The 72,089-nt window shown below is 46.7% G+C and overlaps 2 protein-coding genes across 2 annotated transcripts in view; one reads left to right on the forward strand and one right to left on the reverse strand.

Annotated features, from left to right (window-relative positions):
• Window positions 1–3,466: 3,466 nt before the first annotated feature.
• Window positions 3,467–30,782, reverse strand: LOC133359711 (E3 ubiquitin/ISG15 ligase TRIM25-like). Its single transcript, XM_061578231.1, has 7 exons — window positions 30,225–30,782; window positions 29,614–29,709; window positions 27,542–27,753; window positions 16,926–16,947; window positions 16,786–16,808; window positions 6,756–6,859; window positions 3,467–4,195 (listed from the first exon to the last, which is right to left on the reverse strand). The coding sequence occupies exons 1-7, from the start codon at window positions 30,780–30,782 to the stop codon at window positions 3,648–3,650; spliced, it is 1,563 nt and encodes a 520-aa protein (XP_061434215.1). The 3' UTR covers window positions 3,467–3,647.
• A 28,269-nt stretch (window positions 30,783–59,051) lies between these two features.
• Window positions 59,052–72,089, forward strand: part of LOC133359725 (E3 ubiquitin/ISG15 ligase TRIM25-like) — a 16,543-nt gene continuing 3,505 nt past the window's right edge. The window contains exons 1-4 of the mRNA XM_061578248.1: window positions 59,052–59,622; window positions 60,326–60,421; window positions 68,597–68,830; window positions 71,280–71,302. Of these exons, the coding sequence (XP_061434232.1) occupies window positions 59,314–59,622; window positions 60,326–60,421; window positions 68,597–68,830; window positions 71,280–71,302 (662 nt within the window). The 5' untranslated portion in view covers window positions 59,052–59,313. The remainder of the gene's footprint in view (window positions 59,623–60,325; window positions 60,422–68,596; window positions 68,831–71,279; window positions 71,303–72,089) is intronic.

A 72,089-nucleotide genomic window follows, 5' to 3' on the forward strand; every position in this document is an offset into this window, starting at 1 on the left:
GTGGACACGGGGGCATCGGCGACTATTATATCGGATCTCATTTACAACATTCTCCCTGTACAATGTCGTCCGCTGCTTCCAGTGGATGTGCCATTTTACGCCGCTAATGGGGGATCGTTGGGCATTATCGGTCAGATTAGGGCGTCCATTTGCATTGGAGATATCAAATTGTCGGGACCCGTTTTCGTTTCGTCCTCCCTGGCGGTTCCTTGTCTATTGGGCACTGATTTTTTGGCAAAAATGCCCATCAAAATTCTCATTGATCAGCGTTGCATTGAACTACCATCGGGTCGCCGTATTTCATTTTTGACGAACCCTACTGAAATTCGGACGGCGTGCGCTACGATACAAGCGTTAGTGACACAGACCATGCACGTGCCCCAGGGTTCACAAATGTTAATTCCCCTCCGGTTGCGGAAACCATGGGTGAGGGAGACCTCGGATCAAGGCACGCTTTTGGGTCCTTCTAATAGGGCTGTTGGAGGTCTCGATTTGTCGGTGGCTCACACTTTGGTTGGGGCTGACAGGGATCCGTTTGTCATGGGTTTAAACGCTGGGTCGCGGCCGGCCGTCATTCAGCAGGGCACCGTGCTAGCTCACGCGGCACGGGTCCCTACGGAAGAGCGGCTGGTTGCGCAGGCTGATCCGAGCCCCACGCAAAACGTTAATCCGAAGGAGGACCTCGAATGGGTCGATTCGCTGTGCGCGCGACACACAAATGCCGATGCTCTGTCGCGATTGTTGCCTTGTCACAAATGTGCGTGCTTATCGGGATCGGCGCGCTGTAGACCGCCAGTTACGGAAGGCGAGGAGGCATTGGTTGCGACCGCGGGCACACCAATTGGGGATGGTCCCGCTACCCCAGGGGGTCAGGACTCGCTGCTCTCACTGTCGCTGATTGAGTGGGGCCGTCTCCAAATGGCGGACAGCTCTCTGCTAGCATTGCGCCGAAGGACGGGGGGTTCCGAAGGTGACCATGAACGAACTGGCTCCTACGTACTTAAGCAAGGTCTGTTAATGAGATGGGACAGTTTGTCCCGGCGGCACGCGATTGTGGTGCCTTCTGCTGTGAAGGGGAAAGTTGTCTTGGCCGCACACGAACGCCTCTTGCATTTGGGAGTTAACAAAACGCTTGCCCTGCTTCAGCGTGACTATTATTGGCCGGGAATGGGGAGTGACGTGGTGAATATTCTGAAGGGTTGTGTTGAGTGCGCCAGACGGAAACCACCGCCCGTGGCAGCTAATCCACCGCTGCAATCTATTCAGGTCTCGCGCACCAACGAGCTCGTTGCGCTCGATATTCTGGGGCCTTTTCCAGTCACGCCTAGGGGTAATAAGTACCTGTTGGTGGGGGTCGAATATTTTACCCGGTGGCCTATGGCGTGGCCACTCGCCAACCAGTCGGCGGCGGCTGTGACGGACGCCTTTGTCCAGGGCTACGTCCTGGACAAGGGGGCTCCCGAACGCTTGCTGACCCACCAAGGGAAAAATTTTTCGAGTAAATTACTGCAAGAGGTGTGCGACTTGTTGGGTACTAAGAAGGTGCGTACCTCCCCGTACCACCCGCAGACGGACGGGATGGTGGAGAGACTCCACAGGACATTGACTTCTATGCTGTGCCAGCAGGTGTGTGAGGCACATGTTGATTGGGACCTGCAGGTCCCTGGGGTCCTCGCCGCGTATAGAATGGCCCCCCATGCAGCTACGGGGTTTTCCCCGTTCTATCTGATGTACGGTCGGGAAGCCGACCCGCCCATGGAAACGCAGCTGGGCCTGCCCGCACCACGAACTAATTCGAAATTGGCAGAGCATATTAAATTTAATATTCATAAGCTGACGGAGGCAAGGGAGGCCGCACGGCTTAATTCGCAGGCTCGCCAAATTGCAAACGAGCGGTTGCGTGCACGGAAGGTGTCGGTGCACAACTGGGAACCAGGTGACAGGGCCTGGCTGCATTGCCCTCAGGCACCTTTGGCTACGTCGCCTAAATTGTTGAAGCCGTGGCGGGGACCCGTGGAGGTCGTGCGGGTTGCACGCCCCCAGTGCGTTCAGATAAAATGGGGAAAACGCCGTTGGTACGTCCACCCCTCCCGACTGAAACCGTTCTCGCCTCCATATGGCCTCCCCTTGTGTCGTGAGGGCCGAGCATGTGACGTGACCGACGACCCCAAGGGGGAAATGTCTTTGCCTGATCCTCACATGTCTCCGCCTGATCCGCTCCCAGGTGTCTCGGAACTGACAGCTGCCGACCACCGGCGGCCGGATCTTCGCGGCTGGGCCGGTCCTTCCAGGCCCGATCCGCGCCGTCTAGAGCTGCCGGAGCCACCGGACGGTCGCCAGCGTCCCGTCCCATACGACGGACCGGCCAGACGGACTCGCGCTAGGTCGCGCTACTTTTTATGACCTACCACGTGAGGAGTCGAGGCAGCCGGAGTGCCTCGTCACTGCGTTTAGTCACAGAGACACTTGGCGCGTTCGTTTTCTGGAGTTCGCTTTTATTGTGTTGTTCGTCGGGCTGTATATTGCTTCTTATTTAAGTGTTGCTGTTGTGTTGTTGTTGTTGCGTTACGGGGCACACTGGGGGGTGGGGTTTTTTTGTTACTGCGTTGACGTTGGGTTGTGTTGTTGGTTAACAGCCGGGCCGGCTGCAAGCTATGTGGGAGGGGGTGATGTAGTGGTGATACGCGCTGGGGTAGGCATCGTGTGCCAGCGCGTAATGATTGGCTGTATATGTGGTGACGCGCGCTGACGGTGGAGGATCAGGGGTCAGCGCGGGGTCGTGGGTTACGGGGTACTGATTGGCTGTGTGCCGGTGACGCGCTGAGAGGGAGTGATCAAATGGCAGCGCGGTGTGATTGGTGGAGTAGTGTTAACACGCGCTGGGGAAAACGGATCGTAGAGAGAGCGCGTCGTGATTGGTTAACTAAGGAGCGATGCTCACGTCGACGTCCGCATCAGCTCCGTCTCCCGTGAGCAGGGGCTATAAAAGGGGATGCACACAGGCGTAAGGGCAGTATGTAACCAGCGAAGACTGAAGACGGGGATGAAGAGATAGAGCCCTAGGGTACCTAGTCCCGCTGTCCTAACGGGACCGGGACTCTGTGTAACCCAGAGGCGAATGCAGTGTGTGTAGCCAGAGGCATAGGGTCTACACGAGTTAAGGGAAGTGTGTGTAGCCAGAGGCATAGGGTCTACACGAGTTAAGGGAAGTGTGTGTAGCCAGAGGCATAGGGTCTACACGATTTAAGTGGAGTGTATAGTGAGAAGAAGAGAGACCACACGTTGTATTGTGACACGTCAAGATTTAATAAAAGTGTGTTACCCGTCAAGAAGTTCCTGCCGTCATTTCAAATACTTCAACTGCACCCATACACTACAGTCACACTCCTCTGGCAGGGTAAATACATCCACGCTGGCTTCACACACACACAGAGCGGTATTTATTTTATCACCCCCCAGGCCCCCATGAAGGTTGTGAGGATTGTTTTTGCTCAGCTCCCCCGTTGTGATGGAGAGCCACGCAGCCCCTAGCCACTGACAGCCACCAGCCAGCCACGGGCGTGGCGCTGCGCGTGACGGTGACGAGGGTGGCGAGCGCCGTGCGTCGTGGTGGCGTCTGCCCTCTGCGCTGTTCACGTTCACCTCTCTCAGGAAGCACCACTCAGATCCACAATCCTCACTGAGTCACCATCATCCCACCCCACCAGCATCCCAGGGTGTAGAGGCTGAGTGAAGGTTTGGTGAAACGAGTGCAACACTTCCATGGAGTCGGCGCTGTAAAACGACAGCAGCCCCGCGTCCCAGTCCATGTGAACCCCGACTCTCCGCGGAGGCTCCGGCACCGACAGTGAGGTCTCTACCCCGCCATGCCACACTGTGAAGCTGTCGCCAAGTTTCTGTAGACACCAGAAGACGTCACTACCTCCCAGGGCGCACTCAGCACCACTCCCTCTCCGTGGGATCGTCCCGTACGCGACTCCAACCCCACACCACCTCGCGCTCCCCAAGTCCACATCCCAGTAGTGCTGACCCGACGAGAAGCTCTCAGAGCACAGGGCTTGTCGCCAGAAATCAAAGCGGTGTGGGTGATGGGGGCGACCCTGGGAGACATCGCTCAGCGTCGCCGTCCTGAGATCTGAGGAAATCTGGAGGAGGTCGTAGGCTGAGTTTGTGTCCAGAGTCGGTGAGCGTCCATCTGTTAGTAATAGTGCACACATACTAATATTAGTTAGTATTAGTATACATATACTAATATTCGTTACCATTTGTGTACATATACTAATATTAGTTAGTATTAGTGTACACTAACTAATATTCGTTAGTATTAGTGTACAAATATGAAAATTCGTTAGTATTAGTGTACATATACTAATATTCGTTAGTATTATTGTACGTAACTATATTCGTTAGTATTAGTGTACACATACTAATATTAGTTTTTATTAGTGTACACTCACTAATATTCGTTAGTATTAGTGTACACATACTAATATTCGTTAGTATTAGTGTACATATACTAATATTCGTTAGTATTAGTGTACACATACTAATATTAGTTATTATCAGTGTACACTCACTAATATTCGTTAGTATTAGTGTACACACACTAATATTCGTTAGTATTAGTGTACACTCACTAATATTCGTTAGTATTAGTGTACATATACTAATATTCGTTAGTATTATTGTACGTAACTATATTCGTTAGTATTAGTGTACACATACTAATATTAGTTTTTATTAGTGTACACTCACTAATATTCGTTAGTATTAGTGTACACATACTAATATTCGTTAGTATTAGTGTACATATACTAATATTCGTTAGTATTAGTGTACACATACTAATATTAGTTATTATCAATGTACACTCACTAATATTCGTTAGTATTAGTGTACACACACTAATATTCGTTAGTATTAGTGTACACTCACTAATATTCGTTAGTATTAGTCTACACATACTAATAATAGTTATTATCAGTGTACACACACTAATATTCGTTAGTATTAGTGTACACTCACTAATATTCGTTAGTATTAGTGTACACATACTAATATTCGTTAGTATTAGTGTACACTCACTAATATTCGTTAGTATTAGTGTACACATACTAATATTTGCTCTTATCTATGTATACATATACTGTTAATCACTCGTGAATAATAATAATTAGTGAATAATAAATAATAACTTATAAAAGTACTACACTAACATGACCATGTGTGTGTGTGCAGTGGCAGTGAACAGTCGTGATGATGCCAGCACCACGATGTTGACGCCACACTCACAGCGTCTCTCTACAAACACCACGCCTGTACCACAGCCACCACAGCCTCGCACACTCTCACATCCACACACAGACATTGTGTGTCACAGCCTGGCACACTCTCACATCCACACACACATTGTGTGTCACAGCCTCGCACACTCTCACATCCAAACACAGACATTGTGTGTCACAGCCTCGCACACTCTCACACCCACGCACAGACATTGTGTGTCACAGCCTCGCACACTCTCACATCCACGCACAGACATTGTGTGTCACAGCCTCGCACACTCTCACAGCCACACACAGACATTGTGTGTCACAGCCTCACACACTCTTACATCCAAACACAGACATTGTGTGTCACAGCCTCGCACACTCTCACACCCACACACAGACATTGTGTGTCACAGCCTCGCACACTCTCACATCCACGCACAGACATTGTGTCACAGCCTCGCACACTCTCACATCCACACACACACATTGTGTGTCACAGCCTCGCACACTCTCACAGCCACACACATACATTGTGTGTTACAGCCTCGTACACTCTCACATCCACGCACATACATTGTGTGTCACATCCTTGCACACTCTAACATCCACACACACACATTGTGTGTCACAGCCTCGCACACTCTCACACCCACACACATATATTGTGTGTCACAGCCTCGCACACTCTCACATCCAAACACAGACAGTGTGTGTCACAGCCTCGCACAATCTCACATCCACACACACACACATTGTGTGTCACAGCGTCGCACTCTCTCACACCCACACACAGACATTTTGTGTCACTCCACTGCTGGGTGAGCGCCTCCCCATGCCGTGCGCGTCCTGGGGGGGGGGGGTTATTTGACCATACTTCACCGCTCTCATCAATGCTCGATGGTGGGGATTGTGAACGTAGAAGCGTAGAGGTACAGTACAACAATGGTTCACGCTGCACTGCCCTCTGCCGGTGTGATGTGTAAACATTCGAAACGAGGGAAACAAAGACGGCCGGGCGTGGGGCTGGCCACCCACCCCCTCGTGTGCCGTGCCGGCCTTCATAGGTGCTGCTGATCGCTAACAGCACTTGCCCCAGTACCCAGCAGTATGCTTTAGTAGAATATTTGAAACTGTTAAACAAATTTTATTTCACCAGGTAGATCCCACCGATTCATGTCGCTCTCTTTCAGAGTCTGCGTCTCTCTCCCCGTGGTGGCGTGGATTTCTCCCTGGCTCCTCACGTTTTTTCCTCCACGTTTAGAATCAATTTGCTTTCAGAGGATTTGGCTGCTGCCATAAATATCCACGTGATGAGCCAATTCGCAGAGCTGTCATTTGTAATAGGTCGCTTCCGAGAAAAGAGCGACATGGTTCAGTGGGTTAATTACCTGGTTAAACATAATGAAATATTGATGAAAGTGGGGACCACAGAAGTGCAGTGTAACAGAGCGGGACACGTGAGTGCAAGACAGAGGAACTCACAAGCGAAATGCAGGAATCTGTTCACGACCCTTTCAAGGGAGAGGCTCGTGGTGGCGTCCAGTGAAGTGGGAGGTGGGGGTGCAGATTCCTTTGGGATCTCTCTCCTGGGACAACCAACAGCATCACATACAACCTCGTATAACCACAGCATTGGAACACTCAGCATCCATAGCACACACAACCCGTGTCTCATACACAGTCAGTGTCTCACACACAGTCTGTGTCTCACACACAGCCCGTGTCTCACACACAGCCCGTGTCTCATACACAGCCCGTGTCTCACACACAGCCAGTGTCTCACGCACAGTCAGTGTCTCACACACAGTCAGTGTCTCACACACAGCCCGTGTCTCACACACAGCCCGTGTCTCACACACAGCCCGTGTCTCACACACAGCCAGTGTCTCACACACAGCCCATGTCTCACACACAACCCGTGTCTCATACACAGTCAGTGTCTCACACACAGTCTGTGTCTCACACACAGCCCGTGTCTCACACACAGCCCGTGTCTCACGCACAGTTAGTGTCTCACACACAGTCAGTGTCTCACACACAGCCCGTGTCTCACACACAGCCCGTGTCTCACACACAGCCCGTGTCTCACACACAGCCAGTGTCTCACACACAGCCCGTGTCTCACGCACAGCCCATGTCTCACACACAGCCCGTGTCTCACACACAGCAGGTGTCTCACACACAGTCAGTGTCTCACGCACAGCCCGTGTCTCACACACAGCCCGTGTCTCACACACAGTCAGTGTCTCACACACAGCCAGTGTCTCACACACAGCCAGTGTCTCACTCACAGCCCGTGTCTCACTCACAGTCAGTATCTCACGTACAGTCAGTGTCTCACTCACAGCCCGTGTCTCACTCACAGTCGGTGTCTGACGCACAGCCAGTGTCTCACGCACAGCCCGTGTCTCATTCACAGTAAGTGTCTCACGCACAGTCAGTGTCTCACACACAGTCAGTGTCTCACACACAGCCCGTGTCTCACACACAGCCCGTGTCTCACACACAGCCCGTGTCTCACACAGCCAGTGTCTCACACACAGCCAGTGTCTCAGATAGCCAGTGTCTTACTTACAGCCAGTGTCTAACGCACAGAGACCCTGTGTCTAACACACACATTTTGTGTTTCGATGTAAAGCTTTCGTGACTGCAGGGATTCATCTTCTTGGTTCTTTCGGTAAAGTCACGTAGAAGGGAAGTAATAAAATAATAAAAATAAAACATAATAAAATAATTCTCACGACGTTTCGGCCACAACGCAAGCAGCCGTCCTCAGGTGAAGAATGAAACACCACCAAGCTTGGAGCGTATATTTAAGCTGGGTTGGAGGGGGGGAGGTGAGAAGAAGAGCACCTAGACAAAATAATTTGCATATCAAGAGGAATTTAGCATATGGAAAATGCGTAGGAGTTGGGCGGGGGGGTTTCAAATTAATATTATGCCCGTGCATTATGCAGGATTAGCAGCATCAAAGGGAGGGGGAAGGGGGGTAGCATTAACAAAGGAAAGGAATGTTAATAGTATGTAGCTGCAGTTGCTAAACAACCACGTAAAAAACTAAAGTATAAACTACATAAACAACTAAAGTATAAACTACATAGCATCATCAGTATACTTACTATACTCTACACTAGATGGCGGCGCGTATACATGCAGCGGCTCCTCTCTCTCCCATCAGATCGGTGTTTTTATGTTTTTTGTGTTATCCATCTACGTGCATTTGTTCGTCATCATCACGTCGATTAAACGTAAGGCGCACATACTCTCGCGAATTTCTGCTCGCCATCGGCAGAACCACACTCATGGATATAAACCCAGCAGATGCGGAAGAGCTACGCGACTGCGGTCTGCTCCAGAGGCCTGCTCTACCACCGACCCCTACTACTGCAACCAGCCTACAGTGGAAGCGCCACAGGCGGTGTATGAGGAAGCAGAAGAGGGGAAAGCGCGGAGGTATCGAGGCTAGGCGAGCGGCTAGCCCTCACCGGCCGGCTATCCCTACCATCACACTGGCCAACGTACGCTCGCTGGAAAACAAACTGGACTATATCCGCCTTCTTCGTACAACTTCCAGGACTGTGAGTGAGTGCTGTGTCCTTGTGTTTGTGGAGACATGGCTTAACGACAGCGTCCCGGACCATGCCATTCAGCTAGCCGGGCTAACATGTTACCGGGCGGACAGAGCGCTCGTCGAGGGGGGGAAGACTCGCGGCGGGGGACTCTGTGTTTACATCACCGATGCCTGGTGCCGCGACGCTGTTGTGGTCTGCCAACACTGCTCATCATCGGTGGAGTTTATGGTAATTAAATGCCGGCCATTCTACCTGCCGAGGGAATTTAGTGCCATATTGCTGGTGGCACTATACATCCCCCCTGGCTCCGAAAACAACAGGAACGAGGCACTGTATGAACTCCATCAGCACATCGGTGACCAGCAGACAGCCGACCCAGATGCCTTCCTCATTCTGGCTGGGGATTTCAACCATGCCAACCCCAAGATCGTGTTTCCACAACTCCAGGGACACATCAACTTTCCCACACGAGGAAACAATATCCTGGACAATGTCTACACTACACACAAAGGTGCCTACAAAGCCCGTCCCCTCCCCCACCTTGGGGCCTCAGATCACACCACTGTTCTGCTAACGTCAGCGTACAGGCCGCTGGTTAAAGTCACCAAACCAGTTATAAAGCAGATATGCGTGTGGCCTGAGGGGTCTTCAGAGGCACTCCAGGACTGCTTCTCCACCACCGACTGGAACATGTTCAGAAAGGCAGCCACCTACAACAACACCGTAGACCTCCAGGAGTACACGGAGACCGTCACTTCCTACATGAGGAAGTGCATGGAGGATGTCACGGTCACCAGAACCATCTCCATTCGGGCCAACCAGAAGCCATGGCTGACAGGGGAAGTCCACAGGCTCCTGAGGGCTCGGAACACCGCCTTCAAAGCTGGCGAGGAGATGGGCCTGAAGACAGCCAGGGCCAACCTGTCGCGAGGCATCAGATTGGCCAAGAGGCAGTACTCCAGGAGGATCGCCGACCGCTTCAATGACAGCAGAGACACCAGGAACCTGTGGCGAGGGATGCAGACCATCACGGACTATAAACCCTCTCCGCAGACCTGTGACAGCTCCACCTCTCTGCTGAAGCAGCTGAAGGACTTCTTCGCTCGCTTTGAGGCAGACAACAGCACCCCAGCACAGAAGACTCCACCACCTCCCGGTGATCAGGTGCTGACGCTATCCCCAGATAGCGTGAGGAGATCCCTCAGAAGGACGAACCCAAGGAAAGCCCAGGGCCCTGACAACATTCCGGGTCGTGTCCTGAGAGACTGTGCGGAGGAGCTCACAGATGTCTTCACCGACATCTTTAACACCTCGCTGAGACAGGCTGTTGTACCCACGTGCCTCAAAGCTACCACCATCATCCCGGTCCCGAAGAAGTCATCTCCCTCCTGCCACAATGACAACCGCCCGGTCGCACTCACTCCCATCCTTATGAAGTGCTTCGAGCGGCTAGTCCTACAACACATCAAGTCTGTCTTTCCCCCCGCCCTGGACCCTTTCCAGTTTGCGTATCGGTCTAACCGCTCAACCGATGACGCCATCTCCGCTACCCTCCACTCAGCTCTCACCCATCTGGAGACTAAAGACTCCTACGTCAGAATGCTGTTCATCGACTTTAGCTCAGCATTCAACACAATCATTCCCCAGCAGCTCATCAACAAACTAGACCACCTGGGGCTCAACACCTCCCTGTGCAACTGGCTATTGGACTTCCTGATAGGGAGACCACAGGCAGTTCGAGTTGGCAGCAACACCTCCAGCACCATCACACTGAACACAGGGGTCCCCCAAGGATGTGTGCTGAGTCCCCTCCTCTTCACTTTGCTGACCCACGACTGCACATCATCATTCAGCTCCAACCTCTTCATTAAGTTTGCGGATGACACAACTGTGGTGGGTGCCATCAAAAACGGTGATGAGACAAAATACAGGAGTGAGGTGAGCAGGCTGGCCACGTGGTGCAAGGACAACAATCTGGACCTGAATGTTGAGAAGACGAAGGAGATTGTCGTGGACTTCAGGAGAGTGCACACCCAGCATACTCCGCTAACCATCAACGGTGCTGCAGTGGAGAGGGTGAGATGCACCAAGTTCCTGGGTGTGCACATCTCTGAAGACCTGTCGTGGAGTCACAACACTGCATCACTGGCCAAAAAAGCCCAACAGCGCCTGTATTTTCTCCGCAAACTGAGAAGAGCAGGAGCCCCGCCCCCCATCATGCAGACGTTCTACAGAGGCACGGTTGAGAGCATCTTGACGAGCTGCATCACCGTGTGGTACGGCACCTGCACCGTGTCCTGCCGCAAGACTGCAGCGCATAGTGAGAGCAGCTGAGAGGATCATTGGTGTCTCTCTCCCCCCTCTTCTGGACATTTATAACATCCGCATCACCAGCAAAGCAATCAAGATTGCAGGTGATCCCACCCACCCATCTCACAGCCTCTTCAGCCTGCTGCCGTCAGGGAGGAGACTGCGGAGTCTTCCAGCCAGGACCAGCAGGCTCAAAGACAGTTTCTTTCACCAGGCTGTCAGGAGACTCAACTCCCTCCCTGCTCTACCATCACTCCCCTCCTCTGCCCACCCACCCCCCTTTGCCCCCTGACCCCATCCCCCACAAACACATTCACTCGTACATCCTGATCTCTGGACTGCACATTGCACTACATCGCACTACCACACTGGTTTAAATATCTTATTTCTTTAAATACTTTATTTAAATAATATTTTACATTTTAAAAATTCTTGACTGTTGTTTATTTTAAGTTTATTACATTTTTGATTATTTATCTTGTGTTGATCGCCGATTGTTTATTGTTTATTTATGTCTGTTAATTGTGATTAATTTTTTAATTGCTTGGTTGCACCGTGGGATCAAGAGAGAGGACTGTAATTTCATCTGTGTTGTATGTTATGCATGTAACACACTTGACAATAAAGTGACTAAGACTTTAAGACTTAAGAATAAGCTGAGTTACTGACAGTAAGTAATACATTACAATTCTACGTCGTAAAAATAATATAATATGCTTCCATCTAAACTTTGTTCTCTTACATCACACGAGTCTACACCGTACTATATACTGCCATAGACAAACCCAACATTAAATTATATACTGTATTGCTATAAACCACCCTATACCATATACATTTTAATATAACACTATGTATTATTCTACCCACCCTAATGTGTATCACACTGCTATATGTTTACTATACAATTACGATACTTTATATTACTTTGTACATTGTATTAAGCATATAAATGTTATACTATTTGTTATTATACACTGTACCATTGACCGTCGTGTCAATGGGTGAGTCGTGGGGGGGAAACTTGCAGCGGAGCAAAGAATCCATTCCCTGCGGAGAATACAATGCCAGTGAGTGGAACGCGGTCTGAAAGTCACCGTAAACGTGAACACAATCAGTTAAGATCCGAAATGGTTTATTACGTCCTTCCAATGATTGCTAAGCCAGAATCCATCTTCTCGGTTGAAATTGTCTCTGTGTTTGTATATGTGGATCGCCTCATGAACGAATCTCTCATGATAGCCAGATGGCTTGCAGAGAACCTCTGTCTTGGAGAAGTCAATGTCATGTGAGCCCACTGAGTTGTAACAGTGGTCTGCCACGGCTGAGGTGTTTGTCCTACCGTGTTTCAGGTCTGCTTTATGTTCACGGATGCAGTCCGAGACATGTCGTTTGGTTTCTCCAATGTAACTGCTACCACAGAGGCAACTTAGTTTGTAGACGCCAGGGTACTGTATGTCTGGAACCACAACTTTTACAGACGGGACCAGATCACGGATTTTATGTACTGTGTTGAATCGGACCTGGATCTTGTGTTTAATCAGGATTTTGGAGATCTTTTTTGTGACCCCAGCAATGTAGGGTAAGGTGATGGTCTTGAAAGGCTCCTCAACAGGATCCTTCTTGATGGTTGGAGTGATGGCTTTGCGGATTGTGTAGTCGGAGTAACCATTAGCCTTAAAAGCTTGGCGTACGTGTTTGAGTTCACTGGCAATGTGTTCCTGGTCGGAGATGCATTGGGCTCTATGGTATAGAGTCTTGATGAGGGAATTCTTCTGGGATGGATGGTGGTGGGAATCCGGTTTTAGGTAAGCATCCGTATGGGTGGCTTTCCTGTAGACAGAGTGGCTCATTGAACCATCAGGTCTCCTTTTAATTAGGACATCCAAAAAGGGTAGCTTGCCATCTTTTTCGACTTCCATGGTGAATCTGATGGCTGGGTGTATGGAATTGATGTGGTCGAGAAATTGGTCTAGAGCAGGTCGGCCATGTGGCCAGATGACAAAAGTGTCGTCTACGTACCTCTTCCATAAGGTCGAGCGTAGAGTGGCAGTCTGGATGGCGTCAGTCTCAAATTTCTCCATGAAGATGTTGGCTACAACCGGAGATAGGGGGGAGCCCATTGGGGTTCCCTCAGTGTGCTTTTAGAAAGTTCCATTCCAGGTGAAGTATGTATTGGTTAAGCAGTGTCTCACCAGGGGGGGTACCCCAGCATTCAGTCCTTGATGAACCAAGTCTTCAATGATTGCGATGGTGTCAGGTACAGGAACTTTGGTGAATAAGGAAACCACATCAAAACTGACAAGCAGGTCATCTGGGGACAGGGCAATCCCCTTGATTATCGATACCAGGTCAGTAGAGTTTAGTACCGCAGAGGTGGTTTTTCCAGTGAAAGGCCGTAGGATTTCAGACATAAAACGAGCCAATTTATAGGTGGGGGAGTTGATAGTAGAGACAATGGGACGAAGAGGTGTATCTTCTTTATGTATCTTTGGCAAGCCGTATAATCTTGGTGGCCTGGCTGCAGAAGGTTTCAACGAGAACTGTTTGGTCTGATCAATTAATGCGGTTGAATCAGAAATGATTTGCTTGGTTTTAGAGACGAGGCTGTTGGTGGGGTCTCTTTTTATTTTTGTATCGCTGCCATCGTTGAGTAGTTCTTGGAATTTTGTTGTTGTATTCTGTTTTGTCCATGATGACAGTGGCATTGCCTTTGTCGGCTGAGAGGATGACAATGTCATCCCTCTTTTTTAATTGAGCTAATTCAAAACGCTCATCTTTGCTGATGTTGCTAGCTGGCATCTTAGCGTTTTTGAGGGTTGCAGAGATTTCAGATCTTGCTACGTCTGCAGCAATGTGACTCAGGCCCTTGAGGGCCGATGTGACTCAGGCCCTTGAGGGCCTGAGTCACATCGCTGCAGACGTAGCAAGATCTGAAATCTCTGCAATCCTCAAAAACGCTAAGATGCCAGCTAGCAACATCAGCAAAGATGAGCGTTTTGAATTAGCTCAATTAAAAAAGAGGGATGACATTGTCATCCTCTCAGCCGACATAGGCAATGCCACTGTCATCATGGACAAAACAGAATACAACAACAAAATCCGAGAACTACTCAACGATGGCAGCTATACAAAAATAAAAAGAGACCCCACCAACAGCCTCGTCTCTAAAACCAAGCAAATCATTTCTGATTCAACCGCATTAATTGATCAGACCAAACAGTTCTCGTTGAAACCTTCTGCAGCCAGGCCACCAAGATTATACGGCTTGCCAAAGATACATAAAGAAGATACACCTCTTCGTCCCATTGTCTCTACTATCAACTCCCCCACCTATAAATTGGCTCTTTTTTGTCTGAAATCCTACGGCCTTTCACTGGAAAAACCACCTCTGTGGTACTAAACTCTACTGACCTGGTATCGACAATCAATGGGATTGCCCTGTCCCCAGATGACCTGCTTGTCAGTTTTGATGTGGTTTCCTTATTCACCAAAGTTCCTGTACCTGACACCATCGCAATCATTGAAGACTTGGTTCATCAAGGACTGAATGCTGGGGTACCCCCCCTGGTGAAACACTGCTTAACCAATACATACTTCACCTGGAATGGAACTTTCTACAAGCAAACTGAGGGCACCCCAATGGGCTCCCCCCTATCTCCGGTTGTAGCCAACATCTTCATGGAGAAATTTGAGACTGACGCCATCCAGACTGCCACTCTACGCCCGACCTTATGGAAGAGGTACGTAGACGACACTTTTGTCATCTGGCCACATGGCCGACCTGCTCTAGACCAATTTCTCGACCACATCAATTCCATACACCCAGCCATCAGATTCACCATGGAAGTCGAAAAAGATGGCAAGCTACCATTTTTGGATGTCCTAATTAAAAGGAGACCTGATTGTTCAATGAGCCACTCTGTCTACAGGAAAGCCACCCATACGGATGCTTACCTAAAACCGGATTCCCACCACCATCCATCCCAGAAGAATTCCCTCATCAAGACTCTATACCATAGAGCCCAATGCATCTCCGACCAGGAACACATTGCCAGTGAACTCAAACACGTACGCCAAGCTCTTAAGGCTAATGGTTACTCCGACTACACAATCCGCAAAGCCATCACTCCAACCATCAAGAAGGATCCTGTTGAGGAGCCTTTCAAGACCATCACCTTACCCTACATTGCTGGGGTCACAAAAAAGATCTCCAAAATCCTGATTAAACACAAGATCCAGGTCCGATTCAACACAGTACATAAAATCCGTGATCTGGTCCCGTCTGTAAAAGATGTGGTTCCAGACATACAGTACCCTGGCGTCTACAAACTAAGTTGCCTCTGTGGTAGCAGTTACATTGGAGAAACCAAACAACATGTCTCGGACCGCATCCGTGAACATAAAGCAGACCTGAAACACGGTAGGACAAACACCTCAGCCGTGGCAGACCACTGTTACAACTCAGTGGGCTCACATGACATTGACTTCTCCAAGACAGAGGTCCTCTGCAAGCCATCTGGCTATCATGAGAGATTCGTTCATGAGGCGATCCACATATACAAACACAGAGACAATTTCAACCGAGAAGATGGATTCTGGCTTAGCAATCATTGGAAGGACGTAATAAACCATTTCGGATCTTAACTGATTGTGTTCACGTTTACGGTGACTTTCAGACCGCGTTCCACTCACTGCCTTGTATTCTCCGCAGGGAATGGATTCTTTGCTCCGCTGCAAGTTTCCCCCCCACGACTCACCCATTGACACGACGGTCAATGGTACAGTGTATAATAACAAATAGTATAACATTTATATGCTTAATACAATGTACAAAGTAATATATAGTATCGTAATTGTATAGTAAGCATATAGCAGTGTGATACACATTAGGGTGGGTAGAATAATACATAGTGTTATATTAAAATGTATAAGGTATAGGGTAGTTTATAGCAATACAGTTTGTAATTTAATGTTGGGTTTGTCTATGGCAGTATATAGTACGGTGTAGACTCGTGTGATGTAAGAGAACAAAGTTTAGATGGAAGCATATTATATAATTTTTACGACGTAGAATTGTAATGTATTACTTACTGTCAGTAACTCAGCTTATTGTAGAGTATAGTAAGTATACTGATGATGCTATGTAGTTTATACTTTAGTTGTTTATGTAGTTTATACTTTAGTTTTTTACGTGGTTGTTTAGCAACTGCAGCTACATACTTTTAACATTCCTTTCCTTTGTTAATGCTACCCCCCTTCCCCCTCCCTTTGATGCTGCTAATCCTGCATAATGCACGGGCATAATATTAATTTGAACCCCCCCCGCCCACCTCCTACGCATTTTCCATATGCTAAATTCCTCTTGATATGCAAATTATTTTGTCTAGGCGCTCTTCTTCTCACCTCCCCCCCTCCAACCCAGCTTAAATATACGCTCCAAGCTTGGTGGTGTTTCATTCTTCACCTGAGGACGGCTGCTTGCGTTGTGGCCGATACGTCGTCAGAATTATTTTATTATGTTTTATTTTTATTATTGTATTACTTCCCTTCTACGTGACTTTACCGAAAGAACCAAGAAGACATTTTGTGTTGTGAGTGTTTAACCATGAGACGTTAAGGATCTGTACCTGCACGTCTCCTCCAGGTGCCCCTATGGAAGAGAGAGAGATCATGAGTGAAGTCTCTACCCTTGGACCATGAGCCCTTCTGCCAATGCCCTCCCTGTTGTTCTGGACACTGTTGACGTCTCTACAGAGTCTCTCCCCACCTGCAGGAAGGTGAGCGAGTCCCTCTGTTGTGTATGTACCCCCTTTTTATTTTTTTTAATATTATTTTTTTTTTTAAGAATTATTCTGCCAACATAGATAATATCGTTTTTTTTAATAGACGCGGCCACGTGGGAACGAACACGCCCCCACACTTCCACAGAGGCCCCCACACTACCACAGATGTGCGCACACCTCATTTCAAAGGAAAGAGGACATGAAAGGGGGGGCACTAAGGTAATAAAAACTCCCCTAAATTCACACAAGAGGAACAAGGGAGGGGGGGGGGAATTGCAGGCGGGGGGGGGGGGGGGGTCAGCAGGACATCGTTTAGTTAAAAAAACCAAAACCAGACACGGAGGAAGAGATAATTATATTCTTAACAAAGAAACAGCATTGACGACAAAAAGCACAGATGGGTCTTTGAACCATGTTAAATACACAAGTTACCAACTTAACCATAAAGATTAAGCAAACAGTATCCATCCTCACTCCAATTGAAAACCAGACAAAAATTGCACCAGAATCGCGACCCATCATTGTTAATTAAGTACTGACATTATTTACCTTTAAAGAATATCTACACGGCCGGGCCGAAGCATCAAAGAATAATTATGGCATCTATTTCGCTCCAAAACAAATTCCTAGCCGGGATATCAGATCAAATAATCACAAGAAGTCAAATAATAAGTACGGAATTAAAGTAGAAGAGGAATCAAGGGCGGAGAAGGCTCTCAAAATTAACCAAACACAACACCCATGGGAAGCGAGCAACACGGCCGCCTTTGTCTTTCCGAGAGGATCTCCACACACAGGCACCAAGCCAGGAAATGACACCCATAAAGGTTGGGGCAAGGGCTCATAGGAAATTAACACACGCCTTCGAATAAATAAGCGCATGCGCCGGATGCTCCCACCATGGAAACAACCGCCTTTGTCTCCCCACAACACGGACAGCAAAAATTGCACACGCGAGGAAATAACATTTCCATGAGAGATCGGGTCACGATGAAACATCGTGAACACTGTTTCGGCATAACTATGCAGATGGAACCAAGCAGCAAATAAGTTGCATTTCAACTTCCAAACCAAACCAACTTAAGCTGTGTGAGACAAAGGATGTGATCCCAGAGCAAGGGAGGGAATAATTAAGCTCGCTTAACGCGTGGGTTTTCGCGACAAATATTATTCAGTAACAAAACATGGATTCGAATGTTTTTTTTTATAACTCGACGCGAATCATCGGTCTGGCTAATGGATAACTTCGGCGGCGCCGTCACGAGGCCCCCACCCCCACCCCTTTCTTCCAGAACGACGCACATCTGTGTCTTCAAAGCTAATAAACACACGGACAAACACGCACGCGAAACACACGGACGGACACACACACGGACGCAGATGGTTCAGCCCACAGGAGGGTTTTATGACACAGCTTTTGAACAACTCGGGAAGCCGAGTGGAATTTTCCGATATAAACCGAAGGAAAATCCATACAAAGCATATCATCCGGGCCACGAGCTCCAACGCAGATCATCCGGGCTAAGGCCCCACCAGAGTTCTCCAGGGCGACAACCATCTCTCCTCGTCGCCGCCAACGAAGAAGCTCCTGTCATTCAGAATGACGAGGGTCGCGGAGAAGCGACGCGTAGCTACAAGCCGAGGTCTGCACCACCTGAGAAGAATCGCTACCCTGAGTCGCAGAGCTGCGAGTGAAGCCAACAAAGACGCCAACGTCCACCCTGCCACGAACGAAGCATCGCTCCTCGTCAGAGTGACGACCAGCGAACAACCCGCAGGAAAGGCGGAGATCGCTGAACGAGCGCCAACTTGCGCCACCGTGCGCCACCGTGCGCCACCAAGCGACAACGAGCGACACCCAGATCGACCAGCATCAACCCAAACCGACTCGTCATCCCGCCGTGGAGAAAAAGAGTCAAAGTCTTCTGAACGAGCGCCGCCGCTCACCTCACAGCGGAGAAAGTCTCAGCTGCCGCTCGCACAGACAGCAGAGGTCGTATCGCTCCCCACATACAGACTCAAGAAAACACAGAGAAAATCTTGTCAAACCAGTTTCCTTTGTCCCAGAATCTCGCCGAAGAATTAATTAAAACAGAGCCAGATTCGCTCTCGCGCCCACACGCCCTCACCCACCATTGTATCAAACATTCCGTTAAGAGGATTTTTATACTTGCCGATGAATCTATTGACATATACTTTCGCCTCTTGGGTATAATAAGTGCTATATTACCGCCATAGGAAGTGTGTCATGCTTGTTTTCAAACTCGACCAGTCGCCGATTGTGATCGATACATGGGCGAACTAATGAGATGCCTGGTAGGAAAAGTAGAGGTTACAATTGATAGAAGTGTTTTTAGTCATTCAGTTCGTTAAATGCATAAGTGTTTATTCATTCATTTTAGTCAAATGCATAAGAGTTTCGTTATTCATATTGCATAATTGCATAATTTCACAAATGCATAAGTCTTCTTGTTTCTTTCGGTAAAGTCACGTAGAAGGGAAGTAATAAAATAATAAAAATAAAACATAATAAAACAATTCTCACGACGTTTCGGCTACAACGCAAGCAGCCGTCTTCAGGTGAAGAATGAGACACTACCAAACTAGGAGCTTATATATAAGCTGCATTGGGGGTTGAAGAGCGCCTTAACAAAAAGAATGTGCATGTGAAGAGGGATTTAGCATATTCATGGAAAATGCGTAGGCGTTGGGCGGGGGGGTGTCAAAGTCATATTATGCCCATGCATTATGCAGGATCAGCAGCAACCAAGGGGGGTGCAGGGATTAGCAGTAACAAAGGAAAGGAATGTTAATGATATGTAGCTGCAGTTACTCAACAACCACGTAGAAAACTAAAGTATAAACTACATAAAAAACTAAAGTATAAACTGCATCGCACCATCAGTATACTTACTATACTCTATAATAAGCTGAGTTACTAACAGCAAGTAATACATTACAATTTTACCTCGTAAAAATTCTATAATATGCTTCCATCTAAACCTTATTCTCTTACATCACACGAGCATATACCGTACTATATACTGCCATAGATAAACCCAACATTAAATTATATACTGTATTGCTGTAAACCAACCTATATCTTATACATTTAATATCACACTATGTATTATTCTACACACCCTAATGTGTATCGAAATGGTTTATTACGTCCTTCCAATGATTGCTGAGCCAGAATCCATCTTCTCGGTTAAAGTTGTCTCTGTGTTTGTATATGTGGATCGCCTCATGAACGAATCTCTCATGATAGCCAGATGGCTTGCAGAGAACCTCTGTCTTGGAGAAGTCAATATCATGTGAGCCCACTGAGTTGTAACAGTGATCTGCCACGGCTGAGGTGTTAGTCCTACCGTGTTTCAGGTCAGCTTTATGTTCACGGATGCGGTCCGGTTTTGTTAAGGCGCTCTTCAACCCCCAATGCAGCTTATATATAAGCTCCTAGTTTGGTAGTGTCTCATTCTTCACCTGAAGACGGCTGCTTGCGTTGTAGCCGAAACGTCGTGAGAATTGTTTTATTATGTTTTATTTTTATTATTTTATTACTTCCCTTCTACGTGACTTTACCGAAAGAAACAAGAAGATGAATCCCTGCAGTCACGAAAGCTTTAAATCAAAATTTAAATGCATAAGTGTTTATTCATTCATTTTAGTCAAATGCATAAGAGTTTCGTTATTCATATTGCATAATTGCATAATTTCACAAATGCATAAGTGTTTATTCATTCATTTTAGTCAAATGCATAAGAGTTTCGTTATTCATATTGCATAATTGCATAATTTCGCAACTGCATAAGTTTTGTCGTTCATATTAGTTAATTGCATAATCTTGCCCATGAATTATTGACGCATGTTTGACCTGCATGATAGAATGTCACGTGTTTGTTAGAATAAAATTGTTAACACAGAAGCATATTGAGTGTTCTTTCCAAGTCCATGCAAAACCATCTTATTCATAAGAGCTGTATCCTGTGATGAGATATGAACTGGTGACCTAAAATATTATAACACACACTAGGATAATCGGTAAATGAATCGATGATAATCGTGTTATCCTGATTGATATAACCCTGGATAAACGAAACCAAGCCTAATTAACATAACTACACACATTAACATAATCGCAAGCTTCCGCATAAAGTGCTACGATTATCATAATTTATGCATATAATCACACGCACTATCATAATTTACGCATATTAATACACACATTAACATAATTAATGCGATTTGCGCATTTTTCGGAAAATTATTAATTTTTATTATTTTCATCAAAATTTCATATCCCAACACATACAACATAATGGGTGGCGTCGTCCGGGATCTCTCGCAGACAGTGTTTTGCATGGATGATGGAATGAATCACTTCGTGTTAACCAGAATATCAGGATCGAACATTGCATGGTAATTGTGAACGGGCGGAAAACTAAAAAACGCCCTCTAAGGTTAAAACCCAGAATAGCAGGTTAAAACAGAGACAGTGGAATTAAGATAATACCGTATCAAACCAATTGCATCCTGTGATAAATGGTGTTAGAGGTACGCACTCTGAATCGGAAAATAACAGATAGCTCGAGTCAAATTGACTACACTCTGTGAGATAATTGTTTTATATGCACTCTGAAAGGGAATGTCAAAGTAACTCCCGCCACACCTTGAGATGCTGGGATTAAGAATAATTTTTGAATGGGTTACGGGATACGGGGAGCTCGTATTTAAACGTACCGACCAATCTGTTACAAAGCAGTACAGTCAGAGAGACATATGGGAAGGGAGCTGTATCGATAACACGAACACACCTCGGGGGAAACTAATTGACTGGATAAAATGTAACGAAGGCGAACACGATGCAAAAACTGCAGAGAAGGCAGGACAGGACTCATGCCTTCTCACACAGGCATACAGACAGGGATTGTGGAATGAGGGAAAATTTGGAAAGGAAACGGGAGAGAAATCAGTGCTCGCGACACCAGCGAAACTCACAGACGTGGATCCACAGAATAAATATGGAAGTGACATTAAATCACACTCTTGGGTACGTGGACAGAGTCCAGGGATTGATCGCACAAAAATTATGGATATCGAACAAAAAATCCTTGACAAAGGGAAACCCTCACAATTCGAGAGAAGGGATGGAGAGATACATATGCAAACAAAAACATGTGAGACTGACAACTTCACAGATAGAGGGAGGAAAAATGTTAAAGTAAAGTCGACAGGACATGCTCCACTAAGGGCAGAGGCAAAAACTGAAGGGAAATGGCAACACGAGCGACACGGCACTGGGCGCGCACACAGAAAATACACACCACTTAAACACAAGCGACACAGCACAGACCAAAGTGACAGATTGCCTGATGATAACTTGTTTGATGATGACGCTGTCGGCAATCAACTTTCGGAATACCTATTCACCAGTAAAACCCTTAAATTGATGGACAAGGCTCTAGTCAGAATTCCCGATTTTGACCCCCACAATAAGACTATGGATATCCACACACATATCGCAACAGTAAAAGAGGAGGCAATGATTAGAGGGCTGAGGAGACGGGATGAAAAAGCGAGTTTGTTGAAACGGACCTTACATAAAGAATCTATTCCATGGGTAAAGTCACTACCACACAAGGTTAGAAATGATTTTAAACAATTGAGCCTGGCAGTGATTCGGAAGTTTGGAGAATATTCGACACTCACTGAGGGGTTTTATGCTGTAAAATCGATGACCCAGGGCATGGACCAAGATCCACGTGACTACCTCGTCCAATTTAAAAGAGCGTATTACGCAGGCGATGTGAATCAATACCACGAAGGGGATAAAATGTTCAAAATTATGTTTTTTGAATCCTTGAGCCCAGAGATTACAGAAAGGGTGAGGATGGTTTTGAATCCAGAAACCGCATCCTTACGCCGCATAGAGAGCAAGGCGTACATGGCATGGTTATACAGAGCTAAGAATCATAATTCGGATCCAGAACACAGGGAGAGGGATGAGGAACCCAGCCTCTCAGAGAGGAATAAAAATCACCGAGCAGTCCCACAATGCAGGACGGAGCAGAAACGCACGCACACATGGCAAAATAACCCAGAGAGAGGGTCGCACGAGAATGAGAGCGGCACAAAGCCGAACATTCAGGAGAATCGCAGGAGGGGGAGGTTCAGAATAGAACCATACCAACACCCCATGCCACGACACACACAAGATCAAAATTACCCACAAAGATGGCGAGGTAACAATCCAGGAAAAATTTGGCACCCAAATGGGAGAAATACTGGGCTAAAAATGTACGAGAATCGCAGGAGGGAGAGGTTCAGAGCAGAACCATATCAACACCCCATCCCACGACACACGCAAGGTTCAAATTACGCACAGAGATGGGAAGATAACCACCTAGCGGGAAGGTGTTACACAGACCGCGGAGGTATGGATGCGAACATTCAGGAGAATCGCAGGATGGGAGGTCAAACACAATCGATCCAATTCCGACCAATTCCTCCACCGGCTATACCAGGAGGGAATAGAGGAATAACACAGAATGCGGTCCAAATACGTGATGAACCATCCACAGTGATTGAGAGCGGGCAGCCCATACGCGCCACGCACGCTGAAGTTTTGTTAAACCCTGAGCTCATTGGGAAATACAGGGCGGGCAAAAACGTGGACAGTGCTCCCGTAAATGACGCGCGGATCGAATACAAGGACAGGGTTGCATTGAAGCGTGATCGGACAGTACAAAAACAGACAGCAGGGACACACCCTGAGGAGCGCAGGCATGAGCCTTTGAATGGAAAATATCCAAGGGAAACCAAAAATTATGTGGATCGGAGTGCTAAAATGGAGACGAATGTCCATGACGTATCGGGAATGGTGTTGAAATCCAACACACTTGTAAAAACAAAGAGGGCAACATTACGAGGGACAGAATTAAATCGACACACTGACTCGGCAAATGTGCATGTAATCGCAGAGAGAGCGAATGCCTCGAACCAAGTGTCAAAGTGGGTCGTGTGCGCGAATTCTGGTTATGTGCAGCACAATTTTTCACCACACACTCCCACGACGCGAGAGAGTGAGAGAGGAAACTACAAAAACGAACCCGAAAACCGTGATCGAATTATCAAAGTGATAAGTGGTAAACGAGGCAACATGAGGAAGGTAACGCATACATGCGTTCGAAACCGCTACCTAGCGTTTCCCAGGATTTAACAAAAACAAAAATGAATGTTCGTCAGAGTTATGATGTATGAGAACCGATGTAAACGCAATATCGATGTTAACGTGTTGTTATTTTCTTTGCTTATTTCAGATGTAACCAGGTTAAGATTGTAATACGTGCACGCGCGTCGTAAGAAATAACCGCCGAGAGTAAGGGCGGCTGATGGGACTCATGACATAAAAAGGGGGCATTACTTTGTTTGAAAATTCGCCAGTGGCCAAATCGACCCCTGATAATTTTCAAACGGGCGGACTGTTGTGTATGTACCCCCTTTTTATTTTTTTTAATATTATTTTTTTTTTTAAGAATTATTCTGCCAACATAGATAATATCGTTTTTTTTAATAGACGCGGCCACGTGGGAACGAACACGCCCCCACACTTCCACAGAGGCCCCCACATTACCACAGATGTGCGCACACCTCATTTCAAAGGAAAGAGGACATGAAAGGGGGGGCACTAAGGTAATAAAAACTCCCCTAAATTCACACAAGAGGAACAAGGGAGGGGGGGGGGGGGAATTGCAGGCGGGGGGGGGGGGGTCAGCAGGACATCGTTTTGTTAAAAAAACCAGAACCAGACACGGAGGAAGAGATAATTATATTCTTAACAAAGAAACAGCATTGACGACAAAAAGCACAGATGGGTCTTTGAACCATGTTAAATACACAAGTTACCAACTTAACCATAAAGATTAAGCAAACAGTATCCATCCTCACTCCAATTGAAAACCAGACAAAAATTGCACCAGAATCGCGACCCATCATTGTTAATTAAGTACTGACATTATTTACCTTTAAAGAATATCTACACGGCCGGGCCGAAGCATCAAAGAATAATTATGGCATCTATTTCGCTCCAAAACAAATTCCTAGCCGGGATATCAGATCAAATAATCACAAGAAGTCAAATAATAAGTACGGAATTAAAGTAGAAGAGGAATCAAGGGCGGAGAAGGCTCTCAAAATTAACCAAACACAACACCCATGGGAAGCGAGCAACACGGCCGCCTTTGTCTTTCCGAGAGGATCTCCACACACAGGCACCAAGCCAGGAAATGACACCCATAAAGGTTGGGGCAAGGGCTCATAGGAAATTAACACACGCCTTCGAATAAATAAGCGCATGCGCCGGATGCTCCCACCATGGAAACAACCGCCTTTGTCTCCCCACAACACGGACAGCAAAAATTGCACACGCGAGGAAATAACATTTCCATGAGAGATCGGGTCACGATGAAACATCGTGAACACTGTTTCGGCATAACTATGCAGATGGAACCAAGCAGCAAATAAGTTGCATTTCAACTTCCAAACCAAACCAACTTAAGCTGTGTGAGACAAAGGATGTGATCCCAGAGCAAGGGAGGGAATAATTAAGCTCGCTTAACGCGTGGGTTTTCGCGACAAATATTATTCAGTAACAAAACATGGATTCGAATGTTTTTTTTTATAACTCGACGCGAATCATCGGTCTGGCTAATGGATAACTTCGGCGGCGCCGTCACGAGGCCCCCACCCCCACCCCTTTCTTCCAGAACGACGCACATCTGTGTCTTCAAAGCTAATAAACACACGGACAAACACGCACGCGAAACACACGGACGGACACACACACGGACGCAGATGGTTCAGCCCACAGGAGGGTTTTATGACACAGCTTTTGAACAACTCGGGAAGCCGAGTGGAATTTTCCGATATAAACCAAAGGAAAATCCATACAAAGCATATCATCCGGGCCACGAGCTCCAACGCAGATCATCCGGGCTAAGGCCCCACCAGAGTTCTCCAGGGCGACAACCATCTCTCCTCGTCGCCGCCAACGAAGAAGCTCCTGTCATTCAGAATGACGAGGGTCGCGGAGTAGCGACGCGTAGCTACAAGCCGAGGTCTGCACCACCTGAGAAGAATCGCTACCCTGAGTCGCAGAGCTGCGAGTGAAGCCAACAAAGACGCCAACGTCCACCCTGCCACGAACGAAGCATCGCTCCTCGTCAGAGTGACGACCAGCGAACAACCCGCAGGAAAGGCGGAGATCGCTGAACGAGCGCCAACTTGCGCCACCGTGCGCCACCAAGCGACAACGAGCGACACCCAGATCGACCAGCATCAACCCAAACCGACACGTCATCCCGCCGTGGAGAAAAAGAGTCAAAGTCTTCTGAACGAGCGCCGCCGCTCACCTCACAGCGGAGAAAGTCTTAGCTGCCGCTCGCACAGACAGCAGAGGTCGTATCGCTCCCCACATACAGACTCAAGAAAACACAGAGAAAATCTTGTCAAACCAGTTTCCTTTGTCCCAGAATCTCGCCGAAGAATTAATTAAAACAGAGCCAGATTCGCTCTCGCGCCCACACGCCCTCACCCACCATTGTATCAAACATTCCGTTAAGAGGATTTTTATACTTGCCGATGAATCTATTGACATATACTTTCGCCTCTTGGGTATAATAAGTGCTATATTACCGCCATAGGAAGTGTGTCATGCTTGTTTTCAAACTCGACCAGTCGCCGATTGTGATCGATACATGGGCGAACTAATGAGATGCCTGGTAGGAAAAGTAGAGGTTACAATTGATAGAAGTGTTTTTAGTCATTCAGTTCGTTAAATGCATAAGTGTTTATTCATTCATTTTAGTCAAATGCATAAGAGTTTCGTTATTCATATTGCATAATTGCATAATTTCACAAATGCATAAGTGTTTATTCATTCATTTTAGTCAAATGCATAAGAGTTTCGTTATTCATATTGCATAATTGCATAATTTCACAAATGCATAAGTGTTTATTCATTCATTTTAGTCAAATGCATAAGAGTTTCGTTATTCATATTGCATAATTGCATAATTTCGCAACTGCATAAGTTTTGTCGTTCATATTAGTTAATTGCATAATCTTGCCCATGAATTATTGACGCATGTTTGACCTGCATGATAGAATGTCACGTGTTTGTTAGAATAAAATTGTTAACACAGAAGCATATTGAGTGTTCTTTCCAAGTCCATGCAAAACCATCTTATTCATAAGAGCTGTATCCTGTGATGAGATATGAACTGGTGACCTAAAATATTATAACACACACTAGGATAATCGGTAAATGAATCGATGATAATCGTGTTATCCTGATTGATATAACCCTGGATAAACGAAACCAAGCCTAATTAACATAACTACACACATTAACATAATCGCAAGCTTCCGCATAAATTGCTACGATTATCATAATTTATGCATATAATCACACGCATTATCATAATTTACGCATATTAATACACACATTAACATAATTAATGCGATTTGCGCATTTTTCGGAAAATTATTAATTTTTATTATTTTCATCAAAATTTCATAATTCCAACACATACAACACCTCTCGTGCTGCAGATTGCGCAGGCGAGCGGCCGCCGCCTGGAGCTTGCCTATTTCCCGCTTGTGACGAGCGATGTAATTCTTGATCCGGGACAGCAGCTCGCCGTCCTTCACGGCCACGCGATGGAGAGCCTCCCGCTCGTCCTCATCCAGAGCCTTCATTAGGCAGGCAAACTTGCCCGTGATGCGACCCCTGATCCCGGCCACTGATACCTGAGGAGACGAGGGGACCACGGTTTGCTCCCTGAGCCATGAGCCACTCCGTTTGTGCATGTGGGGGCCGCGGTGGCTAGGAGATGGTGACTCCCTCGCCTGGTATCAGCAGGTCGGGGTTTTGATCCCGACCCTGACGCCTGTATATTTAGAATTTATCTCTGTAGTCGTATGGATTTTCCGTGGGTCTTCCGGTTGTTGCCTCCACATTTAGAATCAACGTCGCGCGTTTAGAGTATTTGGCTACTATCAATTTCAACATTACAATCAGCCACTTTGTTGAGCTATCATTTGTAATAGCCGGGTCGTTTCTGAAAAAAAGAACTACATAGCTCAGTGGAGCCTTTCCTGGTAAAATAAGAAAAAATAGTTTAGTCTATGGGTCTCTTTGTATCTCTGTGCCCCTATACGTATATATCTATGGGTCTCCATAGGTCTCTACGTATCTCTATGGGTCTCTTTGTATCTCTATGTGTTCCTATGTATCTCTATGGGTCTCTATAGGTCCCTGTGTATCTCAAGGCGTTTAGATTATTTGGCTTCTGCTGTCAATTTCCACGTGATGATAATGGTAGCCATTTTGTTGATCTGTAATTTGTGATTGCCTCGTAACTTCTGAAAAAGAGCCTTACAGCTAAGTGGGCCTTACCTAATAAAATTATAAAACAATATTCCCTAGTGGTGAATCATGCCTCAGTGACGAGGCGCCCATGGGACTGAGTCGATCCATGCCAAGGGGGCAAGAGGGGTGCCGCTCTTTTCTTGTTTCTACATTAGAGGGTGCTGGGGTCGTGGATGTTGAGACTCGGGCACTCGGAGTGGGGTGGAGGCCCCCTTGTGGGACCGACGAGATGTGGCGAGATGTTAACTACCTCGCCTGGTGTACAGGGGGTCGTGGGTTCGATCACGACCCTGATGCCTGCGTGGATTTTTCTCCGGTTTTTCCCTCAACATTTAGAATGGGCGTAATCCAAGTCGGGTTTTCCCACGAGTCCGACTTGGGTTTAGAGTCCAAGGCATTCGTTATCTGCTGTGAAGAACCCACAGAGCACAAAATTGTCTCCGGGTTCAAGCAATCGTTTAAAGTACAGTATTTAGAGTATGTTGCTACTATTAATTTCCACCTGATAAGCCATTTCATTGACCTATCATTTGTGATATTCAGGTTCATTCTGAAAAAGAGCTACATGGCTCAGTGGGGCCTTACTTGGTAAAATAAAAATAGTTTAGTCTATGGGTCTCTATTCATCTCAATGTGTCCCTCTGTATCTCTATGTATCCCTGTGTATCTCTATGGGTCTCTAGGTATTTCTATGGGTCTGCTATATTTTTCTGCGTGATGTTGTCAGCCACTTTGTTGAGCTTCTATTATTTGTGACAGCCAGCGTAGCTTCTGAAAAAATCTACATAGCTCAGTGGTGCCTTATTTGGTAAAATAAAAATAGTTGTAGTTTAAATAAACTCCAGTGACGCGATTAGGGACGGCGTGAGGTGCAGCTATGCGGTGTTCGTGCCTCTGCGTCCGTGCCGGTGCACGACCTCCTGTGCAGCGCAACAGCTGCACCACAGATCCACGCAGACAATCCGTGGCACTCTCTATACTTTTTTTCCCACAGGATGGTAAGACGCGATGCTGAGTAACTCGACTTTTCGGCAGACTCACTGATGCGGCTATCAAATGCTGTAAACGTGCAACCCCCTTGTAGTTGATGTTGAGTTTGATAGTGAATTATTTAGTGATAGTAAGAGGAGTCAAAGTTATGAAGCTGCACGAAGTTCGCTTGAATTAATTTTGACCTCCACGACTTCCACGCTGGGTTGAGGTCACGGGGGTCAAAGAGCCAGACCCGGATACGGTACCTGGGCCTTCTTGCGAGCGGCCTCCATCCTCTTCATGCACTTCTTCGCTTTCTTCATTTTATTCTCCACCGCTCGCGTCTCTTCCCCTAAGCGCGTCTGCAGTGAAAAAAGAGACGTCGCCTGGGGAAGACTCCATCCCTCTGAGCCACCCCTCACACCGCCCTTCTCTCCACACTGACCCCTCCACAGGGAAGGCCCTCGTCTCCACGCTGCCTCTCTATGGCGATTGAGATGGGGGGAATGGGGAGTGGGCAAGCTGATGCCTCGTTGTAGCAGCAGCCAGTGGGAGCCGTGCTGGCTTGGTGTCTCTACCGACTCGGACCCAAGAGCCCATGTGCCCACAGATGTCTAGTTTATAAGATAAAACTAATATAATTTTCTATCTGGTGGCAGTGACAATGGTCTCAAATATCTATCCACTGAATTCCGTTATATGGCATTTAGTTTTAGTGAGAGCCTGGTATGCAACCAGGAGCTGATCCGAACAGGCAGGGACAGATAAAAAGAGAGAGAGCATGAACACACAATTACGTTTTTTTCATCAGATGTTGTGCAGCCCAGTGACAGAATTGGACCGTTCATGTTGTGGTGTCTCACTCTGAGGGCCTCACCTGCCGTGTCTCGTGCTTGTCCTGTAGCTTCAGAACCTTGTGTCCTGTGTGTTCTCCTGCGATGGTGCAAGTTGAGCAGACCAGGCTGTTGTCTACTGTGCAGTAGAATTCCAGCTCTCTGCTGTGCTCCCGATACCGTCGCTCATCCACGTTCGCGATGGGAGCCACCAGGACGTGGTCACTCAACCTGGGATTCTCCAAGTGAGGCTTCAAGTGTGTCGCACAGAAGGACATCTCACATCTCATGCAGGTCTTCACTGCAGGAGTGTGGCCACCATTGCAGTTGTCACACACGACAGCCGCGGCCATCTCATCTCCAACTCTGAGCTGCTCCACCAGGTTGGCGAGGGCCACGTTCCTCTTCAGCTGGGGTCGCACAAGGAAGGTCGCTCGGCACTGCGGGCAGCTGAAGCTGCTCGTCGTCTCCCAGGCGGCCTCCAGGCACCGCAGGCAGAACGAGTGTCCGCAGCTCAGCGTGGAGGGGCAGACGAACGTCTCCAGGCAGATGGAGCAGCGCAGCACCCTATCCACACTCTCACTGGGAGTCGCGCTCGCCATGACCGATGGCTTCACTCAGGTCGCTCGCTGTATCGCTCAGAGAGACGCTGGACCAGGACCTCTCTCTGATAGCGACGATGAAGAAGGAAATAAAATATTTTAATTGTCACCGAAATCACGAGTCACTGCTTGGAATGTGAACTCGCACCCCGAGGTGTGCAAACAGCAGCCTCAAGGTGAACACGGCTACTGTACACACCTTGACATTTAAAGAAATGAGTGCTGTTGTTAATATAAATCGGTGAGGCTCAGCTGTGGTGGCTCATTCGTGAGATGAGTGTCGAGAGATAAACTCATCCTTCTACAGCAAGTTGGTGGCAAGATGTTATCCCCCTCGCATGGTATACAGGAGATGGTGGGTTTGATCCCGATCCTGACGCCTGCTTTATATTTTAAGTTTGCGTCTCTCTCTCTCCTTGGTCGTGTGAATTTTTATCCAGGTCCTCCGGTTTTTTCCCTCCGCATTTACAATCAACACCACGTGGTTAGAGTAGTTGGCTGCAATACATTTTCACGTGATGAGCCATCATTTGTGGCCAGGTCGTTTCTGAAAAATAGCTACACAGCTCAGTGAACCTTACCTGCTAAAATTTAAATATATAGTTGGCATAGTTGTAGATATCTCATGATGTCCTGTAACTCCATCTCCGTGTAATTACCACAACGTGACAAGTTGCTTGAATGTCATCGTGGCATCAGAAAAAAAAAGTTGCGTGTAGCCTCCCGTGACAGATCCTGGAATCTTGAGCCTTTTGCTAGCAGTGTGAATCTATCACCAACTCTACCTGCCTCCATCACCCACTGCTGGCGATGTCACCGTCTCTCACTCTCACCTCGTCCGAGACTGCAGATCCCCGTGCCGACCATTCACAGCCGCACCCACCGCTTACTTCACCTGCGTTGTTGTTTCACATTCACACGCACGAATACTCAACACGCATGCACACGCAGCAACACAGATGCCCATCGGTGTTTACCATTATTGTGAAAAAATAAAAATAAAACTCAACTATTTTCATTTTACCAGATAAAGTCCACTGAGCATTTAGCTTATTTATCCGAAGCGACCTGCCCATCACAAATGACAGCTCAACAAAGTGGCTCATCATGTTGGAAATGCATAGCAGCCAAATAATCTAAATACTGCACTCTAAACGCTGCAAGAACCCGGAGACGCTCTCTTGGGCTCTGCAGGTTGTTCACAGCAGATAACGAATGCCTTGGACTCTGCACCCCAGTTGAACTCGTGGGAAAACGCGAACTAGATTTCACTGAACACACGGCCTGGACTCGTCTGCTTTGCTTCCTAACGGAAAAAAAACGCGGCACTGCGTTTGAAAGCTTCCTTCTACCAGGTCACCAATGCGAGCGAAGGGGGTTCACACGATGTCCACGGGTCATTCCTCGGTGCAGCAGCAGCAACAACGGCTCAGTGCTAAGTGAGGCGCAGTGGCTCCAGGCCAGGCAGGCAGCGCGATCCGCCGCGGGGTTTGCAGCCAACAAATCCTCGCAGTGTCCCGGGAGAGCCGGTTAGGTGACAACTCAGCACCCCTCGGGTGCCAAGCAGCCCACACCCGCCTACGCATTCGGTTACACTCACACACTTACACACTCACTCACACACTCACACACGCACTCACTCACTCACTCTCACTCACACGCTCACACTCTCACACTCACTCACTTACACACTCACACACTCACTCTCTCACTCACACACTCACTTACTCACTCACTTACTCACTCACACACTCACTCACTCACGTACACACTCACACACTCACTCACACACTCACATACTCACTCACACACTCACACACACTCACTCACACATTCACTCACTCTCACACTCACTCACACACTCACTCACTCACTCTCACTAACTCACACACTCACTTACACACTCACCCTCACACTCACTCACACACTCACTTACTCACTCACTCACTCACGTACACACTCACACACTCACTCACACACTCACATACTCACTCACTCACACTCACACACTTGCACACTCACTCACACACTCACTCATTCACTTACACACTCACTCATTCACTCACACACTCACTCACACACTCACTCATTCACTTACACACTCACTCACTTACACACTCACTCACTCACTTACACACTCACACATTCACACATTCACTCACACTCACTCACTCGCTCGCTCACACACTCACTTATACACTCACACACTCACTCGCACACTCATACACACACACACTCATTTACACACTCACTCGCACGCTCACTCACACACTCACTCACTCACTCACCCACACTCACTCACACTCACCCACTCACACTCATATAATACTGTGATCAGCTAAGACGTGTGAGAAGTTAAGTGGAGATTTGAGTTATACACCAATATTGAGTGTGCATGAAATATTGTCCAAGCTATAGGCTGGACAAGTTATGTTGACCAAGTGACCGATACTCTGACGGTAAGCGTCTTGATGAGTTCTGGAGAGAGCGAGGAGCAGTGAGACAACGGCGCACAGCAGGAGACTTCCCGAGAGAGGGGAGGGGGGACAACCAAAGGTGCTCGCGCGAAACAGGCAGCTGCTGACAAGGAACGAGGAGCAGCGTGGCCACAGAGCACTGCAACTGCCGATGGAGCCTGGCGTGCAGATCACCTGCAAGCCGTGCAGCGCAGCAGCTGGCGGCTGGCCACGAGCGTGCCGACTCGGGAGCCCCGAGCACCCTCCAGCGTGGAGCGAGCACGATGCACAGACAACGGCGCGATGGAGCGGCGAGCAGCAGGGCCGCGAGCGCACTACAACTGTGGACCAAGCCTGCCGTGCTGCAACTTCGTTGTGGGACTTGAGGTGTTGTTCAGAAAGAAGAAAAAAGGAGAAACATGAACTGTACACTCACTCAGTATTTGTAACTGTACCTTGTACATGTTGTGGGCCAAGCAGAATCTCAGCTTGCACGCCTCACACACCACAACAAGGGAATTGTGTATGGTCGTGTTACCATGAGCCAGCCTATTGTTTTATTATATTCACGTGATTGTGACATTCGATCGTTGATTTTCTTCTAAATATTTTATAAGCATTAATTTTATGAACCCATATGCCTGCATGAATACGATCATGTTGATGTTAGCTGTTTGTTTTCTTTCAATCGTATAATCTTGCAAATCTGATCGTTGATGCCTTCTAAACATTTGATAAGGATACCTTTTTTAAACGTATATTGACGTTGATACTGTTGTTGTGGGTTAGCCTATAAGTTTTCTTTGATCACGTGATCGTGAGATCCGATTGTTGATGCTTCTAACCATTTGATACGCATATTTGCGGACACGCATTCCGTACGAATATTGCTATTTTCGGGTCTGCCTATTGTTTTTATCACGTGATCGTGAATATTAGTCAATACTTTATTTTGCCATTCAACACGGATTAATGAGTAGGTATATTTGCATGGGTACTGTAGTTGGTATTAATTCCTGCTGATAAGAGTTCTGGATATTAGGTTAAGTTGATATTAAAGTTGCTTAACTTAAAAACAGGTTTCCGAGTGCTTCTTCCCTAAACTCATGCATCATTGTCGTAAAGACGAAATGTATCCTGCGGTGAGATCTGAATCCCGAGACCTGACATAAGTACACACGTAATTGTTAAAGCAATCATCATAAAATCAGAGAGAATAATTGATATCACGATTGGTGAAACATACCCCTAGACAACGAGAGAGCCAATAATCGCACCACATAATAACTGTACACACAAACACATAATCACTAACACACAATCACACACAAACATAATCATACATACATACCCCTACTCAATGAAATCACAACCATAATCGCGCGTACATATACCTAGACAACACAATCACATACACACACATTTATCTATCATTTGTTAACACACACATTCTTAATTACACTGAGCACAATTTTTGTTAATCACAATAAATTACGAACGTTCATTTATATTTTATACGTAACTGTATTTTTAAAATGTATTTTATCATGTTATCAATATCTAAGAAATCAATATATTCAACAGGGGTCAACAGACATCTGGACCTACCCTGTACAAGCCACACAATGGGATGGCCCCCACAATATTGACAGAAGTATTTCTTAACCTTTACTGCAGCCTTTGGTTCTCAAACTAAAAAATGTTTAATACTGTTAATAATGTTTAATTTAATGCCTGGGGGTTTGATAAACAAAGGAGTTGTACTTACGTGCCCGTACTTAATTTGTGTTTCGATTATTTACCTTCTAAAAAAGTCTGGCCACGTCTCACACCCCCCAGAAAGGGCATCTCGCACGCCCAGGGGGTGCGTGCATGCCAGGTTAAGAACCACTGTCTACAGGGACCGATCTCCGCTCATAAACCAACGAGACCCCTAAGGCCTACGGGTCATCTCCTTCAAAGGATTCCGAGGCTAAGGCTCTGTTCGTGGGGTGATCGGCTGGGTGGGTGGGTGGGTGAGTGAGTGGGTAGGTGGGTGAGTGGGTGAGTAAGTAGGTGGGTGAGTGGTTAGGTGGGTAGGTGGGTCGGTGGATAGGTGGGTAAGTGGGTGCGTGGGTGGGTGAGTGAGTGGGTGTGTGAGTGGGTGGGTGAGTGGATGAGTGGGTGGGTGAGTGGATGAGTGGGTGGGTGAGTGGGTGAGTGGGTGGGTGAGTGGGTGGATGAGTGGGTGAATGGGTGATGGGGCTGTTGCCTGCACTGTGCAGCTCCCAAGACTGAAACGCTTTGTCTTTACGTATCAGACAATCTGAATCGTTAGAGCTGTTTTTTTACGTTTTGAAAACTCACCTCTTTAAACTGGCCTTTATCCCGTTCCCCCTGTTGGTGAGTGAGTGAGGGAATGAGTTTGTAAGTGAGATTGGTTGGTGAGTGAGGTGGGGGAGTGGGTAAGTGTGTGGATGGGTGAGTATCTGATTGAGTGGGTGAGTGAGTGGGTGAGTAAGTTGGTCAGTGAGTGTGCTCGCGGACACGATCAGATCTGAAACACGGCAGAACTGATTCTTCGGCCGTTGCCGATCATTGCTACAACTCGGTGGGCTCTCATGAAATTTTCTTTTCCGAAACCAAGGTTCTCTGCAAACCTCCTGGCTACCATCAAAGGTTTGTACACGAAGCCATACAAATATACAAACACAGACATAATTTCAACCGTGATGATGGTCACAAACTGAGTAATCATTGGAAAGATGTGATTAACCATGCAAAAAAGATTTAACTACACTTATTTGGCCAATCTTATTTGACAGACAACTATTACAGGTTATTGATAGACAGCCAGACTTGTTTTACCATGTTTAGTTGTTTATTTTTTCACACTATTGTTATGTAGGCCAGGCGTAGTCACAAACCGTACCTCTCCATAACAAAGGCTCACCCTCTTAAGCCTCACCTTACCATATGAATAAAAAGTGTGCCGTACTTGGCCCTTTCCCCCCCTTTCCAACCATTATATATACGGAGTGGTAGCTCTTGCAATCTCTCATTTACTTGATACAGCTGTCGTGGCTGTGACGGTTCCACCTGAAGACGGAAGCTTGTGTTGCCTCCGAAACGTCGTGATTTTTATTTTATTTTACTTTTATTAATTTTAATGTTTTACCTACGTGACTTTACCGAAAAAACCTAAGAATATGAATCCTTGCAGTCACGAAAGCTTCAAATCTAGAATGTTGTTGTTATTGTCACATGCACACAAGTAGTAAGCAGTGTCCCTATAATGGCCAAAGCGTATTTTACAGCAGGATATAAAAAAAATAGCAGAAGATAATATTTCAGCTTCTTGTTTTGAGTTTCATTTTGACACTCGCATGACGAAACTTCTGCTTTTTTAAACACAAACAACGCTCTATCCTTTTTCTATTTGTTATCTTAGTTTTTTCTTCTTCTAATGTCGTTCCAAAATGAATCCCCAATACCTTCCTCCGAGGCGGACCATTCAGCAATTGTTATTCCAAACAAGTTTCCAATAACAAAACTAATACGGGGATTGTTTGTATTCGCTTGCAGTTACCGGCGAGTTAGGACACCTCACAAATGGACAATTGGTTCAAATATTGGCGTTCATTCTTTTTGCATTTATTTCTCCGAACCATGTTGGGTCAGGCAAGAGCGGTACTCGGATGAAACTAAATTCAACAATGGGGGTACAGCAGTGGCCAACAAAGGTTAAGAACCACTGCCCTCAATATTGCGGGGACCATCCCATTGCCTGCGATGCACAGGAGTGGTCCAGATGTATGGTGACCCCCCCGCAATTAATTGACCCCTAACACTTGTTTTCCTTTGCACGTTAATTTCTGTTTTAAATAAACTTTACTGTAAAATATATCACATTTTAAATAATTAAATTGGGGGGGGGGGAGGGTCACAATACATGTGGACCACCCCTGTAGTGTTGGAGTGGTGTTGTGTTACGTTATGGAGGTGTGAAAGTTACGCCTTTAAAAACAGCTTTAAAAATCGCACAGAGCTACCCAGCTGAGCCCAAGACACAAACTGTACAAAACAACTTTTTTTATTTTATTTTACCAGGTAAGGACCCACTGAGCTATGTAGCTCTGTTATTCAGAAACGACCTGGCCACCACAAATGATAGTTCAACGAAATGGCTTTTCAAGGGGAAATTTATATCAGCAGCAAAATACTCAAAAATTATATTTCTAAATGTGGAGGGAAAAACCGGAGGATCCGGAAAAAATCCACGCGACCACGGGGAGAATACACAACTCCAAATATACAGGCGTCAGGGTCGGGATAGAACCAACGACCTGTATACCAGGCAAGGTAGTTAACATCTCGCCACCATGGGATGGAAACCAATGTGTGATAGTAGGGTTGGGGCGATAACAATCCCTGTACAGATGACATATGTTCACTTGCTCTACTACCATCATACCTGGCAAGCCAGCAAGTCGCCATCTCGATGCCCAGAAGTAATATGTTTTGAGTTTGTGATCAACCAACCCTTGCCTCCAGCCTGCTCGTTCCAATCCGATAACTCCTTGCTCCCATATCTGCTACTGCCCTACTTTAGTGTTCGTCAATGGGTCTCTACAAGTCTCTGGGTACCTCTGAGTGGGTCTTGAAGACTCGTTCTGTTCTATGGTATGTGCACGTGTGGGTCTCTATGTTAGTCTATGTTGGTGGCTACTCTCGTAGCCTCTATACCTACAACATCTACAACTCTATAGGTAACTTCACCTGTCCCCTGCCAATAATCTTGTTGGAAATCCCCTCATCAACTCTGCCTCGGTAATCCCCTTGATGTATTTCTGATTGTCATCAGGTGGGTACGTGAATATGTATTCAAAGTTTAACCTGCCGACAACTGGATAGACCAGAATGAGTCTCATCAGCAAGCTTAAACTGGTGCAGGAGTCTGCCAGTAGCAGGCGATGATTGCAGCTGCTGTGTGCAATCACAATTGAGATAACATCTCGCCGTGGTGGTGAGATATTAACTCCCTTGCTTGATATGCACGAGGTCGTGGGTTCGATCCCGATCCCGACCCTGACGCCTGTATATTTGCTATTTGAATGTTTTTTTTTCTTCCTGTGGTCACGTGCACTTTTATCTGGGTTCCTCCGGTTTTTCGCTCCATATTTAGATTCAACACATGCTCAGAGAATTTGGCTGCTTGAAATGTCCACCTAATATGCCACTTTGTTAAGCTATTATATGTGGCCAGGTCGCTTTCGTAAAAGAGCTATACAATTTAGCTCAGTGGACCTTACCTGGTAAAATAAAAAATAAAATAAAAATTGCGGTATCATTTTTGTATTGGGAAAAATGACACTTGCACATAATGAGCCTAACCTTGTGAATGATGTCCGAGGATGGTGAACGTCGACTGTGTAGTCGACAGAGTAGTAACGGTGACAGCACCCGCAGTCATGGAACCTTCGAACGAAGTGGCAAGCACTGCCGCAAGGCCACCTCGCTGCCCCAACACGTGGGTCAATCGATTTTTATTCTATGTTCGAATATCGCCCTCACTAAAGTAGGCATCGGTGCACGTTACATACAGCAGGACGGAGATAGTAGCGATGGAATAGAAGAAGAATAATACATAAAAAAACGTCACGACCTCAGCGGCTAACGCTGGATGGGCAAAATAAAGTGCCACCATACGTAATTAATGTATTGCGTCAAAAATATATACGTTGTAAACAAATGAATAAATGGTAGAGAAACCATTTAAATAATTAAATTGAGTGCGAGTGGTGGGCGAGATGTCTTTGTTGGAACGACATTTGTTCCCATCGTGTAAACTCTGTGCTCCTTAACGTATGTAATTTTATTAGTCACAAGTGGAGCTGACTTTTTTAGCCCCTATGCAAGTTAACCGCGTGCGATACGACCACCGTTTCCAGAGCAGTGAGTGGGGCCCGTGGTAAAAATATTCAAATATTTCACATGGGAAATGTCCCCCCAGATGGAATCTCTCATTAGCTAAAGGGTGTCCACGGTGCCGATTGACGCATGGCAAAAAAGAAGAATGAGCTTCATGGAGAATAAAAAAAAAATGCCTTCAAAATGTAACCCATCAACTTGATTGCAAATAAACTCCTTAAAATTATTATTAAAACCAACGGTTTTATTTTTAAGTGCATTAAAAAGTAAAAAATCTATTTTTTCAGCCGTCACCAGCTTTACAGAATATTTTTGGACATTTGTAACTAAAAAATAAAACCGTGGGGCGCTCCTTAATTATATTTATGCATAATGAGTTGCTTTAGAATTTTTGAGTTTGATATAAGTTTATTTTCATGATACAATTCATCTCAAAATAATTTGCAATCATATTTAGTAGAAGTGAAATGTTGATAATTATATAATTTAACTTTTCGATGTAGTGAAGGAAATAAACAAGTGTTTTGAGTATAATTCTTAATTCCGTATTACTAGCTCTGTCCACTCGTATCCGTGTGGAACTGCTTTTTTCAGAACAGTTGACTGCAAGGTGATCAAAAGTATACCTAAACCCATAATAATTTTTTTCTGAACTTCCGATGGCAATCTTGATTTGAAGCTTTCGTGACTGCAGGAATCCATACTATTTGGTTATTTCGGTAAAGTCACATAGGTAGAAAAAATAAAATAATAAAATCACGACGTTTCGACTGCAACACAAGCAGTCGTTATCAGGAAATGTAGTGATTTTATTATTTATTTATTTCTACCTACGTGACTTTACCGAAAGAACCAAAGAGTATGGATTCCTATGGGAACTTCTATTCTTGGTCAGAGTATATTAGTCGAAGGGAAGATAAGTACATAAATTACATTTACATGTAATTACTATATATATAGATTATACAATCTAGATATATTTTTTATCCGATAATATAATAAACGTAGAAGATTTTTTTCAAATTATTTTGAAGGTATTTGTCAAGTATTTGTAATTTTAATTATTTTAGCTATTCTGTATGCATTTTTTTTATTTTCCTATCATAATCAAGTCGACATGTGCATTTCAATTGCTTCAAATACTTCTTAGTTATGTTTAACTTTTGCTAAGTAAAATTTGCTCGTCAAGATTTGCAGATCAATGGTGAACTTTCTATAAAAATTTCATACTAGGCTTTTTATTATTGATACATGATATTCCATATCACGCATATTGTACATTGCCTAGGACCTTACACCTTTCTTTTTTACTTTTTAGTGCACATTAAAATAAAACTGTTGGTTTAAAACATTTTTTAAGGAGTTTATTATGCTACTGAGTTAATCTTGGTCATCGATTAAGATAATAGTGATATTAAAGGAGCGCCCCAAGGTTTTATCTTTTAGATACAAATATCCAAAAAGATTCTGATCAGCTGGTGACGGCTGAAAAACATTTTCTTTTTTACTTTTTAGTGCACTTTAAAATAAAACCGTTGGTTAAAAAAAGCACACTTTTAAGGAGTTAATCTTTTTTTTTTGTTTATTTTAACAATGAATTTTTTTCAAGGAATATTCTTTTATACTTTTTCAAAATACTTGCAAAACATAGACTCAGTCTAAGACTAAGTCTACTTCTTTTGTGGACCTTATCGTTTACAGTGCGATCCGAGAGCACTGTTCTTAACTCTATACATTGCCTTGATGTTGTTTGCAATGTACTCAACCATATTTGTGCGTATAAGATGTTGACAAACAAATCGAGTAACTTTAATCTGGTTGATGATTTCTCATTCTATCAATTTCTGCTAACGCTTCATTATTGCATGGCGTTTGTTCGGTTAGTTTTCGGTTGTCCAAATCTTCCATTCGAAGGACATCCAGTGAGCGAACACGACTTTAGGCAACATATGCTTGACTTTCTTCGAAGAGCTTTGATCCCAAATACACAACTGCATGATCCACTGCACATCTTTGCATTTTGTGCACTGTCGATGCCCATGATAGGATTAGCGGCAGCAATCTTCGTTCAGCTGTACCAAAGCCACGATTAGTAGGGAACTGAACTGATTTCGGCTTAATTTCGTGTGCGTCGCCCTTACCAAAGTCTATTTCAACCATTTCAGGTATTTGTCTTTCGTGCAATTGTGCACGACTCGGAATAGGCCAAATGATTTTTCTCATATATCCAATTGCACCATTTACAAGTTCTTTAGAGATATCAATGTTGGATCTTAACATGACTTTGGCTCCGATAAATATTATAAATTCACGTGGCAAGCCTCCAGTCTTATTGATGTCCTTTCGAATGATTGTGTTCATTTCAATACTAGATTTGAAGCTTTCGTGACTGCAAGGATTCATATTATTAGGTTTTTTCGGTAAAGTCACGTAGGTAAAAAAGTTAAAATTAATAAAAGTAAAATAAAATAAAAATAAAAATCACGACGTTTCGATTGCAACACAAGCAATCATCATCAGGTATAAATGAAATAGCAAAACAAATTCTAACCAGAAAAACTATAGACAGACATACAAGCAGACAGATATCACCAAGATACATAGAGAGAGAGTAACACAGGTACAGAGAGGGAGATCGTCTCTGTTGAGTGGCCTTAAATAGGCAGAGGGGGCGGGGGCAGAGAGATGGAGGGGGTTAGATAAAAAATTAACATGTCAATGAGTGCGGAAAACGCGTAGTAAAGTAAGCAAGTTTGAACATTAGGAGAGAGTGTGTTGACCGACTCTCTGTGTTGTATTACATAACATTTCGATATTTTGCTAGGTTATTTAATTTAGTGTGTTCTTTCTCCCTCTCTCCTAATGTTCAAACTTGCTTACTTTACTACACGTTTTCCGCACTCATTGACATGTTAATTTTTTACGCGTTTTCCGCACTCATTGACATGTTAATTTTTTTATCTAACCCCCTCCATCTCTCTGCCCCCGCCCCCTCTGCCTATTTAAGGCCACTCAACAGAGACGATCTCCCTCTCTGTACCTGTGTTACTCTCTCTCTCTTTTTGTATCTTGGTGAAATCTGTCTGCTTATATGTCTGTCTATAGTTTTTCTGGTTAGAATTTTTTGTTGCTATTTCATTTATACCTGATGATGATTGCTTGTGTTGCAATCGAAACGTCGTGATTTTTATTTTTATTTTATTTTACTTTTATTAATTTAAATTTTTTACCTACGTGACTTTACCGAAAAAAACCTAAGAATATTCATTTCAATATTTTCAACATTTCTCGTGGCATTCACTAATTGATCTTGTGTTTTGATTGTGTACATAGGGGTCTTAAGAGCTCTGAAGTATTGAAGCACTGCTTCATTATGAGCATTCACTTGATTATTTGTTGGATAGATTCGCAGAGCTTTATATATGGCAAACTCTCCAACTGGTTCTTAAAGACGTCTGCTTACCAATACTGCGAAATGCTCAGCTCTCATTTCACCAACTCGCAGTGCATTCAATACATTGATAAACGTATTATCACCTTGCTGTCTCATATTTTCGTTAAGCTCGTACAGTGTGAATAATCTCCATAAATGAGTGGCTGGTTGTAGATGTTCTGGCTGATCATATATAGGAGTGACAGTTGTGTTATTCAGTCTAACTGGAGGAAGCTGCATCAAATCGCCAAAGAACAGGACATTGATACCACCAGATAATTTATCATACTTATTCTTCAGCTGTCGAAAACGCATATCAATCATGCATAGCATCTGATATGAGACCATTGATATCTCATCGATGATGATGCATTCAATGTCCTTCCATTGTAGTCGCATGGTTTTTAAGTAATGTCCGGTTAATGGTGACATGGTAACGCTTCGACCATCTCTTTGAACAGGCAATTTCAATGTGCAATGAATAGTTGATCCACCGATAAGGCGCGCAGCGACTCCAGTTAATGCACAGACTATTTTTCTTTATTTGCAAAGCAACGATTGCTTTTATTTTTCAACAATTTCAGTAGGAATGTTTTGCCCACTCCAGCTCCACAAGTGATGAAGACTCTTAAGCGTTCAGGAGAGTCTTCACTCTCAGGGTCTTCATGCAATTGCTTGTTAATGCTTTCTGTGACCATTCTAAACATTTTCTGTTGTTCTACATCCATTGCTCTACGTGCCGATTGGAATTGTTCTTCATCCATTGGCACATCTGCCACCTCTTCTTCTTCATCTTCCATTTGAACTGGTACAGCTTCTTCGAGAATGTTGTGTGCATGAACTTGATTTAATGCATTCTCCAATTGTCTGTCACGTTCACGATGCACTTCCATTTGCACACTCATTTGTTTGAGCTGTTGTTCATTTCCAGAAATGATTAATTTGCAGTGTCAAATCCTTGCAATAGCTCTTGTTCACTTCTGTATGATTTGTATTGAACCAGAAGATTTTAAGAGTAGCTTTCAGGATCTGTTTCAACCACAATGTATGGCACTCTAACAACTGCTGGAACATTAATTTTGAACATTTTTGTTCTATCAGTGAGCGTGATCATCTCTCTTCCTCTTCCAGAGTTCTCTACTTCTTCATATGCATCTTCATCGATATTAACTTCAAGATCGCCTTGTGCTTTTGCGTAATGTGGTTCAAACAACATTGCAAACTCTAACAAGCACTTATCTTGATATTGCAAAGGATGCTTTTTGTATCGTTCAAAGATGTTGGCACAATATCCAGATGCTTGACTTTCTTCATTGAATCTCAACACTCTGTATCGCTGCTCGGGTTTTCGAGTATTGAGGAAGACACATTTTCTTGAACTCGCTCAAAGGTTGAGATGACATAATCGGAATACACATTGATTAGCTGAAAACTGTCACTCCTTCATTATTCTCATGCAGATCTTGAACAGTTGCGTGATACATATTTTTTTTCATGTCGAATTTGCTGTATTGTTTGTCTGATTCCTGGGGAAAGCTCTGTAGGTTCAGAATTTGCAATGCACTTTGCAATGTAGTACGCGATTGACTCATTTGATCCTCATGGCTGGATGGCGATATTTCCTTTCCAGAGCTTGAGTAGCATAGGATTGTAATTGTTAATCCATCGGTCTTCGTATCTTCGCTTCAGCAAGCATATTCGACCACCATTGCGAATGAAGTCATCAGATGTTTCAGAGACGATGCGGGTTTCAGCATAAACTTGCCGTGGAAATTTGAAGCAGCACGCCATTGATTAGTCCTCATCATTCTTCTTGCATGTGTTTGTGTGATGGTGAACCTGACACTTTTTCACGAGCTCATATAGCTCAGAACTCTCGTCCGGCTTTTTTGCTGGGCACACTTAATCAATTTGATTGATTCCCTCAGGTGTATTGAATGAGAGATGACCTTCTTTCCACACCAGCATTTGTAGATGTGGACTTCCACGATTCGTCATCAGTAATCCTTCAAACAACCACCAAACAGTTAATGATTATTTCTCAAGAATTTCATAAGTGCGTTCAATCGTGTCATGAATTGTCGAGTGACTATGACAAGATACTGTTCGATCGATCGTTGTGTGGCATAAATGTTGAGTTCATTTGGATCTTCATCGGGTCTTCTATCAGCTATTAAGAGTGCCTTGCGCATATCAAGCCAATTCAAATCATTGCAACTGAATGTCACGAAGTATGTTGGTGGTCCTATTGAACGTATTTGTCAAATCAATTCATTCAGCGCTGTTTGGCAATATGCAGCTTATCCTCGAAGGTTCTTAAGGTAGAGGTGAAGATCTTGATTTGAAGCTTTCATGACTGCAGGAATCCATACTCTTTGGTTCTTTCGGTAAAGTCACGTAGGTAACACAAGCGTCCTTCATCAGGTGCCTGATGATGGACGCTTGTGTTGCGTCCGAAACGTCGTGATTTATAGAAATAAAATAAATCACGACGTTTCGGATGCAACACAAGCGTCCGTCATCAGGTGCCTGATGACGCTTGTGTTGCGTCCGAAACATCGTGATTTATTTTATTTTATTTCTACCTACGTGATTTTACTGAAATAACCAAATATTATATAGGTGAAGATCTTCTACTCTACCATCTTGTCCTTGAACCTTCTTTCCACAAGCTGAGATGTTAGATTGGATGCGGTAATACTCAAACATTGATAATGCATAGAAGAGGTTGTCGTTTCGTTAATTATTAATTGAAAGTAGTCAATGAAGTGATTCTCACAGGTTTTACTTCTTTGAGTCCATTGATTCATTTTGGGAAGAGGTAGAACCATGCAAACGCTTCAGCTTTCAATTCATGTGCTTCGTTCACAATGGTGTTGGTTGATAATTGGTTCTTTACCCTTCTATCTGGCAACAAAACTGACACCTTTTTGCAAGGAGTCATGTTTGCATAGACCGCAATACCTGCAGTCATAATACAAACAAAAGAACATAACTCTGATAATGTGCACTGTCCTTGAAGTTGATTGGTCCACACCCGAGACAGCTTTCCTTCGAGCCTAGTCTCATATGGGTTGGACCAGATGACGCCAAAAGGCGCACAACTCAAGGACAATGCACCATCAGAGTATGAGAGCTCGGGGCAAGCATCTACACTATGGGGACCTCATTTGCCAGTAAAAATATGATAATTGGTTCTTTACCCTTCTATCTGGCAACAAAACTGACACCTTTTTGCAAGGAGTCATGTTTGCATAGACCGCAATACCTGCAGTCATAATACAAACAAAAGAACATAACTCTGATAATGTGCACTGTCCTTGAAGTTGATTGGTCCACACCCGAGACAGCTTTCCTTCGAGCCTAGTCTCATATGGGTTGGACCAGATGACGCCAAAAGGCGCACAACTCAAGGACAATGCACCATCAGAGTATGAGAGCTCGGGGCAAGCATCTACACTATGGGGACCTCATTTGCCAGTAAAAATATGATAATTGGTTCTTTACCCTTCTATCTGGCAACAAAACTGACACCTTTTTGCAAGGAGTCATGTTTGCATAGACCGCAATACCTGCAGTCATAATACAAACAAAAGAACATAACTCTGATAATGTGCACTGTCCTTGAAGTTGATTGGTCCACACCCGAGACAGCTTTCCTTCGAGCCTAGTCTCATATGGGTTGGACCAGATGACGCCAAAAGGCGCACAACTCAAGGACAATGCACCATCAGAGTATGAGAGCTCGGGGCAAGCATCTACACTATGGGGACCTCATTTGCCAGTAAAAATATGATAATTGGTTCTTTACCCTTCTATCTGGCAACAAAACTGACACCTTTTTGCAAGGAGTCATGTTTGCATAGACTGCACATTATCAGAGTTATGTTCTTTTGTTTGTATTATGACTGCAGGTATTGCGGTCTATGCAAACATGACTCCTTGCAAAAAGGTGTCAGTTTTGTTGCCAGATAGAAGGGTAAAGAACCAATTATCATATTTTTACTGGCAAATGAGGTCCCCATAGTGTAGATGCTTGCCCCGAGCTCTCATACTCTGATGGTGCATTGTCCTTGAGTTGTGCGCCTTTTGGCGTCATCTGGTCCAACCCATATGAGACTAGGCTCGAAGGAAAGCTGTCTCGGGTGTGGACCAATCAACTTCAAGGACAGTGCACATTATCAGAGTTATGTTCTTTTGTTTGTATTATGACTGCAGGTATTGCGGTCTATGCAAACATGACTCCTTGCAAAAAGGTGTCAGTTTTGTTGCCAGATAGAAGGGTAAAGAACCAATTATCATATTTTTACTGGCAAATGAGGTCCCCATAGTGTAGATGCTTGCCCCGAGCTCTCATACTCTGATGGTGCATTGTCCTTGAGTTGTGCGCCTTTTGGCGTCATCTGGTCCAACCCATATGAGACTAGGCTCGAAGGAAAGCTGTCTCGGGTGTGGACCAATCAACTTCAAGGACAGTGCACATTATCAGAGTTATGTTCTTTTGTTTGTATTATGACTGCAGGTATTGCGGTCTATGCAAACATGACTCCTTGCAAAAAGGTGTCAGTTTTGTTGCCAGATAGAAGGGTAAAGAACCAATTATCATATTTTTACTGGCAAATGAGGTCCCCATAGTGTAGATGCTTGCCCCGAGCTCTCATACTCTGATGGTGCATTGTCCTTGAGTTGTGCGCCTTTTGGCGTCATCTGGTCCAACCCATATGAGACTAGGCTCGAAGGAAAGCTGTCTCGGGTGTGGACCAATCAACTTCAAGGACAGTGCACATTATCAGAGTTATGTTCTTTTGTTTGTATTATGACTGCAGGTATTGCGGTCTATGCAAACATGACTCCTTGCAAAAAGGTGTCAGTTTTGTTGCCAGATAGAAGGGTAAAGAACCAATTATCATATTTTTACTGGCAAATGAGGTCCCCATAGTGTAGATGCTTGCCCCGAGCTCTCATACTCTGATGGTGCATTGTCCTTGAGTTGTGCGCCTTTTGGCGTCATCTGGTCCAACCCATATGAGACTAGGCTCGAAGGAAAGCTGTCTCGGGTGTGGACCAATCAACTTCAAGGACAGTGCACATTATCAGAGTTATGTTCTTTTGTTTGTATTATGACTGCAGGTATTGCGGTCTATGCAAACATGACTCCTTGCAAAAAGGTGTCAGTTTTGTTGCCAGATAGAAGGGTAAAGAACCAATTATCATATTTTTACTGGCAAATGAGGTCCCCATAGTGTAGATGCTTGCCCCGAGCTCTCATACTCTGATGGTGCATTGTCCTTGAGTTGTGCGCCTTTTGGCGTCATCTGGTCCAACCCATATGAGACTAGGCTCGAAGGAAAGCTGTCTCGGGTGTGGACCAATCAACTTCAAGGACAGTGCACATTATCAGAGTTATGTTCTTTTGTTTGTATTATGACTGCAGGTATTGCGGTCTATGCAAACATGACTCCTTGCAAAAAGGTGTCAGTTTTGTTGCCAGATAGAAGGGTAAAGAACCAATTATCATATTTTTACTGGCAAATGAGGTCCCCATAGTGTAGATGCTTGCCCCGAGCTCTCATACTCTGATGGTGCATTGTCCTTGAGTTGTGCGCCTTTTGGCGTCATCTGGTCTAACCCATATGAGACTAGGCTCGAAGGAAAGCTGTCTCGGGTGTGGACCAATCAACTTCAAGGACAGTGCACATTATCAGAGTTATGTTCTTTTGTTTGTATTATGACTGCAGGTATTGCGGTCTATGCAAACATGACTCCTTGCAAAAAGGTGTCAGTTTTGTTGCCAGATAGAAGGGTAAAGAACCAATTATCATATTTTTACTGGCAAATGAGGTCCCCATAGTGTAGATGCTTGCCCCGAGCTCTCATACTCTGATGGTGCATTGTCCTTGAGTTGTGCGCCTTTTGGCGTCATCTGGTCCAACCCATATGAGACTAGGCTCGAAGGAAAGCTGTCTCGGGTGTGGACCAATCAACTTCAAGGACAGTGCACATTATCAGAGTTATGTTCTTTTGTTTGTATTATGACTGCAGGTATTGCGGTCTATGCAAACATGACTCCTTGCAAAAAGGTGTCAGTTTTGTTGCCAGATAGAAGGGTAAAGAACCAATTATCATATTTTTACTGGCAAATGAGGTCCCCATAGTGTAGATGCTTGCCCCGAGCTCTCATACTCTGATGGTGCATTGTCCTTGAGTTGTGCGCCTTTTGGCGTCATCTGGTCCAACCCATATGAGACTAGGCTCGAAGGAAAGCTGTCTCGGGTGTGGACCAATCAACTTCAAGGACAGTGCACATTATCAGAGTTATGTTCTTTTGTTTGTATTATGACTGCAGGTATTGCGGTCTATGCAAACATGACTCCTTGCAAAAAGGTGTCAGTTTTGTTGCCAGATAGAAGGGTAAAGAACCAATTATCATATTTTTACTGGCAAATGAGGTCCCCATAGAATGGTGTTGGTTGTTTCACGCCTTATTTCGTGAGTATTATCAGAGACTTCGTATTCATCATCCACATTTGACTGATCACAATCTTTCGAAGCCATGACTGATGTTTGTACAGGCATCTATTCAACTTGTGCTGCCATATTTTCTTACATTGGCTCTCGCAGATGTGGTGATGAATCCTCTTTTTCTCGCATTCCTGGATCGACGATGTAATTTTTCGGATAAACATCTATGAAGTTGATGGTGAATTGAACATTTCTTGATCCTGTTGATCGTCTGCAGATTCGTTCAAGTTCTTCTATTGTGTAACACTCAATTATGCATGCTCTACCATTGCCTGCCGGTGCACCTTTCTAACCACATGAATGTGAATCAGTGAAGTAGTATTTGTCATTAAAATGCATAATTCCTAGTGATTTGAATCCTTTATTCGTACGCCAGACTGATGATCTGTGAACAATTCATTAAATGCATCGCCCAAAGTCATTCCTTGTCTTGTAGACTTCCAACGAGTAGTGTTTCCTCATCATAGGCTATTGAGAATGAGTTGTTGAACATAATGAAGTCGTTTCTAATGACATCGAAATGTTGGACTTCCAGATATCCATTTGCTGTCACTGGATATCCTACATTCTCAAGTTTGGCCAATCGAATGGTTTCATACATTTCATCACCCGCATTCAAGTTCACGCTCAATGTGTTTGTGATCCATATGCTTGGTAGCAGTATAGCAGCTCTTACAATATTTGCCAAAACCATTGCACAACATTGAACACCTGCATTTCCCCATGTAAACACATCTTCATTTGCTTGATGCCATCCAGCGCGAACAATTATAGATCTTTCATTGATTGGCATGTAAGCATTTGCAGGTTCTTGCGGCTGATTTTGCTCCAATGCATGTTGTGCAGGAATAGCAACTGATGTACATCAGTGGTGTTTGATTCTTCATTGATTGTTACATCCCGATATTTGGATTGTTTCGAATTAGCCAGTTGAGTGCATTGTAAACTCGTTCACGATTTATAGATAAATCACGTGTGATGTTGAGATTCTCAAGATGTTCTTTGATGACAACCATTCCAGTATTATCCATTGCTCGTGGAAGTGTGTCACTAACTTCAAAGATGTATATAGCAAAGAGCACTGCCTGTCCACGGACGCCATATTGACCAAAGACTCCAATTAATCTAATGATCTTAACAAATGGTATCACTCTTGATAATAGACGTTGTTCTGGCTGTGTTAAGTCTCGAAACACATCTGGAATTTCACCAGGATCCAAATTATTCCAGTGAGCATTTGGCGGTGCAGCTCTTTTGTTACTGGTGATGCGTGTCTTGCAACGTAAACACACTTGCAACGTTTGCTTTGATGACAATTCGGTTGGTAGATAGTGTAATGCATTTTCATTACGTCGAACTCTATACATCTGATTTGGATAGCATCATTTGTTGCAGACTTCACAGATTCGATTGCAGAATGTATTGATTGCATTGTTAAATGTTGTGATGTTAGCATTGAGTGCTTGAAGACCTTGCGATTGATATTCAAAATTTCGCTTTAGTGTGACATCACGTGCTTCAGGTGTTTCTGCAACTCTTAATTGTGACATGTGTTCACGTACAAATTGCAATCGAGCATCACGAGCTTCTGGTGTTTCATCATTCAAACGACCACGTCGTTTCTTAAGTCTGGCGCGCTTTGCCTCTTCATCTTCATTTGCACGCTTTTCTTGGTACTTTTGCCGAGCCTTTTCTAATCGTCACTTTCATTCCGTTACAGTTTCTTTCGTGACTCTTTACCTTAAAAATGGAAAAATACAAAAAATTGTAAAAAAAAAGAAATTTGGTCCGGGCGAGTTACGAACTCTTGACTCTGACGTTGGTATTATTTTTTTTGTCACAAAACCTGTTCGCAAACCACTCGGCCACAACGGCTTCCATTCAAAATATTAATTGCTTTTAACGAGCCAATTAATTGATTAATTGATGCTGATTTTGATACAGGCATGCATTGTCTCCGGATCTGAGTACGTGTGCAAAATTTGGGATTGATTGGACAACGGGAAGTGGACGAAATTTTTATACAGGTAGGAACAACAGTTCCACACTGCCCACCAGGGATTATTTGTCTGTCTGTCGTGCATATTATTCGCTGCGTTAACTCTCCCATGCCACTGGAGGGCATCTTGGTGCCAGTTATCCTTTCCCACCCCACCACCTCTGTGCTCTCTCCCTCCCCCGCTGATGCTGCTTCAAGCAATGGCGAATAGGCTTCAACGTAAATATTAAGAGTCTTCATATTAAAAGTCTTCAAGGCGGTATGTGACTCCACTGACATTTGCTTTATCACTAAAAGCACCATGAGTATATTGATCAGCTTTTCTCTTGTATCTCTTGACGCAGAGTAAGCTGTCTATGTGTAGTGACATAAGAAGGGAGGGGCTGCTGGGGGCTCTGGGTCCCTGGGCGGGCCAGGCGCTTAAGCCTCTTGGCACCAGGCGCTGGGTTCCCAGGCGGGTCCAGACGCTTAAGCCTCTTGGTGCCAGGCGTGGGTTCCCAGGCGGGTCAGACGCTTAAGCCTCTGGGCGCCAGGCGTTGGGTTCCCGGGTGGCCCAGGCGCTTAAGCCGCTTGGCGCCGTAAAGGGGGGGGGGCTGTGTGTGCTCTGTGGGATATCTGGGGGCGCACACGGCCCCACCCCTCGTTGCGGACTAGGCATAAAAGGGGAGCTCCCTGGACGATCAGGGCCAGTCGTAGCTCAAGACCCAAGACCCAAGACCAGCCATCGGAGGACCCTGGGACGCTGTGAGAGCCAGTGGTGGGACTCTGGAACTACCGACTCTATGACCTTGTGAGGGCGAGTTCCAGAGCGTAGCCAGAGTAGAGTATCTAGGCAGTGTGCCTAGGCTGTGTACCTAGGCTGTAACAGAGTATCAGGAGGTTGGAGTGTTGGAGAGTTGGACTGTTGGAGTGTTGAATTGTAATAAAGAAGTTACCTCTACAAGTGTCTCCGGAACCTGTTACATATGCACATATAATATCTTATTGTAAGTAAGGGTACTGGCGAAGCGTACTCAGTGTTTTGCATCTAATGCATTTTTATTATCGATTTTCTACCGTTTGCTGATGGAATGTTGTATTGATTCCTAAGTCATGGAATCTATAATCTTCTACTTTTTGAGTGCTTGATCAAACTGCTTGGCGCATGAGACACATTTTTACAGGCACATGTTGCAATGTCATTGTTCAGATCATTATAGATACAATATAAACAATATAATTAACGTACAGCACTTGGTCAAGCCACTGCTAGATGAACCACGCCATGTAAGTCATTGAGCTTGTTTTGACCATACTTCACTCCGGTCATTGTGGGTGTGGTGAAGATTGGTAATGTTTTTTTAAATAGGTTTTTGTGCATGCAATTATCGTAAAACCCTAAAAAATTCAATGAACATCCCTAGCTGGGCATGTGTGCATGGTGCCAATGGCTGCCTGTGGCCATGTTTACGATTCAACTGGAGTCCCCCCCCACTCCCAGCACACTTTCCAGTGATTCAATTAATTGTGATAGATTTACAGTCATGATGTCATTATTTTTATTTCATTTTGACCATCTCATTTTAATTCATACAGTTATTTTTTGGTTACTTTACTTTATCCTCAATGCAACATTGCGAAAATGCAAATTAAATTTTAATTAGGCTTGGGCAAGACACGTCGTGGCTAAAAGGGATAATAGACAGTGGACAGAACTTGGGATGGAATGTCAGCCGAAGGAGAAAACACGCCTGAGAGAATAACCACCACAGAGATGAAGCAATGAGATCATCTCATGCGCAGGAACTGGGTGGATCGCAGGATCATGAGGAATGGTGACAATATTTGGGAACCTTTTCTCCCAGCAGTTGATTGAGCATTGCTGATGATGATGATGAACATTGGCATGTAATGTACATGAATCGTAAATAATCAAATCTCACGTGCATTGTTTATTTGTCAGGAGCATAATCAATTTCAGTTGATGAATATATTTTACGTGCCTACTCAACGCTTTGGGTAGTTGCTAGATTTGTGGGTAAAACACGAGGTTGCCATTTATTAATTTTGTTTGGCATTTATTAATTATAAATAATTCTGACATTATACATACATCGTGAGTGTGAAAAAGGATAATTGACAGTATTTGAATATTATACAGGTAGGGATAACAGGTTCCACACTGCCCACCAGGGATTATTGGCATATCGCAGTTTGCTTGACTGCAAAAGTTTTCTGGCGCGATCGCCGACGTTCAGTGCAACCATCGGTGGTGTGGAGATAGTGGGGATGTTTGCAACCATCGGTGACGTCTGGCCACAGTACGGCGGCGGGCGCTCAATAAAGGACGTGACGCCCAAAGAGCGTGGTGCCCAACTGAAGTGCGCGCGCGTCGCGTTGGCTGCCCGACGTGCCACGCTCCGGACGCCTGAAGAGTGTGCTGCCCGACTGGAGCGCGCGCGTGTCGCGAAGGTCGAGAAGCGACGCGTTAGCGTCGATACTGAGGACGCCAAGCTGGCGTCTCTGGCCGAGACCGCTCTCACCGAGCAGGACCCGAGTGAGGAGACCGTCAGGTTCCTGGCGAAGTCGCAAAATTTCGTGAAGCATCCGCGTCTGGCGCTGCTGTACTTCCACCTGTGCGCAAACCATCCCGACGCCTTTGTCTTCAATGATGAGAGCCTGCGTGGGCCTAACGGACCCGCGGTCTGCGAGCGGATCCTGCGAGCCATTGGCGGCGCGGTAGGCCACGACGACGTTGCGCACTGTCAGCGCAGTGCAGCTGCCCGCGACCCCGGCATGGGGTGCTTCGCCGCGTGCGGGTCGTGCAATGAGTTTTTTTTAGGCCAATAAGACCATCGTCGACGCTGGCCCCATCGACCAGCTTCCCGTTGCGTTCAGCCTCACCAACGAGCAAGTCGCCGAGCAGTGCACCCTGCCGGAGCATCTCGTTGAATGGCACATCTCCGTGCTGCGCAAAAACGACGTCCGGTACCATCTCAATCCGGATCTCGTGCCTGATGTCAACAACGTCATCCTGTGCTCGACCTGTGCGAAGGATCCGGCCGACCACGACTTCAGCCTCTGCAACGATGACGACTATGGTCGGCGGGGGTCGCTGCCCAAAGTGAACAGCACGACGCTCAACGCGATTTTACCAGCCCGAGCCTTCAATATTGACATCTTGATAAGGGCGAACCACTCAACGGGGAACGCCATTTGTTTCACGCAAGACGATCCTGTCGAGGTGGCCACCGTGCTGCCCCCGGTTTCCCCAGTGCAACGCCTGCAAGTGACATTTCTCGGGCCACGTGACGCCTGGCGGAAGGCGCAGGCTCGTTTCCGCTGCATGTACAACATCGACGTAACCGGAGCACACCAGTGGCTCGAGCTCTGGACCGGGGTCAAGCATCCGCGATTCGACGGCATTACCATCGACAATTCCCCCGAAATGCGCCGACGCCTGGACGAGGAGGGTGCCGCCATCGAGAACGACGCCATCTGCAATGACGACGCTGATGTCGCTGCAATGAATGCGCATGTCGACGATGATGACGTCAACAACGACGCGGCAGAGTCGCCGGCCAGCAGCACGGGCTACGACCTTGTTCACGCGGCGGTCTTGCCCAAACCATCTCTCCTCAGCGGCGGCGTCAACCTGGCACTGCAGGCACTGAGCGACATCATTCACCCCGACGATAAGAATGCCGGAGATTGTGCTCCCCCTCCTATCGTGGTGGTTTCGCGAGGCGAAGACCCAATCGTCGAGTGGGACGAGAACGACGTCATGTCGGCGGTTTTCGCGTCTTTGTTCCTGCGCCATCTCTTTCTCTACTACGATGGCCGGTTCGAGGACCTGTTCTTCATTGTGACTGCATTCAATCAGCTGCAGCGGCACGCATGCATCCGGCAGACAGCGAGCATAGGCGCCAAACGGGCTTCGCAGCTTCAGAAACTCGGCGAGCTGGCCAATTCGTCGGCATTCCAACAACGCCTGCTCTGGGCACACAACAACCCGCTGTCAGACGAGGCCAATAAGCCAAGGTGTGCCGCATCATGTCCATGGTCGGATCGACTGTCCCATTTAGCCCATTTGAGCGCGAGGCCACGCGCCCCAAGCTGGCTGCGATGCGTCTCCGGTACGGGATTGGGAGTCATTTCCTGACGGGGTCGCCGCCCGAGTTCGAGGACCTCTCTGTCCTGCGCCTGGTCATCATGCGCGATACTTGCTAATGGAACAATGTCAACTGCCCACTGAAGCGGACAGGTTTCACGTGCGCCGACCTGCTCGACGATTTCGTTTCCAACGCCGGCGCGAGGATGGCGGTGACGCATCCCCATCCTGCTCTGGGCGCAATGTCTTTCGCCAACCACATGCGCATCCTGCTCGATGACGTTGTACGGTGTCCGATGGCTGCACATACTCACGTCTCGCGTGACTACTTGCAGCGGGAGCGCGGTGCGTATCTCAATATTGCTGCCGTCAGCGGCGTGATTGAGCCGCAGAAGGGCGGTTGGCTGCATTGGCATCTGAATACGTACTGTCCGGTCCTGACGCCGTCGCTACTGACTCGGTTGGCTGCCGCGCCAACCGATGTTCAGATCGTCATTGGCAACATTCTCGACAGTACGGCTTGTACACACCTGGCTCCTGCTGTGTGCGAGTGGTACGACGGGATTGTCGCGCAAGACGGCAACGTCGCGCGCCCGCGCGCTGCCAACCTGAACGTGCCGGATGCGATGGCCCACTACGGCGAGTTCGTCGCCGTGGGGCAACGCAAGTCCGCCTTGTCACAGCACCACAAACATGGATTCTCCTGCGAAAAGCCACCGAAGGGCTTGTATATGTGCCGCTTGTGCATGGCAATGGCGTTCATGAGGAGCATACCTGCCCTCTCATGATCGCTATGCACAAGCGCCCAGAGCACAAGGACAATCAGCGCGCCGTTCTGATCGGCCTGCCTGTCGATCAAGCAATGCTGGACGTGATTGACGGCCCGTATGACCCGTTGGGCAACCAGCTCATCTGCCCGCGTCACGTTGGCCCGATCGTATGGGAAATGCGGCGCCCTGCGACCGACACGATGCTTGTAGAATCGCACCTGATCACGACCAATCTGTTCGGTTGCCACAACAACTCATCCTTCACTAGTGGTCAGGATGCCGGCGAAGCCGTCGAGGAGTACGAGGCGGCGTATATGACGAAGGAGGGCGTTCCTTTGTTCCAGGCTGCTGCTGTGCTCCTGTCGGCCCCGGACGACATTGCGCAACACCCGAGCGTGGCCGACGACACAGCCATGGCGCACCGCATGGGGAAGCACTTGGCATCGCAGACGGTCAACGGGTTCACTGGCGGCCACCAATGGTCCATGTCCTTGATGGTACATGCGCTGCTGGGCGCCATATCAGAGGTCCAGACGGAAACGTTCCGGTACATGTTCCCGCACGCAGCTGTCGCTTACGTCGATCGGCAATTGGATCGCGCCATCGACGAGGACGGCAAAAACGATGATCCTCCGGCGCCTGACGTTGACCCGCCTGTCGATGATGACCAGTTCATCGACGAGACCCTAGACGCCCTGGTGTTCTCTGTCGATCCTGACGATAAGGGCGACGGCAGCGTCGGCGGCGCGACGGCGTACAAGCTGCCGTCTGGCGACGTCGTCTTCATGTCGCAGGCCGAATCGTACGACAACCGCGGGCCTCACTTTGCCGAATAGTCGGCGCATCATCTCAACGTCGCCCCGCGCGATGCTGACGGTGGCGTCGACGCGGTCCACATCCCGATCGGACTGATCCAACGCAAGCCGAAGATGATCCGGATCGTCAAAGTCACGGTCGCCTACGAGATGCACGAACTTAAAGACCTACATCAGAAATAAATCAAGAATCATCATCAGATGCAATAGTAACAGCTACAACCTCCAACACGACTACGGTATCCAACACGGATCGCACGAATGCGCTGTCCAACCAAGTTCCTACCTGCCCACTCCGAAGAAACGTGTTTACAAGATTTGACCACGACAGAGAAACAGAGGAATCAAGTTAAAGAAAATCGTTGAAAAAACATCCCCATTCAGAAATACAGCTCTTGCCGGTTCTGCCACTCGTACTAGTCATGCACAAGGCATCCCACCCGCTGTCGTCTGAGCGCAAGAGTGTTCCGGTTTGGTTAAGAAACCACTAGAGTCATGCGCTGTTAAATCGAGATTAACAATTTTTTTTTTTTAATGCTGGTTGTTGTATTTAGTTTGATTTCCTTCTCCCGCACCTCTGATTAACACGGTTGGCTAAGTACGGTGCCAAAAAAGTTCTATGCACATACCCACATCTTGTATTCACATGCATAGTGGCGGCTCTTGAAATATAGATTTTTCTCTTTTGCGATTCTGAAAAAAATGGCTCTTCTTGTTATTTTGGTTGCCCGGGTCTCTCGTGGCAGGCAAAGAGTTGGGGAGGGCCAATGACAAAAAACTTGCCCACATCTGCTTGCGGGGTCATCCTTGAAAAATAGCTTCTTAGCTCAGTAAGCACTAGTCAGGGAAGTAAAATTTAGAGTCTTATGAGTCTGAAGTGTGTGGGAGAGAGTGGGCGAGTGGGAGGATGGGTGAATGAGTTGGCGAGTGGGAGGGTGGGTTAATGAGTGAGTGGGTGTTATAAGTGGGTGAGTGAGTGGACAAGTGAGTGTATAATTACATGAGTATGTGATTGGGCCAGTCAGTGGGTATGTAATTACAGAACGCTTTTATGTTGTCTTCTGGCAAAGTCGTCCTTGAAAATAAATAACTTCTTAGGACAATGGGATCTACTCGGGGAAGAACACTTGTGGTTGTTCTGAAAAACCTTGAGGAGCGGCCGTCAGGCTTTTTTAGCTGCCATTATGCCTGTGCATTGCACCACACTGTGCCTCAACACGCTAATGGGGCGGCGTGGTGTGATGAGCTAAGACAAGACGACTTGGGGAGGGGGATGTAGAAAAATGAATGGAGGACGAGTATGCAATAGCTGTGCGTGTGAATGTGAAACAACGCAGGTGAAATAAGCAGTGGGTGGGGCTGTGAATGACTGAGACGGGGACCTGCAGTCTCGGACAAGGTGAGAGTGAGAGACGGTGACATCATCAACAGTGGGTGATGGAGGCAGGTAGAGTTGGTGATAGATTCACACTGCAAGCAAAAGGCTCAAGATTCCAGGATCGGTCACGGGAGTCTACAGACAAATTCCATCTCAGATGCCACAATGACATTCAAGCAACTCGTCACTTTGGGGTAATTACCAGGAAATGTAATTATAGGACATGAGACGTCTACAACTATACCAACAATTTTTTCTATTTCACCAGGTAAGGCTCACTGAGCTATGTGGCTCTCTTTCAGAAGCGACCTGCCTATCACAAATGAAGTGGCTTATGTGGACATGTAATGCAGCCAAATACCTGAAACGGTTGATGTTGATTCTAAAAGTCGAGGGGGGAAACGGAGAACCCAGATACAAATCCACGTGAACACGGGGGGAGAGAGAAAGACACATAAATCAGGCGTCAGGTGAGCGAGATAAAATCTCCTAGCCACCGTAGCACCGAATCCATTGCTCTGTCTTGCCACGAACACCAACTTGTGCGCAAAGCTGTAGGATGAGCTTTTCTCTCGATACTAAATTTAGAATGAATCACCGCAGCTGAGCCTCACCGATTTCTATTAACAACACTAATTTCTTGAAATGATTTTAGATTTTAAAGAGTAAATCCATTTGATACATTTTGTTCATATCAAGGCGTGTGCTGTAGACATGTTCACCTTGAAGCTGGCGTTTGTGCACCAAGGGCGTGGGTTAACATTCCAGGCAGTGTCACGAGATGTAAATGACGACAATAAAAATATTTTACGTATGTTACTTCCTTCTTCACCATCGCTATAAGAGAGAGGTCCTGGTCCAGTGTCTCTCTGAGCCACACAGCGAGCAATCCCAGCGAAGCAATGGGTCACGGCGAACGCGATACTCAATGAGAGCGTGGATAGTGAGCTGCGCTGCACCATCTGCCTGGGCACGTTCGTCTGCCCCTCCACGCTGAGCTGCGGACACTCGTTCTGCCTGCGGTGTCTGGATGCCGCCTGGGAGACGGCGAGCAGCTTCAGCTGCCCGCAGTGCCGAGCGACCTTCCCTGTGCGACCCAAGCTGAGCAGGAACGTGGCCCTCGGCAACCTGGCAGAGCAGCTCAGAGTTGAAGACGGGATGGCCACGGCCGTCGTGTGTGACCACTGCAGGGACGGCCAGATTCCTGCAGTGAAGACCTGTCTGAGATGTGAGACATCGTACTGTGCGACCCATTTGATGCTTCATATAGAGAATCCCAGGCTGAGTGACCACGTCCTGGTGGCTCCCATCGCGAACCTGGAGGAGCGACGGTGCCGGGAGCACAGAGAGGAGCTGAAGTACTTCTGTGAACAGGATAAGATCCCGGTCTGCACAGGCTGCACCATCACTGGAGACCACTCCGGGCACAGAGTCATCACAGTGGAAAAAGTGCAACAGACAAGACAGGTGAAGTGTGATGTTCCGTTGTAATCTACATTGTTACAGGAGGCTGAGAGATTCACATCAGTAGGTTGTGACCCCTCACCTCGACCAGGTGAGCTCCTTTTGAGAACAAACGTCCCTTTACAGGGATACCCAGGTAGGTGTGGCAGGGTGGCTCAGATGTCAAAATAGTGAGATGGTAAAGCTAAAATCTTGACTTGGAATCTCGTTTGCCACCGATGGTTTAAATCGGATTCTCAAGTTTAGTCAGTTGATCGTCAACGCCCAGTCAACATTTGACATGTCAAATCATATTTTGTATGATAATTAAAAATTTTAGTTTGATTAAGCGATAAACGTTACTATGTATCGTAGGGCGTGAGAAACCACTACATCTATCACTGGAAGAGGCTTAAAACATATTTTAGAATGTACATGATATTTGTCAATGATGTTGTCTCACAAAATATTGCATTACACCACGGTAGTTCCCATTGGATTTTTCATCTCCATACACGACACGGATAGTGCAGTCGGGATACAATCGTGGGAAAAGTAAAATTATAAATGGAGATGTATGCAGAAATATAATGACAACAGATGTGTATATGTTGTTGAACTTCTTGCATAGCCAACCGTGCAAATCAGAGATTCGGGATGATGATCAATCAGTGATCCACCAATGGCAATTGTGAGTACCGCGTATTTATTCATCTCCCACACGCAGCAGGAGCTCAGAGTCAAGAAGGAGGGGAGAGAGGGGAAGAGGAACACAGCGGTTTCACAGACACGGACACTCAGGGACGACTACCGGCGTGTGGAGGTACAGAGAGAGACGGTAGCCGCACAAATCCCTCTTATGTTTTTCCTAAGAATTGTATTTAATCAATCCCTTGCTTTTATCATTGACGAGCACTGCCCCACGTATCGGCGCAGGATATAACATTGGTGAATTGCAAGCAATTACAACTTGCTGGCTGCCTTCTTTCAATCTAAAACATCAATGACATAAAACTGTTTGTCTCCCCGGACTTATTTTTTAAGCCCATTTATTTGAACGCATAACATTTCTGAAACGTTAATCTTCAATTAAACGATTGCTTTTATTTATTTTTACACATCAGTGAAATTTTAATTAAAACATTTGGGAAACATTACATCCGGTTTACCACGGCCCAATTTGCAACACATGTTTACGACGTAAAAAACACGTTCCTTCGGAGTGGGCAGGTAGGAACTTGGTTGGACAGCGCATTCGTGCGATCCGTGTTGGATACCGTAGTCGTGTTGGAGGTTGTAGCTGTTACTATTGCATCTGATGATGATTCTTGATTTATTGCTGATGTAGGTCTTTAAGTTCATGCAGCTGCTGCAGCTGGTCGCGTCTGTACTGTGACGCCGCCTCCTGCGTGTAACACGCTCGCCAATCCACCTGACCTGGTCCTTGAACGGCCACGATGCTGTCGTAATCGTTCACCAGGTGCATGATGTTGAGCAGGGCGTAGACGCCGCAGTCGTAGCCGTTCGGTTGCTGTGGCACAAGCACCGTGGCGTTCGCCACAGAGAGAGACGGTAGCCGCACAAATCCCTCTTATGGTTTTCCTAAGAATTGTATTTAATCAATCCCTTGCTTTTATCATTGACGAGCACTGCCCCACGTATCGGCGCAGGATATAACATTGGTGAATTGCAAGCAATTACAACTTGCTGGCTGCCTTCTTTCAATCTAAAACATCAATGACATAAAACTGTTTGTCTGCCCGGACTTATTTTTTAAGCCCATTTATTTGAACGCATAACATTTCTGAAACGTTAATCTTCAATTAAACGATTGCTTTTATGTATATTTACACATCAGTGAAATTTTAATTAAAACATTTGGGAAACATTACATCCGGTTTACCACGGCTTAATTTGCAACACATGTTTACGACGTAAAAAACACGTTCCTTCAGAGTGGGCAGGTAGGAACTTGGTTGGACAGCGCATTCGTGCGATCCGTGTTGGATACCGTAGTCGTGTTGGAGGTTGTAGCTGTTACTATTGCATCTGATGATGATTCTTGATTTATTGCTGATGTAGGTCTTTAAGTTCATGCAGCTGCTGCAGCTGGTCGCGTCTGTACTGTGACGCCGCCTCCTGCGTGTAACACGCTTGCCAATCCACCTGACCTGGTCCTTGAACGGCCACGATGCTGTCGTAATCGTTCACCAGGTGCATGATGTTGAGCAGGGCGTAGACGCCGCAGTCGTAGCCGTTCGGTTGCTGTGGCACAAGCACCGTGGCGTTCGCCACCGGCGTGCTCGCCGCTTCGGCTCGCACGACCTAGGCCTCCACCGCGCTGGCGAAGGCCGTGATGCTCTTGGCGTTGCACGACTGCCCCCGCGCAGCCATTGAGTCTAACAGCATGGCAGTCGACCTTGGTGGGCACGTGGCGTTGACGATGATCAAGATCTGCTAGTGCGACTGCTCGTGGATCGGTATGATCCACACCGGCATGGAAGACAAGCCATCGAAGATGCAATTAAAGTCGTCGAGATGGCCCGCCAAGAACTTTGTGTACAGGAACGTGTTGAACAGGTGGACGTCTGCCGCTCGCGGCAGGCAGTAGAACTGCCCAAACAGGTTGATAATGGTGTCGTTCAACCACTGGCCAGGTTGTAAGCAGAGGAAGTCGTTCAGGAACAGCCTTCCGTACCCCGGAACGAAGATGACGTGTTTGACCGAGACGGGGGGCGGACGACGTGGAGTGACGCCGGGCGGAGGCAGGCTTGGTCGCCGCTTCACCGCCACAGAGGCGTCGGAGCTGGTTCCTCTGGCCACGACCGTTTCCCGCGCAGGACGAGCGGATCGGGCGGAGGCGGGCTTGGTTTGGACCCCCGCCGCTTCACTGCCACAGCAGACTCTTGTGGCGTCGGAGCTGGCTCACATGCCGTTTTTGCCAATGTCTATTCGCCATTTCGTCGAATGTATATTCGGCTGCAACGTCTTGAGGTGCGCCTTCCGGAACAAGGGCGCCAAAGGAAAACAACGGAATCGACACGCCTGCCGCACGCGGCTGAACATCACTTACAGCAACTCTAATGACAGATTCGGGCTGCTGCGACTCGGTTCCAGCAGGGCGATAATGTACGCAAACGTCGCGCCCTCGCATTTCCATGTGGTGATTGCGAACGACAGGTCGCCTGCGTGCATCTTGTAGGCGACCGTGACCTTGCCGATCCGGATCGTCTTCGGCTTGCGTTGGATAAGTCCGATCGGGATGTGGATGGTGTCGACGCCACCATCAGCATCGCGCGGGGCGACGTTGAGATGATGCGCCGAGAATTCGGCAAAGTGAGGCCCGCGGTAGTTGTACGATTCGGCCTGTGACATGAAGACGACGTCGCCGGACGGCAGCTTGTACGCCGTCTCGCCATCGACACTGCCGTCGCCCTTATCGTCAGGATCAACAGCGAACACCAGGGCGTCCAGGGCCTCGTCGACTAACTGGTCGTCATCGACAGGTGGGTCAACGTCAGGAGGATCGTCGTTTTCGCCGTCCTCGTCGATGGCGCGATCCAATTGCCGATCGACGTAGGCGACAGCTACGTGCGGGAACACGTACCGGAACGTTTCCGTCTGGACCTCTGACGTGGCGCCAAGCAGGGCATGTACCATCAAGGGCATGGACCATTGGTGGCCGCCGGTGAACGCGTTGACCGTCCGCGATGCCAAGTGCTTCCCCGTGTGGTGCGCCGTGCCTGTGTCGTTGGCCACGCTCGGGTGTTGCGCAATATGCCAAGACAGTCACAGTCACTGAACTGTGGGACCCTGCAGTCCCGAAAACTTTTGCAATCAAGCAAACTGCAAAATGCCAAGACAGTCACAGTCACTGAACTGCGCAAATTACACGACAGACAAATATGCACGACAGACAGACAAATAATCCCTGGTGGGCAGTGTGGAACCTGTTGTTCCTACCTGTATAATATTCAAATACTATCAATTATCCTTTTTCACACTCACGATGTATGTATAATGTTCGAATTATTAATAATTGGAAAATGCTAGCTGACATTGGCCGGCAACTTGTGTTTCCTCCGGAGATCGCAACCACCACCCTAAGACCTGACATTGTGCTCTGGTCCCGTTCGCTCAAGGTCTTCATCATTGAGCTCACAGTACCCTCGGAGGACTCAGTAGATGAGGCTTATGAGCGAAAACATCTGCGCTATGCCGATCTAGCTGCCGAAGCACGGCATCATGGCTGAAACACAGAAGTCCGACCAGTGGAGGTGGGCAGCAGAGGTTTTGTGGCAACATCTACAACCAGACTGCTTAGAGACCTGGGAATTAAGGGCCAGAGCCAGCGTTCGGCAATCAGAGCTGTATCGGAGGCGGCAGAAGGCAGCAGTCAGTGGCTCTGGATGAAGAGGAAAGACCCCAGCTGGGCCCCGAAGTGAGAGGGCCAGGAGGTATGCGGTCAACAATGCTTGACTCAGGGAGGACGCCCCTGCCATGCATAGTCCCATGGGATGTTGGCTATCTACAACAAGGCAACTCCTATGACTAATTGGGAATGGGAAGCAAGCGTAGGATTGATCACACTGTCGCTGGCCGCCTTTGGGGAGGGTGTATAGTGTGAAAGGCCGAAACACCCTAGGAACCAAAGGTACACTACTGACGATGCGCTCCCCAAATTTCACCAGGCTCACTGTTCATGAACTCTTGAAAGTGCTTGCACAAAGGATAGTAACATCTCATCCTGTGTTCTTGGAATCAAACATTATTTTTTCAAATTAATAAATGGCAACCTCGTGTCTTACCCACAAATCTAGCAACTACCCAAAGCATTGAGTAGGCACGTAAAATATATTCATCAACTGCAATTGATTATGCTCCTGACAAATAAACAATGCACGTGAGATTTGATTATTTTCGATGCATGTACATTACATGCCAATGTTCATCATCATCATCAGCTATGCTCAATCGACTGCTGGGAGAAAAGGTTCCCCAATATTGTCACCATTCCTCATGATCCTGCGATCCACCCAGCTCCTGCGCATAAAATTATCTCATTGCTTCATCTCTGTGGTGGTTATACTGGTAGGAACGTCTGGTTACACCAGCCCACAGGGGATTATTTTGTCTGTCGTGCATTTCAAATATGGGAGGGGTGGGTGGGGCTGGGTGGAGAGGGGAGGGTGGGGAGGGGCTGGGTGGGGAGGGAGGGGCTGGGTGGAGAAGGCGGCCACGGCACTCAATCTCTACATTTAAGCCGCCAATTCGTTGAGCCATCATTCGAGGCAAGGTCACTTCGGAATCGTATACAGCTCAGTGGGCCCTGCCCGGTCCATATAAAACATTTAGTTGAGCACTGTACACATTTCTGCACAGGGCACTCTACACACGTGTGCTCTATCAACTACCGACCTTGGGAGCTGCTGCTATACGAGGTGCGGTTCCTGTTTTGAAATAAACCCATACCATTCCTCCTGGGCCGATAAAATAGGTACCGCTTTGTGGGGAAGCCAACGGCGCGTGTGTGTGTACACCTATGTTAACCACGCTGTGTGTGTGTGTACACCTATGTTAACTATGTTCTGTGTGTGTGTATACCTATGTTAACTATGCTCTGTGTGTGTGTACACCTATGTTAACTACATTGTGTGTGTACACCTATGTTAACTACATTGTGTGTGTACACCTATGTTAACCACACTGTGTGTGTGTACACCTATGTTAACTATGCTCTGTGTGTGTGTGTACACCTATGTTAACTACACTGTGTGTGTACACCTATGTTAACCACGCTGTGTGTGTGTACACCTATGTTAACCACACTGTGTGTGTGTACACATATGTTAACTATGCTCTGTGTGTGTGTGTACACCTATGTTAACTACACTGTGTGTGTACACCTATGTTAACCACGCTGTGTGTGTGTACACCTATGTTAACCACACTGTGTGTGTGTACACCTATGTTAACCACACAGTGTGTGTGTGTACACCTATGTTAACCACGCTGTGTGTGTGTACACCTATGTTAACCACACTGTGTGTGTGTACACATATGTTAACTATGCTCTGTGTGTGTGTGTACACCTATGTTAACTACACTGTGTGTGTACACCTATGTTAACCACGCTGTGTGTGTGTACACCTATGTTAACCACACTGTGTGTGTGTACACCTATGTTAACCACACAGTGTGTGTGTGTACACCTATGTTAACCACACTGTGTGTGTACACCTATGTTAACCACGCTGTGTGTGTGTACACCTATGTTAACCACACTGTGTGTTTACACCTATGTTAACCACACTGTGTGTGTTCATCTATGTTAACCAAATGCCAACGTTGTCTCAACGTTGCATGTGTACTGGGTTTGAATGAAAATGTTGTTTTCTCGATGGAGTAATTTCTGCCCTTTAATATTTTTCAACGGTTTTACTTCACTTGATTCCTCTGTTTGTTGTGGTCAAATCTTGGAATACACATTTACTCTACAGTAGAACCTCGGAGATCGAACGCCCCAGAACTCGAACAATTCGGTGATCGAACTAAATTTTCGAACATTTTTTGCTCCGGACATCGAACAAAATTTCGGAGGTCGAACAAGTTGAAAGAACCTGTATGGGCCGAGACACGTAGCCAGGGCGACCGAAACAAAGACGATTGACCCATTTTACGCATAGCTCTCGCCCAGTGCAGACCCGCAAAACATCGTTCTGTTAACTTTTGTAGAAAATCATCCAGATAAGTCAGTAGCCAGCAGAGCAGGCGATTTTAATAATGATAATGCATTGAATCATTTCAGAAACATCTTAAAACGGAGGCAGAAACAATCCTCTCTTGATCAGTTTTTAGTAAAAAGGCCCTCAAGTGAATCAGTTAGTGCTAGAAAATGGGCAAAGAAAAGAAAGAACCCCAGAAGGGCAGTTACCCAACGTTTTTATGGAGGGGGATTCCCCTTCCAAGCAACACTGACACCTCCTCCCCTCCTCACCACCTTCCACTCAAGCCATCCACTCTCCTTACTACAGGTAAAGTGAAGTTCAATGTTAATTTATTCTATTACTGGTAGGAACCTCCTGGTTACACCAGCACACAGGGGATTATTGTGTCCGTCGTGTAGGGAGGGGCTGGGTGGGGAGGGAGGGGCTGGGTGGGGAGGGAGGGGCTGGGTGGGGAGGGTGGGGAGGGGCTGGGTGGGGAGGGTGGGGAGAGGCTGGGTGGGGAGGATGGGGAGGGGCAGGGTGGGGGGTGGGAGGGGTGGGGCTGGGTGGGGAGGGGCTGGTCACCCCGTGGTGCCCTTATAAAACTCAACGTTTAACCTACTCACGCTGGCTTGTGCCCGCCCTCACAGTCGGGTATATTTGCGGAGTACACCACGCCGCCGTTGACCCTGGCCATTGACCGAGCAACCCAACGTTCCTTCCAGCTCCCTCCGCAGGAATGTGTTTCTCTCAGGCGTGTTTTCTCCTTCGGCTTACATTCCATCCCGAGTTCTGTCCACTTGCTATTATCATATTTAGCCACGACGTGTGTCTTGCCCAAGCCTAATTAAAACTCAATTTGCATTTTCACAATGTTGCATTGAGGATAAAGTAACCATAAAATAACTGTATGAATAAAAAATAAGACTAACATGGCGTAGTTCATCTAGCAGTGGCTTGACCAAGTGCTGTACGTTTATTATATTGTTTATATTGTATCTATAATGATCTGAACAATGACATTGCAACATGTGTATGTGAAAATGCGTCCCATGCGCCAAGAAGTTGATCAAGCACTCAAAAAGTGGAGGATTATAGATTCCATGACTTAAGAATCGATACAATATTCCATAAGCAAACGGTAGAAAATCGATAAGAAAAGTACAGGAGATACAAAACACTGAGTACGCTTCACCAGTACCCTAACTTACAATAATATATTATATGTGCATAGGCAGCTTACTCTGCGTCAAGAGATATGAGAGAAAAGCTGATCAATATACTCATGGTGCTTTTAGTGATAAAGCAAATGTCTGTGGAGTCACGTACCGCCTTGAAGACTCTTAATATGAAGACTCTTAATATTTACGTTGAAGCCTATTCGCCATTGCTTGAAGCAGCATCGGCGGGGGAGGGAGAGAGCACAGAAGTGGTGGGGTAGGAAAGGAAAACTGGCACCAAGATGCCCTCCAGTGGCATGGGAGAGTTAACGCAGCGAATAATATGCACGACAGACAAATAATCCCTGGTGGGCAATGTGGAACTGTTGTTCCTACCTGTATAAGGCCACCACTGAATGACACAGAAAATGTATTTACGACGCAACTTACAACATGACAGCAGTTTGGTTTCAGGGGGGACGGGATCGATCCACGCTGCACGGTGAGTTGGCGACTTGCCCTGTCAATTCCTTTATTGATCACAACCACGATGCTTGCCATGGAAGAATGCGATTCCTCCTTTCTGGCTCCCCCAAATCTGAACCACACCAACTTAGCCTGAGTGCAAGGGAGAGTGGACGTCAGTATTGCCATCGAAATCAGCATTGTTTGTCTCTTTCAGCACATTTTCATTTAAAACCATAGAGCAATGCGATGTGTATTTGTTCTATATATTCACAGACCTTTGACAATTTCTTGGGAATGTCCTCGGCAAGTGAATTGTTTCGGTTTAATTCGTGTTTCCTTCCGACGCATCATTTGGTTGATCCAGAGTGGGATGGACAGATAGACAGATGCGAATGATAGCCATAGAGATGTATTTCATTTTCCCTACCTAGACACTCAGCAATTTGTAGCTACAGACAGAAGTATTTCCTATACTACCTTTGCCTAGGATATTTTCCCCTTATATCCCATTCTCCCTGTGCTATATATGTTCACGAGCTCCCAATGCACACGCCGCCCACCTCCATGTACATAATCGAAGTATGGTAACAATCATTGCCTGTACGACGCCACATTGCGTCGTTACCTAACAGGTGACTCAACAACTCGGCACTGTCTGTGTAGGAGTCTCTGCGTGGGACCAAGGCACGGATCAGCCGAGAGTTTGAGTGCCGGAGGGAGCAGCTGATGGAGGAGGAGAGGGAGGCGCTGGAGCGCGTGGACGAGGAGGGCCGCTCCGTGCTGTCCCGCATCCAGGCGGACATCGCTCACTACGAGAGCACAGCACGCGGCCTGGAGCAGGAGATCAACCAGCTGCTCGCCGCCCTCGCCGTGCAGGACCCGCTCTCCTTCCTGCAGGTGGCACCACCTCCATTCACTCGCCGTGGTGGCTAGGATATATTAAGTACCTCGCCTGGTATGTGTTGGGGCCGCTGGCCCCCGAGGTCTCTCGCTGCTGCGTGCCGACGGCAGGGGTTCCGCCGTTTGCCGACCCCTCGCTGGTCTGGGACCAGCTGCTGCCGCTGGGCTCATCGCCCGACGGCTCCCCTCCCTGGTCTACCCCTCCGCTCGTCGCCCGCTCCCGTTCAACTGTAAACACTGCGTTGCCTCTCCGCCAATCACACGCTCTGAACGGGGGTCAGGGGTCGGAGGGCGAATGACGCTGCTCGCACCCACGCGGCCTCCGTGAGCGGGCGAGAACGCTCGTTTAAAGGGTCCGCGGAACAGGGGTTTACGGTGGGTGTGAACCCTCACACCGCACAAGTCTCCGCGGCGACAGACGGAGCGGGTACCCGTGGACGCACCGACCACCCACGCTACGAGCGCACACACCTACACACAGCACCACGCGCTTTCACCCACTCGTAAAACCACACGAGGCTGCGCTGTGTTATTTAGTGATTTATTATCGGCGACTGCGCTTTACTGTTGGGTCCGTATTGATCGGCGAGGCAGGTCTACGCTAACGTCCCAGGGTCTGTACCTGATTTATCCGATTTGACTGGTTCTAAGCGGTTCTGGTTCCTCTAGCCTCTATCCCAAAACTCCCTTTCCCCTTACTCACGGTTAGATGCTCACGGCGTTCCGTTGATCTCGTCCTTACTGCGCACCTCGACGCGTCACACGGATGTTCGGGCGGCCGGGCTGGAGACCTTCCCGTGGGCTGACTTTCGAGCAAGAGGAACTCTACCTGTCTGCGCCCCCCTTTTATCGTTCCTACATCAAAGACCTCCGACCTGGGGGCCCTCTCGGCCAATCAGGTCGCCGTACTCGTTCAAGCCGCATTCCCGATTTCCTTAACAATGGGCGCGCGCTGACCGTGGCGCGTGGACGGCGGCCCCCGGGCGCCTTTATTATGTCAATCAGCTGCGGCTTGTTGTAACAAGGCTCGCCGCGTGCTGCGGCGCGCCGGCGGTTCCCGAGCACACCGCCACGCCAATCAGCCGCCCCCCCCCCCCTCTGGCTTCCCCTTAGTTCGTGGTTGTGGGCCCCTGCCTGCTTCGCCGATACGTGTGTGGGGGGTGCGTTTCAACCGCGGTGGCTGGGCAGCCCCCTGCCGTGACCATGCAATCTTAACGCCGGTCACAGCGCCGCGGTGCGAATTAGCATCGGGGAAGGTCCAATTCCCTGGCCGCAGGAAACCGTGAAGATTATCCCTACGAGGGCTTTCGGGTGAAAACCTGCCAGCCAGGGGACCTCCCCTCGGAGCTCTATGGGGGGGGGGGAATTATGTGAGGGTGTGTTTATGTGGGGAGCGCTGAGGGGGAAGCGGGGTCGGCCCCGTCGCTTGGTGGTGGCGAGGTCGTAGATGGGGCGCCCGCCGAGCGGCTTCGCGGCGGCGGCATCACATATGCAGGAGGTTGTGGGTTCGATAACAACCCTGACGTCTGCTGTAAATTTGGAGTTTGCGCCTCTCTTCTCGTGGAGGCATGGATTTAGAGTTTTTTGCAGCTATAAATTTCCACACGATAAGCCACTTTCTTGAGTTATCATTTGTGGCAAGGTTACTTCTGAATCAGAGCTATATAGCTCAGTGGGCCTTAACTGGTAAGGTATAAAAAACTATGTTTATAGTTTATACTCATAGCCTTGGTTTATCAGAGGGTTTATCATCAACCAGCAGAGACACACCGCCCTGTGAGATGTTGACATTGTTGGCAAACTTATTTAATTGATTTTCGATCTGGGAGCAAGTGGCGGTGTCCAGAAATAGACGCGCTTATATTTCTGTGTGACATTCAGACCTGGACTTGTCTAGTACATCACTATTTACCTCGCCTGCTATGCAGGAGGTCGTGGGTTTGACCACGACCCTGACGAAGCCTGCTGTATATTTAGAGTTTGCCTTTTTTTTCTCTCTCTGATTTTTTCTTACACATTCATAATCAACATCACACATTCAGAGAATTAGGCAGCCACTATAAATTTCCACGTGATAAGCTAATTCGTTGAGCTGTAATTTGTGATAGCCAGGTTGCTTCTGAAAAAAGAGTGACATAGCTCAGTGGGATTTACCTGCTAAAAAATTAAGAAGTTCACTTTATTCAGAGTTAAACACACGAGTTGTTGCGCGTTATTAAACCACTCATGTAGGTGCTGGACTAGACCTGTAAAGAGCGGTTTCGTCATTTTTAGACGTCCGTCCGTGTCCAGTTAAACTAACCCTGTTTTTCACCATTCTCAGTGTGCAGGTATTTGTTAATTCCCTGATGTCACGCTCCACTGTAAACAGCAGGCGCCTGTGTGGAGGTGGGGCATCTGTTTAAGATGTCAATGTTAATGTGAAACGCGGGTTTGTGTTTTTCAGGATCCTCTGCATGAGAGTCTCAGGTCAGTACCAACCCAGACTCAAACTCGAGCTTTGTCTGCCATCTGGTGGACAAATAATTGAACGGTCGTGATGTGATTCCTAATAAACCCCATTATGCAGTTGGAACCCATATAGTCTCTTGTATCCCGTACGGGCAGTCCTCGGGTTACGCACGTAGTTTGTTCCTGAGACTCGTTCGTAAGTCGGAAAATAATGCACCGTATTTAAATGCTGACACGGTTATAAAATGTGTTATGGTTCAACAAAGAGGGAAGCATTGTTAAACTCATAATAAAGAAGAAATGTTGTACATTTGCATCTAACAATGTAAAAAAATTACTGTATAGTAAATTAAACATAAAATAAAATAAATAGAAAACTAAATTAATGTTCACTTGCATTGATGCTGGCCTCTAGTCGGAAGGGGGGCAATTAGTCACCACAACAAACGCGGCACGCATGCAAATACAAAGACACCCCAACGACAACAATCCCCCGTGTAGCCTTAACAGGCTGTTTGGGGCAAGTTCTCTCAGCGAGCAGTGCCCAAGATGGCCGCCATTGTGGCACACGAGGGGGTGGGTGGCCAGCATCACGGCCCGCTGCGTTTGTCTCCCCAATGGCAATGTTTACGCACCACACTAGGTACTGGTGTTGGCGTGAGCAAAAATCGAACTCGGATCGCCGCTTTCTTAGCACAGCGCACTCAACGTGACACTACCGCTCCCCACACCAATACCCGCCATTCACCACTAAGTGATGGCGACGTTACCATGGCGCCTGTGCCAGGCCAGGTGCACTTTGAGG

Source organism: Lethenteron reissneri, chromosome 65 (genome assembly GCF_015708825.2).
Source record: "Lethenteron reissneri isolate LAM-NWPU_2019-01 chromosome 65, ASM1570882v1, whole genome shotgun sequence".
In the NCBI taxonomy this organism is placed as follows: Eukaryota; Metazoa; Chordata; class Hyperoartia; order Petromyzontiformes; family Petromyzontidae; genus Lethenteron; species Lethenteron reissneri.

Excerpts from the sequence above, each read along its gene's own strand:
- LOC133359711 (XM_061578231.1), bottom strand. The coding sequence starts at position 30,782 with ATGGCGAGCGCGACTCCCAGTGAGAGTGTGGATAGGGTGCTGCGCTGC. Across the intron at positions 29,710-30,224 it reads ACAAGCACGAGACACGGCAG|ACGCGCTTAGGGGAAGAGAC; the intron begins GTGAGGCCCTCA and ends TTTTCACTGCAG. Across the intron at positions 16,948-27,541 it reads CGCAATCTGCAGCACGAGAG|GGACTCGCTCACCTTCCTGC; the intron begins GTGTTGTATGTG and ends TACACAACAGAG.